This window comes from Brachypodium distachyon, chromosome 2 (genome assembly GCF_000005505.3).
Source record: "Brachypodium distachyon strain Bd21 chromosome 2, Brachypodium_distachyon_v3.0, whole genome shotgun sequence".
In the NCBI taxonomy this organism is placed as follows: domain Eukaryota; kingdom Viridiplantae; phylum Streptophyta; class Magnoliopsida; order Poales; family Poaceae; genus Brachypodium; species Brachypodium distachyon.
Window position 1 is genome coordinate 41470042 of NC_016132.3, and position 70685 is coordinate 41540726.

General features: G+C 43.9%; 5 protein-coding genes and 1 non-coding gene across 13 annotated transcripts; 4 read left to right on the forward strand and 2 right to left on the reverse strand.

Annotated features, from left to right (window-relative positions):
• Nucleotides 1–1256: 1256 nt before the first annotated feature.
• LOC100839398 (IQ domain-containing protein IQM1) lies at nt 1257–4337 on the reverse strand. Its single transcript, XM_014897971.2, has 9 exons — nt 4179–4337; nt 3512–4058; nt 3236–3416; nt 3046–3134; nt 2840–2927; nt 2598–2735; nt 2384–2476; nt 2173–2274; nt 1257–2080 (listed from the first exon to the last, which is right to left on the reverse strand). Exons 2-9 carry the CDS (start codon nt 3997–3999, stop codon nt 1538–1540), a joined length of 1722 nt encoding a protein of 573 aa, XP_014753457.1. The 5' UTR covers nt 4000–4058; nt 4179–4337; the 3' UTR covers nt 1257–1537.
• Nucleotides 4338–24871: 20534 nt separating this feature from the next.
• On the forward strand, nt 24872–25024 carry MIR5185A (microRNA MIR5185a). Its single transcript, NR_126933.1, has one exon. It is a non-coding gene; the product is annotated as a microRNA MIR5185a (primary transcript).
• Nucleotides 25025–33484: 8460 nt separating this feature from the next.
• Nucleotides 33485–36554, forward strand: LOC100839699 (mitochondrial carrier protein CoAc1). 2 transcript variants are annotated; one of them, XM_024459361.1, is made up of 7 exons: nt 33485–34546; nt 34648–34733; nt 34816–35023; nt 35209–35338; nt 35632–35942; nt 36027–36158; nt 36252–36554. In XM_024459361.1, the coding sequence occupies exons 1-7, from the start codon at nt 34379–34381 to the stop codon at nt 36354–36356; spliced, it is 1140 nt and encodes a 379-aa protein (XP_024315129.1). In that variant the 5' UTR covers nt 33485–34378; the 3' UTR covers nt 36357–36554. The 2 variants fall into 2 exon arrangements, with proteins under 2 accessions (XP_024315129.1, XP_003569230.1); XM_003569182.4 differs by having other exon boundaries at nt 33488–34546; nt 35758–35942.
• Nucleotides 36555–37141: 587 nt separating this feature from the next.
• On the reverse strand, nt 37142–42354 carry LOC100840004 (uncharacterized protein DDB_G0279979). Of its 7 annotated transcripts, none has more exons than XM_014897978.1 (5): nt 42079–42354; nt 41470–41645; nt 40758–40904; nt 37874–38047; nt 37142–37732 (listed from the first exon to the last, which is right to left on the reverse strand). In XM_014897978.1, exons 2-5 carry the CDS (start codon nt 41612–41614, stop codon nt 37383–37385), a joined length of 816 nt encoding a protein of 271 aa, XP_014753464.1. In that variant the 5' UTR covers nt 41615–41645; nt 42079–42354; the 3' UTR covers nt 37142–37382. The 7 variants fall into 7 exon arrangements, with proteins under 7 accessions (XP_014753464.1, XP_014753465.1, XP_024315130.1 ...); XM_014897979.2 differs by having other exon boundaries at nt 42173–42304; XM_024459362.1 differs by having other exon boundaries at nt 42075–42209.
• Nucleotides 42355–52920: 10566 nt separating this feature from the next.
• On the forward strand, nt 52921–55688 carry LOC100840312. Its single transcript, XM_003569183.4, has 3 exons — nt 52921–53259; nt 55060–55159; nt 55232–55688. Exons 1-3 carry the CDS (start codon nt 53004–53006, stop codon nt 55302–55304), a joined length of 429 nt encoding a protein of 142 aa, XP_003569231.1. The 5' UTR covers nt 52921–53003; the 3' UTR covers nt 55305–55688.
• A 1427-nt stretch (nt 55689–57115) lies between these two features.
• LOC100834488 (heat stress transcription factor A-6a) lies at nt 57116–59789 on the forward strand. The gene is made up of 2 exons (XM_010233631.2): nt 57116–57558; nt 58871–59789. Exons 1-2 carry the CDS (start codon nt 57163–57165, stop codon nt 59615–59617), a joined length of 1143 nt encoding a protein of 380 aa, XP_010231933.1. The 5' UTR covers nt 57116–57162; the 3' UTR covers nt 59618–59789.
• The last annotated feature ends 10896 nt before the right edge of the window (nt 59790–70685 follow it).

Consider the following 70685-nt stretch of genomic DNA (forward strand, 5'->3'; position numbering starts at 1 on the left):
TTTGCACCTCTACATAATATGCCATAAAAGAATGCTAATGGAATGCTTTGGCCTGGGCTTCTTTGTTCTTTCAGAATCTCGCTGTTTGATGGCAGTGGCGCGTGTGCATTAGGCAATCTCTGTTACGTAGACACGTCCAGATGATAAGATCTGATGACAGGACAGATAATTCGTCCAACAATACAACTCGTGCTTCTCAAGGTGTAGCTCAAGCCAGTCTTGGCCAACGGGAGCTGCTCGCGTCAACTAGGTAAGCATTCACATTTACGTCGTTTACACGACCCAGTGGTCAAACGTGATTTAGTATTATTTCGTTCGGGCTTCAAAAAAACGAGCATCAATATGAAGATTGTTTTAAAATCAGCACACACGTAAGCTCACATATGCTTAGCTATCGACCTGTTCGCACAAATTTCCAGCTGGCAAGAAATGTACTGGTTCAAGTCAGTAGGCGACAATTAGACTTTCGAAGGCCAGAGGTACACCATCGTGAAGACGACGTTTTATGTTTTACTCCTATAAATTTCCGAACTTGACGCGTACTTGGAGAGTATCCCGAACTTGGATTTCCTGCATGAATAGACAAGTTTGAGATAGTACCTGAGAGCTCTTTTCATCTTTTGGCCATTCTTTTCAGTGAGAAGAATTTCAGAAGCCCCGACATTTGTTCAACGCCGCAACATCGATCACACAAAAAGACATGGAATGAGGGCGCAGGCAGATCAAATTTGACTCTCACATGTGCCATGCTCCAAAGTCAATTGGTCAAAATACAACTAGGACAAGCAGCTGACGCTCAAGTCAAGCTGTAGCTCGCCATCCTGCCAGTTGCCACTGCAGTGCGTTCCATTCCATTCAACAGCCCAAAGCAAAACGCCATAAAAGGAATCGTAAGGAACTCGCAACTAGGCCGCACGCAGGCGCCCATTTTTTCTCTCCTCTTCTTTCCCCTTTCCGGACGCGAGGTTTCCAGGTTATGGGGTTGAGCTGACCAACTGCGATCTGCATTTCCCTTTTGAGGGGATCGGATTCGCCTTTTCTTTTTGCAAGTTTCTCCTGCCTCGTTGGCTTTACTCCCTCCGTTCCATAAAGACGTTCAAAACCGTGCCAATCTTTATGGAACAGAGAAAGTATCTATTTACGAACCTGAAGTCATGTGTACTTCATTGTGCTGTCACAAACCGTCATTGCCAAATCCAAGTTCTTTAGTCGTACCGTGCATATAAAACACAAGAAGATCAACATAGCTTTCAACATGATGGACAGAACAGTCTTTTTTATTCAAAAGAATCTGCAAAATTCCATGCTTTATTTGCAGGGTTGTGAGTCCAGACTATACAGCCTGTAGTATACACTGTGCCACTGATGCACGCACCTCAGGTCAAAGAAGAAGATGAACATACTAAAAAATGGTGGCACACTGCACACGATCAAAGAACAAAGTAGAAGAACAAAATTGTTATCTCTGGTCTAGCTATAACTATCTAAAAATGCTGTCATAGCTCATAACAGCAGTGCTGTACCGCGGCATGACCAATTACTTGCCCTTGTGCTTGGGGAGAGTGAGAGCCACGGCCGGTGTCTGAAACCCCATGAACTGCTTCTTTGGCGACCTCCTGATCTCCGGGCTCGGGATTGGGAGTCGGCGACCAGTGGGGGTAGGGAGACCCATGTAGTGCAGCCTGGGTGACAGCCTGATCTTTGGGCTCGGGCGAGGGGACGGAATCGGCAGCCTGTTCGCGCTCGGAGAGGGCACCACTCTCGGTGAAAGGTTCACATGCTCAAGAGCCATGCTCTGGAGATCAGCCGGGTAGTCCCGGACACAGCCAATGCGCGCGCCGGCAGCAGTCGCCCATTTGAATGACGGGAGGCTGGCCATCTTTGCCTCTGTTGCCTCGGTGTCCATGCTGTCTTCAGCAACCCCCTCCTTGACAATGTCTACCTCAGGTAGCTCCACCTGCGAGCTGTTCAGGCTCTCGTTAATTTCCACTTCGGCAGGCTTCTCACCGTGGTCCATTTCAGTAGGCTCGTCTGAGGTCTTCTTGAATGACGGGTACTCATCGTCGTCAACCGAACACCTCTGAAAATGAATTGCCAATGCTTATCAGTCGACATTCCTGGAAAATTTGATGGTTGTATGACAATAAATATGGTTTTGGTGCTAAAATGTACCTTGACGTTGGCTAAATCAACACTGTTCTCCTCCAAGAAACTGATGAACTCTCTGAAGTTCTCTTCTGTCGGGAGGTAGTGACCGCTGTATGGCCATATTGCCTGAAAAGGATATTGATTTCGGTATAGTTAGAACTTGAAACATGATAAGATGGATGCAGAATAGATCCAGATGATTAGATATAGATGTGTTTGTTTGTTCCAAAATTACCTTTAGAACACCATCTTTGGCAACCAATCGACCCGCAGCAGTTGTCGCTGCACCAGCTAGGAAACTTGAGTGCTGGAACTCACCCTTCTTTTTCTGCTCACAAGAGATGAACTACACTCAGGACTGACTCATCATCGCATGGAATTATGCCATGTATCATGCACACACAATTGCATAATTAAAAAAAAACAAGGGGGTAGCGCATCCCAAGTACCTGTCCGATGTACAATGATCTAGTGGTGCTCAGCACAAATATCCATTTGGAATCCTCAGTGGTGTTCACAAAAAGTCCACTTCTGCTGTACATCAGCTTTCCTTCCTCCACGATAACCTCGTAATCCGCTCTCTGATTCTGTGATCGAAATAACATTTAGATCAGTAAGTCTCCAAAATTTTGGAGAAAAAAGGTGTAACTCTGGTTTCTTGAGAGAAAAAAAGGATGTTGAGGGAACGTACTGGTCCGAGGTACATGATCAACTGTGAGTAGAGCTTGTTTCTCGGACACTTAGGGTGATGCTCGTCTTTCCCGGCACCGATATCCAGCCTGAAAACACAAGACAATGAACTCTGGGTCAGGATCAGCAAGAGAAAGCCTCCCTCTAATTGCACTCAAACATGTCAGAAGGAAGGATCAACTGTTTCAAATATCACTGCATAATTACCAGTAGAAGAATGGCTCTGTGCTCGAACTTGCCGACCAGATGTCGTAGTACAGGTGCAGGTTGTGCCCGTAGCGATGGCGTGGGTCAATCTAAAGATTGAGCACATCGATCAGTACAAGAAGTTGATATTTTGCCAACAGAAAAAAAGAAGGCATGACTGAACTTTCAGAAGAAAAAAGAAGAAGCTTACAGCTTCGAGCCAGTGCTGCAGTGCTAGCTTCTGGGCCTTCTCGTCCTTTGACAGCCCCTTGCCGACCTTGGCAATCCTCTTCCCGGCCCTGGACCACCGGGAAGCTGCCGTCTCCTGCTTTGCCTCGTCGAAGAAGGAGATGGATTTGATGCTCAGAGACGCGGAGTCATAGGCCTTCCACCTGAAAATTCGTCCAAACCCGTTAATTAAGAACATGTATGGTATCAATCAAAAATTTCAACATGCGCAGGTAGAGATGTCTGAGTGCTTAATTACCAGAGCTCCTCGACGACAATGGCGCAGTCGGCCATGGTCCTCCGGGTGCGGTGGCCCTTGAAGAGCTTCTGGACCTTGGTGGCCGCCTCGTCGAGCTCGCTCCGGGACCTCGGGGAGATGTACTCCATGACTTCCTCCACCGGCGACTTCCGCGCGGGGGACGCCCCCACGACGGCGTCGGCCTGCTGCTGCTCCCTGGTCTTGGGGCTCTGGAGCACGAGGCTCTCCGGGCGCGCGCCGTTGATGCAGCGGCTCGCCGCCGCCGCCTCCGGCTCCGGCTGATCATGGCCCTCCTCCGCCTCCCAGTTCTTGAAGCTGAGCGACCTCTCGAGCCCGCCGGGGCCGCGCGCCATCCTCCTCTTGGGCGGCGGGGCGACGACCCTCGGCGACGGCGACCTCAGCGGCGCGGCGCAGGCATCCTTGGGGCTGCTCTTTGTCTTCGGGGAGAGGAGGAAGCTGCGCTCTGTGTTGAGCGGCCTCAGCGACATCTCAATACGGCGCCTGCCCTTTTGTGGACGTGACTGGTCCAGAAGATTGTCAAGTTGCTCTGCAAATCGTACACCCATAAGATTAGATGATAAGCTCGGGCTGTTTCATCAGCCTAAAAAATCGGTTTGGTAGTTGGTGGATCATCAAAGAGGATTACAAGCTTTATTCAGATTCTTACCGAAGATCGTGGATGGAGCTGCTGCTGTGCCCCGTAAAGCGGAGAGGGTGTGCTGTGCTGCGAATGTGCAGTGAGATACCGGTGATCCGGCCGGGGGTGAAGTTGTTTTGTTGTTGATGGCTCTTGGGGTGAGCGCATATATAGTAGCAGCAGCAGCAGGTCGGCTGGGGCGGCGTGGGAGCACAAGTCCAAGTTGCAGAGGGAGAGGAAACGACGGACCGGTGCGGAAGACCGGCTGTATGTGGGCTGACCGGTCGTCGGGTGCGGCGGCACGCACGGGGCTTGGAACGGAGACGAAGGATCCGCGTAGACGCGGGAGAGCGTCACCGCTGCCAAGATTTTCTACGCTTCAATTTTCTTTTCTTTAATTGTTTCGCTGTCGTTGTTGATGGCTGCATTTCGATTCATTTGGGTACATGTCTTAGTGCCCCTACTGGATGACGGGGACGGCCCAAGGAATCGACTCCTTCTCCTTCACTTTCACGCGGTAACTCTTCTGAACTCTTCTCTGTTCTTCTGTTTTGTGATGTGATGGTTGTAAATGAAAGCGGTAGTAAACTAGTAATCTCTCCTTGGTCCTGATTTTACAGGACAATGTTGTTAGTTGGTAGGTCGACGCGTTGGAGTTAATTCTAGGCTGCTATCAATCTATGGCTGCCTGCCATGGCGGCTGCGCCTCCTGTTCTGCTGCGAGTACAGGCTCTTACTCCGTCCTTCGGGACTCCGGAATAGTAGTACTATACATGTTCTAGAATTTCAGCGGTCTAACAAGCCGAAGAATAATTGGATTAGTCATTGAAAATCACGAAGAATGTTTCGATTAGTCATTGAATTCAGGTGATTGACGCCCCTAAAAAAGAGTAGCTAATATATTTTCCTACGACAAGTATATTGGAAGCACAATGTTTTGGTACTTTGTCATGGAAAAGAATATTTTTGAGAGATTAGTCTTTTTTCCGCAAATTGAGAGAAATTACTTGGATGGTTTGAATACTTGTATCTCTAGTCAACCACTGGGGGATCCACGTGGAAGCAAAGGCGGGGGTCAGATGAACCCAAAAAATAATAATAGAACACCCTCATATCTACTACTCCGTATGTAACAGTTACAAGAAAATTACAGAATTTCAGATAATGTTAAGGTATTGCACCCACATAAATCTTGTCATGGATCCGCCGAGCCAACCAGGAATCAAACCCTTGGTAGCAGGGGCGGATCTGCACCTGTGCTACCTGGGCAATAGCCCTGGTCATGGCTCAACTAGCTCGGTAATCCCACCGGTAAATCAAAAAAAAAATAGGGTATGGCAGAAGTCAAAGATTTACAAGGGCTAGCACTAGTATCTTTTGAAATTATTAGGGCATTTGCAATGACTGACTTTTAACCGACTCTTGTTTAAAATTTGTTTGTGTGGAGAAAAGAGAAATATGAGAGAGAGGAGAACTGACTCTTCAGGCTCTTAAGGAAAGAATGGGCGAAGAGTCAACTAAGAGTCGACGTTTTAACTATTTCACAACACCGCATTTAATGCTAACAAATCATTTAGGGTCAGTTTAAACAAAAGCCAGTGCACGTGTTATTTTACCGTTGACTCTAGATGACGTGTAGAGTCAGTACGGTTTGCCCATCTACTTCTAAACTCAGCAAACCATACACTCACTCCGGCCGGAATTACTTGTCAAAATATTACATGCATCTAGACGCTTTTTACATATAGAATTTGAGAAAAGTAATACCGGTGGGAGGGACTATGTCTTTGTGCGTCTTCAAGCACTGGATATACATTCATATCAAAGTATACATGACGCATTTGGATACAAATTAATAATATGATTTTTTGCATTAAAATTTATCCCTGGTCACGTCCAAATCTTGAGTCCGGCCTGGTAGGATATGTGCATACTCTGTAAATGTAACTGTTGCTTCTAAAAAATAATAATTTCAAAAACTAGTTGATGTTCGAAGAATATTTTTTTTTTGTTTTCATCCGAGAGCATGCAACGGGCGAACCACTCTTTGCCTGCAAGACTTGAGGAGTCAAGAGTTCTTGTTCTTGTACGTGAGTTTCCAGTTTTAGTCGGCCACACCACGGCCACATCCAAATCCATCACAGGCTGGACCCTCTATGCATCACAGGTGGCGAGGTCGCTGTGCCTTGATGGCCGATCCTGATCGTAATCAAGGGGCACCTTCAACTTGATGATGGATTGATGGCTGCAAACATCTTTGATTGGACGCCTTTATTAAGCTGACGGAGTACTTGCTACGTCAACAGAGTGCCACAGTCTATTCCGAGAGAAAACAAAACACTAAAGTGGAGTAGAGTACTGTGCTACAATCAATTGGGAGTATTACAGAATGACAAGCTGCCATTTATCAAAAATAAATCAGGCAAGTATGCGACGAGAGAAGGCGAGATTAAGCAGGTCAAACATATTGGCCGCCTGATAGAAAAACAGGATCGATGCGTGTCAGTTCCCAATCAGAGAACGGAATGCATGGTTACTAGTAGTGCAATGCAGCACGCATGGTGGGTGTCAATTTCTAGCGGCAACGATGCAGGTCATGCGCTAGAACCAAGAAGAGATTTTGGAGTGCTTGACCAGCAAAGCAGCCGTGCAGTTTGCTCGTTTCTGACGGGTACCTTTTTGAACCCTTCTTGAGATCATTTCGTGTTGGCCGCGGCGGCACCAGTGATCCGTGATCCGATCAACACCCCGGAGCCGGAGATGCCGGCCAGAGAGGTCCATTGGTCCACCGAATTTCCAGTCAACGTGGAATTAGACCTGGAATTTTTGTGGAAATTCAGATCTGATCGGCGGCATCAAAAAAGGTTATTTATTACGGAGTAATTCTCTAATTATCCGTGTTCCCTGCCTACCTCGAAGTCAAAAACATGCATGCTTACGTGTCCGAAAGAGTTAGATTTTGTAATGCACTTCACCCTGTTATCTACTTAGAGAAGACGCCTGGAACTTTCCCCAATTTAGAACTCTACTATCGCTTTCATGGCATGGATTTAAACTAGATTTAGTACAAAAGTGTGTCAATCTTTATGAAATGGTGAGAGTATTTATGTTTCTTCTGAAGTCTTTTTATCATATGAAAATGTGTTTCATAGACAAGTGATGATCCCGCAACCTCACAGATCTGCGTAGCATTTTTCACCGGAAATATTTCCAGGTTATCTACCAGTGGAATTAGAACTGGAATATTTGTGGAAATTCAGATCTGATCGGCAGCATAAAAAAAGGTTATTTATTATGGAGTAATACTCTAATTATCCGTGGCCCCTGTCGCCCGTGAAGTCAAAAGCATGCATGCGTACGTGCCCGAAAGAGTTAGATTTTGTAAATGTACTTCGCCCTGTTATCTACTTAGAGAAGACGCCTAGCACTTTCCCCAATTTAGAACTCTACCATCGCTTTCAGCTCCTATATACTCCACTTATTATATTTCTTCTGAAGTCCTTTTATCATATTAAAATTTGTTTCCTAGACAAGCGATGATCCCGCAACCTCACGGATCTGCGTAGCAACCAGTGGAGCAAAGGACGACGTCTACTGGAGGAGCAACCGACGGGCGTTTGCCTCCCCCGACCAATTAACAAAGTTATGGCCCACATGTCACGCGACATAATGGGCTGAAAATCCTTCACGGGCCGGGTCCAAATTCGACGTGTCAAATGAAACATGCCAGTTAGGACACGTGTCATTCGACATGTGGGTCACGGTTGTCAGAAACTTCATATCTAACAGATTAGGGTTTTGTACGAAGGTTCGTCTAAAAAGTGGTGGTTTCTTAAGATGTTTAGTGGTAGTTGTGATTCGGTGAAATCTAGACACAAAAAGAGTGTTTTTTGGTATTTACTGAAAATTAGCACCCCTCCTTTGGTCATTTCTCAATTAATGCCTACGAATTCCTAGTTTTATTCATTACACTTAAGAACGACAATATTTGCTACTCATTTCTTTGTCCTCTGTTTTATATGATTGACATATCAGTGGCGGTTTGAGAATGATAACTGACACTGTATAACAACCATTGTTTCGGTGGCAGTTATCATTCTCGGATGGCCACTGATGGCTTGATTGGCAGTGGCGACTTGAGAATGCCACTGATGGGTTGATCGCCAGTGGTGACTTGAGAGTGGTGACCCGTCACTGATGCTCACCGTCACTGAAGGGCAACTTTTATCATTTTGGAGGGTAATCTTCAGTGACGGGTCAATTTTAACCGCGGTTCGGATCCACCGCCATAAAAAAGTTTAGAATTTATTAGTTGCTGTCAAAATCTAGCACATTCTTGTTTTTTTATTCTCATTCACATACATGTTGACGCCCCTCTAAGCCCTGCAGCCATGTCTCTGTTGCCTGACTCGCTGACACCCGTCCTAGTAAATAAAGGATTAGGGTTTCAGCGATGATTAACGGGACTATTAGATAACTATGCAGCTTTAGGTTACATTCCTAGAGGTACCCCGTAGCTTAATTTTTAGATTGCTATATTCAGGTCACAGTACTTGCTATACTCACGTTGGAATACTAGTTGAAATCATATGTCAGACTGAAATATATAGAGGGTTCATATTTTTTTTTATGGGAGAGGGTTCATATTCATTTCGGGTATCAAAAGAGTTTTTGTGTTTGTCTTTGGACAAATGTTTGCGAAAATTTCCTCACCAAGCTCCTGTGTTAGGGTCATATTCATCTGCGGAAATTGGCCACAAGACACCGTTATTTTCTGGCGTTTGCCGAAACACACCGCCGGATTGTGCCTTTGCCTAGTACCATTACAATTTCATGATCATTTGTCACAACACACTGCTCAGCCTAAAACGGAAGTTTCACTTTTTCCACAATGCCCCCAGACCTGAATTTTAAACCTATGATTTTGTGGACTATTATGGTTTGATTTGAGGCTAAATGCTGAACAATTTTGAAATCAAATAATGTCCAAATTTGACACTTACGTACTGTCTTTTGGGGCTAAGTTCTCAATTAGAAAAAAAAACTGTTCAAAACCATCATCCTCCCAAGCAAGAAGTGTCATCCAGAGAAAAAAAAGAGTCAAACTTTCCGTTTTGGACTAGGCGGTGTGTTCTGACAAATAGCCACAAAATTGTAATGGTGCTCAGTAAAAACACAATCCAACAATGTGTTTCGGCAAAAGCCGGAAAATAACGGTGTGCTGTGACCAATTTTCCCTATTCATTTCGGTATCACAAAAGAGTTTTTTTTTGTTTTAATTTGGAAAGATGCTTGCGACAAAATTCCCTCACCGAGCTATATTCTCTTATCATCTGTGAAGAAAAAGCTCAGAAAAGAAGCCGAAACTACAGCGAGGACCGCAATTGAACATGATGGTTTCCAATATCGAGAAGAAAAGGTCATCCAGGAATAAAATCCCACAACGTATAACAACCGGTAGAAAAATCGCTCGAACATGCTGGAATCGACTAATCTCTTGTTATTTCTCAGGCGGGTGCTGTTTAGCCAAACCGATAGTTCTATACACTGAACTTTTGTACCGTTACCTTCTTTTGCCTTTTATCGATCCAAGCTTTTCAGCAACAGAACTCAAACAGAGAGACTCCAAATATTAAGCTAAACTAAACAATACGGGCAAAGTACAAGGGTGGCCGGTTTGATCTCCGTGCATGCGCGCTGCCAGGACTTATTCAGACTGTGTACGCGCGTGTGCGTTTCATGTGGTCAAGGAAACATGGATATTGTGTTTGGTGGCACGCCTGTGACTGATCTTCGTCCTCAACACTGATCCAGCTCTATTTTCCAAATTAAGGACGTACGGCCGGGAAACGTACGCGAATATCGGCGCAGCACGTGCTCCAGTAGCTAGCTAGTGTTTGTTTGCAAGCCAGAAAGGGCGTGTGACCGGCCGTGCCCGTGTGAAAGAAAGAGAAAAGGGAGGCAGTCGGGATAGAGGGTCAAGAGCCGCACATGACGCGGTACTATGGACGGTTCATTGCGCCCGTTTTCGTCCGTTTTCGTCTCCAGTCTCTGATCCGTTCGACGCCCAGTCCCTCCTGCCTCTCGCCTCTCCACGGTGGACAACAAGATATACATGTCATGCATACTGTTATTTATTAAGGTTGTAGATTCATCTTGTCTTGATTTGTGTGATGTTATGATAACATATTTAGTTACCATCTCTCTATTTCTTCATTTAAAATCATGCCATGTCACCAAAATGCCTAATTAGTATTTTATGTAACTACCTAAGTTACTCTCACTGTGACTAGCCTTACAAGTTTCCAAACAATATAAATATGAGTAAGTAGTATAAATATGCTCGCTGGTACTAGCACGTGAGCGTAAGCTGCAAGGCCGTCCTGTACGTAACAGCTTCAACTTGCATTCTCTTTTGATTATGCGAGCCGACCAGCGCGCCTTAATTAATCTGCCCGCAGAGCATATATACGCGCATTGTCGCATCGCGATTTAACATATGCAGAGTACTCTAGTGAAACCGTGCACATACACTCCCTCGCTAGTACAAAATGGGCCATTCGCGACCCCCATCAGTGACGTGTCGCGCGGACACACGACTGATAGGATGGGACGACGATGGTCCATGTCTCGTCTCCCGGGGCAACAGTGACGGTCTACAGGGAAACCGCCACTAATACCTGACTATCAGTGTCGGTCGTTATCAGTGGCGGTTATGATCTAGGAAACGACACTGATAGGCAGGTTATCAGTGGCGTTCTTTCGAGGTGTATCCGCCACGGATGGTTGGCGAGCATCAGTGGCGGGTCCTAATCTGCGTCCGCCACTGATAGCTCGACCATATAAATAGGCCGAACGACGCGGCTGGTCACGCGCTGCGCGTCTTCTTGACCAGCTGCGGCCGCCATTCTCCTTCTCGACGGCGGAGCGCTGCCGCGGAATGGCACCGGCCCACCAGGTAATCCTATCCTTCTTTTTCTCCCGGCCCGGCCATCCTCTTCTCCTTCCTCCCCTTCTTCTTCCTCTCCCCGGCCCCCTTCTAGATCTCCCCTGCGTGCGCGCGCGTGGCAAGGGGCAGAGAGAAGTGGGCGGGGGCCGGCCGGCCGGCGCCGCCTGCCGCGCGCGCAGGGGAGAGAAGGGGGGCCGGGGACTAGAGGAAGAAGAAGGGGAGGAAGGAGAAGAGGATGGCCGGGGAGAGGAAGAAGGAGAGGAGGATGGGGCAGAGCTAGAGCCCCGGCGCCAGCCCACTTCTCTCTGCCCCATCTACTTCCTCTCCCCTCTGGCTCTCTCCCGCAGCAGCCGGCGGCGGTACAGGGCCTCGATCCCCATTAATTTGTCCCCACCCAACTCCCACTGCCCACTGCCCCCCAACTCCCACTGCCCACTGTCTGCCTCCCGACCGGTGATGTAATTTGCGACTGATTGCTTCAATTTCTTCTATGCTTTTGTAGCTTGTCTCTCCGTAGTTGGATGTATGAGGAGAGAATGTCGGCTTCTTGGGTAGCAAAATGGGCCACATTTTATGATTTCGCGGTAGCTGATATGAAGAGTAAGGGCAATGTGATGATGTGTTGTCCATGTGACAGATGTCATAACACAGTGATGCACCTGCCAGTGGATGTTCAGATGCACGTAATGGCAAATGAATTCGCAGAAGGTTATTTTTGCTGGACTTCGCACGGGGAGGTTGCAGTAGAAGTGGGTAGTGGCTTTGAAGAAGAACACATAGAGTTCGACCAAAGTGGTGAAGAATATCATGGTGACGACGCCATGGATGAAGAAACACCGGTCGATGAAGCTCCACGTGGTCGGATGGGGGAAATGCTAGATGACGTGCAGTTACAGAATCAACTGAAGGACCCCGACAATGCCACGGATGAGAAGAAGTTCAAGAAGCTAGTCGAGGACGCAAACACACAAGTGTATGACAATGCCGGCATCAACAATAATGTCCTAAAAGTGACACTTGAACTTCTTAGGATAAAGGAAAAATCAGGGCTTCCTGACAAGGGCTTCACGGAGATGTTGAGTTAACTTGCTACAGTCTTTCCAGAGGGCAACAAATTGCCTAAGAGCACATACGAGGGGAAGAAGATTACCTGCTCGCTTGGATTAGATGTTGTGAAATATCATGCATGTCCACTGGACTGCATTGTATACACGGGACCGCACAAAAACAAGGACAAATGCCCAATATGTGGTATTTCACGATACAAGAAGAAAGATGGCAATCACGACGAAGTCGATGAGGAAGAAGTTAGGAAAGGTCGGCCGGCGAAGATCGTCCGGTATCTTCCGATGGGTAGTCGGTTTGAGCGTTGGTTTCAGAACTTGAAGGATGCGGTGAGACTGGTCTATCACGATCCGCGTGAGAAGATGTACGATCCAGATGGAGAGTACCGTACAGACAATACTAAAGCAGGGATCCTCAAACACCCAACCGATGCGGCTCAATAGAGGACCTTGGACGCGGAATTAACAGATTTCGCCAGTGATCCCAGGAACCTAAGGCTAGGGTTGAGCACTGACGGAATCAATCCATTCGGCAACATGAGCAGCACACACAGCACATGGCCAATGACCATATTTGTGTACAACCTTCCTCCATGGTTAATCATGAAGAAGAAGTACATCCACCTGTGTATGCTCATACAAGGCCCAAAGCAACCTGGAGATGACCTAAATGTTTATCTTCAGCTAGTGAAGGATGAGCTTGCTGAACTTCGGAATACAGGTAGAAAGGTTTGGGACGCTCGCAGGGAGGAGTACTTCACCCTTAGAGCAGCGTTGCTGACTTGTGTGCATGACTACCCAGCAAACGGTAATACATCATGCCAGTGCACAAAAGGGTACAACGCATGTACAAAGTGCGCGGAGAATACAATATCGGAGATGTTGCCCACATCACGCAAAATTGTGTACATGGGACACCGACGGTGGTTGCACCCTAAAGACCCGTGGAGGCTTGATGCGGAGAGCTTCAACGAAAAGGAAGAGCACGAGGGTAAACCTAAGGAAAAGTTTGGCTTTGAAATCTACGATATTGTCAAGGATCTGGAGGTTAGGCCTGGGAAAGAAGAAAATGTCAAAGATAAGGACGGCCCGGACACCTCCGTGTGGAAGAGGAGGTTTGTATTCTGGGGCCTGCCATACTGGCCACACTTGCGATGCCGACACAGCATTGATGTGATGCACGTCGAGAAAAATGTATGTGACGGCATGTTGGGATTGCTGATGAACATCCCTGACAAGACGAAAGACGGACCGAAGGCAAGGAAAGACTTGGAAATTTTGAAGATACAGAAAGAACTGTGGGCAGAAGAAGAAGAGTCACCGGAAGACAAAAATGGTTCCGTGACGATGACTACACGTTTTAATCCTGCTTGTTACAATCTGAGCAAGGACGAGCTACATAGAGTGTGCGAGTGCTTTCGAGGCATCAAAGTCCCTTCGAACTACTCCTCCAACATCAAGCGGCTCATTGACATGAAGAGTCACAAGCTAATTGGTATGAAGTCTCACGACTGCCATGTGATTATCACGCAGTTACTCCCAGTTGCAATCAGGGGTGCCATGGAGCCTGGGGTAAGAGAGACAGTGATGAAGCTTTGTGACTTTTTGACACGATCTCGCAAAAGTCAATTACCGTGAAGCATTGTCTCTTACTGCAACCTATGATGGTACAGATATTGTGTGAATTTGCGAAGTACTTCCCTCCGACGTTCTTCGATGTCACGGTCCATTTAATGGTCCATATTGTCGACGAGATATTGTGCCTAGGGCCATCGTTTTTGCACAACATGTATGGGCCCGAACGATACAACGGGGTTTTGAAGCGCTATGTTCGTAACCGAGGGCGTCCTGAAGGTAGCATCCTCCAAGGCTACCTGGTAGAAGAGTGCGTCGAGTTTTGCACAGATTGGCTGGCAGATCAAAAAGCAATAGGCGTGCTGCAATCAAGGCACAAGGGCAAGCTAGTTGGCCAAGGACTTTTTGGGCAAAAGTATATCGAAGTACATTCAAAGAGGAGAGCAGCTGTCTTTAATAGAGCACATTTGGTGGTGCTTCAACACATTGATGCGGTCCGGTCTTACCAGGAAATGCACATGCAAGAGCTTCAAAACAACAACCCTACCAGAGAACAAATTTGGATCCATAGAGAGCACAAGAAACATTTCGTTGAGTGGCTAAAGGAGTATTGGTATGAGAGGGAGCCGGTAGATGAAAACGAAAAGACGGTGCTAAGGTTGTCGCGGGAACCAGCTTATAACATCGCCACATGGCAAGCCTACGCTATTAACGGGTACACGTACTACACAAAATCTCAGGATTGTAAAAGTCAATATCAAAATAGCGGTGTAGTATTGGTTTCTGAAACTGCAACTGATAGCCAAGCCAAGACTAAAGCATTCTATGGAGTGATTGAGGAGATCCGGACCTGGACTACTCCATCACCAGGATCCCACCTTTTCGTGTGAGATGGGCTACGAACGTGAAACCTGATGGCCATAGATTCACAACCATGATGCTACCACCTGAGATCCCTCGTGACCAACTTAACGTCGAAGCAATCCCAGCAACCCAAGAACCATGGGTATTTGCGAACCAATGCAGCAAGTATTTTTCATAGAAGATCCGTCAAATAAAAGCCGTGTAGTCGTAAGGAGAGGGAAGAGAAGCATTGTGGGAGTCGACGGAGTTACTTCGCAAGAAGACTATGACGGTTTCCATGATCCTACAACGGCCGCAGATGTCGAAGAGGCGGAACGCACGATTGAGACGAGGAAACGGGCGAGGAAAAGTACCGGTAACGAGAAAGCAACTACACGAGCATACGTCACGAAAACCCATCGTGAGAAACTGACGTACCGAACGAGGGTGAAGAAGAAGAGTAGGAAAGATGATTAAAGCATTGTATTTCTTTATGTTTTATGTCCTATATGTGTGTATTTGTCGGAAACCATGCATATATGTATGTGTTAGCAACTCAATTTGAACCATATTCGAATTTTAAGCTATTTTTGTATGTTTGTTATATGTCTGTGTGAAGCGACCGCCCCCACACACGGGTTCGATCTCTGTGCTTTAGTGCTAGTCCTTGGATCGACTCACTAGCACACACAGTTTCAAGATGTAATATCATAGAACAAAGGTCTCAATATTACAACGAATCATCCAGAATTTAAAAGGTACTTACAACTCGCATAACCTCACGAGTTAGCTGGAAATAAAACAACAGCTTAGCAGCGGAAAGCGAAAGATACAAGGGCACATCAACACCACGATGAGAACGTGTTGGAATGTAAGCCCGTAACCCAAACAAGCAGAACGTACATCTTACTCGTCGTCGGAGCTTCCTGCATCATTAAACGATGCAGCCACTAGGGTCAATACATTGAATGTATTGGCAAGTACACCAAAGGGTTATAACAGACCTAACAAGTATATGCAGTATTTGGCAAGGTGGAGTTCAGGCTGTTTGCGTGAAAGCAGAACATAAATTACCCTACTACAAAGGAATGTTATAATAATGTTAACTATTGGACACGGGGTAGACACACCCATGCTCCTATTAACCTAGAACACATTGAAGTGGATTCATCAAGTGCCCCTACCCTGTTCAAACCATTCATTTTATTTAAAAAATTGGAATGAGTGAGACTTTCCTTACAGCTCCACATCTAGTCGCTCAAAATGTCCGTTGCCGGGGACACGGCTAAGTACTTAGTTTTGACGCTCTCGAGAGTTTGTACACATTCCCCACAAGAAACTGACGTGTTAATCCCTTGTTGTCCTCAGGGTAGAGTAGCAACGGCATCGATTACGAGATTTTCAGAGGTAATTCCCTAAACCACGAGAGAATCACGCTCCCCCTACACGGCTACCTCAGTACAATTCCTCGGGTCTAGGTTCATAAAACTTTCTTTTGTCTCGTCAGAGCCCATATAGCATTGTGGTTGTACTAGAAGCTTCTAAATAGGAAACTAGTCCAGTCTCGGTTACCCCAGGTGGCATTCCACATTTGCAACGTAGGCGCTCCCCGAATCCACGGAAGAGACATCCATGGACGATCCATTCCTGAATCCACAGGAACTCGACTCAGAGGGACCTGTAGAAATGGACCAGACGCCGCTAATCCTCAAAATCCTCAAAGCAACCCACCCAGGATGGTTCATTGAATTAGTTGTTTTGCCTTACATCTAACAAAGACATTTCATATAGCCAACGGCATAACAATATCATAATGTAGTTAGTTCCCCACGATACTACCATAGCATAGTATTCAACTACAAATGATGGCAATTTGGTGGCAAGGTAATGGCGAGAGTAAACTATACTACCTGGGATTTATAGCTAGCATAGAGGTACGAGTAATAATCCTATCAATGCATCACTACCAACAACACTAATGCATAAGTATTTTAAAACAACAATAATAATGGGATATGATCAAAGTGAACTTGCCTTGTCCAAGGTTGTGATAGTTCTCGCACTCTTCGCAACAACAAGGAAAACACTCCACAAAATCTAAAATAAAAGAAACATGCACACAATAAATACAACATTCAATGCAAAAATCATGCCATGATGCATATGCTATGTTAATGCACACTTGGTTACTTTTAGTGTAACAAGTTTTGTTTCTGTTTTGAAAAGTTTTTCAAATGATTTGGACGGATTATACAATACCAAAGAGGCAATTAATATGCTGAAACAAGGATAAGGTTTAAATTAAAAGATTGCGTGGTTTTTGTAACATAGAGCAATATTTAAACTAGTATGCCATGATTATTCACAAAATAACTTCTTTTCTGGTCTAATGGACAGAGAACAAGTTTAAATAATTTTATAGCAAGCTAACAAGCTCAAAACTATTTTGAAACAATTCATTTGAAATTTAAACCATATTCAACCATTCTGTAAATAGCTTCTGTCTAAGTTGTTCAAAACTGAAATTAAACAGCGCCAAAATATTCTACACGTTGTGACGATTCCAGAAAGGTGCGGATCACAATTTTTGGACAAACGGTTTGAAAGATATGAGGCTTTGAAGTTACAGGGGCTTTTCTGCAAAAATTGCATTATCTAATTCGGCCGAAAATAAAATAAAATAAAAGGCCTCGCCACGTGGCAGCGCGGGACTAGCCGGGACCTAGTGTTCCGGCTGGCGGCGCGGAAGGCGCGGGCAGGCGGCGGGCGGCGCGCGACGCGAGCGGCCGGAGGCGGCGCGGCGGACGGGCACGGCGGCGGGCGGGAGGTGGAGCGGCGCGGGCGGCTCGGGGCGGCGCAAACGGCAGGCGGCGCTGGAGCCGGGGAAGACGACGGCACGGCGGGCGAACAGCGCGGGCGGAGCTTCAAAAAAAATAAAGCGCGCGCGTCACGGTGTTCGGGACGAGGAGAGGAGAGAGGCTAGGGGGTCGGCGCGGGGAGAACCTCACCGGAGAGGTGGCGAATCGCGAAAACGGCGACGGCAGCAACGAACCCCGGCGAGCAATTAATCTCAAACCGGTGCGAAATTGTACGTGGGGTTTGGGGGAAGTGGTAGAAGAGTTCGGGGGCTTCGATATGACGCGCGGGGTTTCGGATTTGGAGTCGTGAGCGCGGAGAAATCGCGAGGTGGGTCAGCGGTGCGCTTGCGGGGTCGTGGCCGGAGTAAACGGACGAGGCAGTTGAGGAAGATGAAGCGCGTGTCCCACCGGTCAGTGAGATTAACCGGGCGGTTCGGGCTGGGCCGGTCCGGTTCGCTCCGGTTTGACCGGTTTTCTACGGTTTTTCCTTTTCTTTTGTCTATTTTCTGTTTTGAACCTCAAAATTGATTCGGAGCTCCAAAACACTCCAAATAAAATGCAACAAAATTTGTAAAATCATATTTTCATATGATGTAACTTTTGGAACAAGAATTTCTTCAAAATAGAATATTTAAAAATACATTTGCCTATAAAATGGCTTTTGGGCCCCTTAGGCTATCGAAACAAATTATCTTTCAAAATACTTTCAAAAACTAATCTATGGGATAGCTTTATATATGCATTAAATCCCTTTTATCACAATACCCTCATGGGTTAAAATGCAAATACTCAAAAGCAAGATCAAAGTCCAAAATCAAATAAAGGCATCTTTGCAAAAGGGTTTTCTGGGCAAATTTAATAGTTTTGAAAGTGATCAAATGCAAAGGTGACATGATGCTTATGATATGCAATGCATATGAAGAGTTTTGAAAAATTGGGATGTTACACTGTGTCAAATGCAGTATATAAGACCGCCGCCGTCTTCCCCGACCCCATTCGTAAACCCTAATTCGTATTTTCCTTTTTCTTTTTTTTCTTTTCTACCAATAATACTGTGTATCTCACTGTATCTCACAAACATGCATAATTATCCCACTGCATCTCACAAACATGCATAATTATCTTAACATGATGATACATATGTGTCCACTGCACAAAATGTATGATATTTATGGTAATTAATTTCTTGGCAACTCAAGGGCTAATTTCAGTGAGGGTGAATGAACCATCACCATCTCAGATCTTTATAAGAGTAAATATTTTGTATTCTCGGCTATAAAACTAGTTAGTTATCTACTGTATTCTCAGCTATAAGTTATGCCCAAAACTAGTTAGTTATCTACACAAAACTGGTTATCTACTATATTCTCAGCTATAAGAGTCGGGTACTTTGATATGTGCTTATACAAAACTAGTTAGTTATCTACTGGTTAATGGTTACTTCCCCAAACAAATACGGAGCAGCTGGCGCATACAAAACTAGTTAGTTATTCTAGCAGTATTAATACTTGTCTACTCATTGGTATTATGTCCAAGCTTGGTTAGTTTTGGTGTTTGCATATGAATGTGTTCCTTGCCATCGTGCGGGTCCGGCATTGTGCCGAGGGGTTAATTAAATCTGAGGGTGGGGGCTTTCCAATGCAGGTACAAATTTTCATAGTCTAAATTGCTAGTTTTATAGCATAGGTCATGCTGAGTTTTTTCATTTTCCCAACTAAGTTATGCCCAAATTTTCCATATACTATATATGTTTACGTTGATGATATAGGTACTCAAAATGGCTAGGACTAAACAAACCCGTCGAAGACCAACCCCAATGGTTGAAGAACTAGTTGTTCAAGAAGCACCTCCGCAAGATCACAGCCAGGAACCGGAAGAAGGTCCGAATGAGACATATTCAAGTGGATATTCTTCTTCAAGCTCATCACTTAGTGGTGTCGGCTCTTCAAACCCAAGTGACAAAGAGAAACCCACCGATGGGGAAGTAGAACCTACTCCCTCGTCTAGTAAGGAAAAGAAGGTTACCAGGCGAGGGAGCCACATTTTGAAGGACGATGTCTATGTCGTCACTAGCATCATGGTAAGCATCTTTGCCTTACCTACTTCACTCCTTTCATTGCTCAACATGTTTTCACACAATGTTACATTGTTACGCGCAGGATGACATCCCTTGCCGGATTCTTGTGGACAAGGATGGCACGGTTGAGGTGGCCGCACACGGCATCTTGATGCCCATACAAACACCGGCGCTTTTGCATGGAATAGTCATGCCTGATGACCATGTGAAGGTGCAGGTAAACTCCGTCGTCGAGCAACATGTTCACTACATAGTCCCTTATCCTCCAGAGGAAGATGTGGATACTCTAGGCGCATGCGAGAGCAACTTCATTGCATGGCCTAGGAGGTTGGTAGCGACACGGAGCATGCCTTCTCCTACTCCATCTCCATCAGCGAGAAAAGGTGTGTCTCCAGCTCTTTCAAACAAGCGAGCTCCTTCTTCATCGCCTCTTCGCTACTCCCCAGGTATGCCGTCCCCTGTTGACCCCTCGAATTCCCAAGATCCTGAATTAAACTCGTGCCCTGCTGACGTCGATGGCGCAAAAAACATCCAAGTGTCGCCGCCATATGAGAGAGCACGACTACCCACTAGGCAACCAAGCCTCCCTCAACCTCAGATGGAATCACTGTCGGGGGCGCAGAGTCAGCGTTTGGTCGCAAGATCCCCCAGGTCTACAAAGATGAGGAGATGCAAGTTTTCAAAAGCAGGCGAGGCAGCACAAAGAGAGAGAGTAGGGGAAAGGGCTGCAGAAAGGACACCGAGGAGAAGGGCAAGGATCCATTTCATGTGCCAGAAGTCGATGAGAATTGGGAAACAAGGCCTGATATTTCAAGCTTGGACCGCTTCCCTCAATATGGGTCCAGATTGGATGATGGGTCCTATCTCGTGAGTAGAATGGGGGACAAATATCTCATTTACTACCCTGGACGACCGATGGTAGGGCCCAATAACCTTCGTGGCTTGCCCCGAGAGATGCAACAACTTCACGAGTTTTATATGAGCCAATCGAGGGGTTCTGCACAACATGCCCATCAACTAAACGTTCTAGTGCCAGAGGACTATGGCTTCTTTAACCCAGTAGAGGGGGGCATGCAGAAAGGTTCCTTCACCTTCGCACTGGATTTCGTGGATATGTTTCACCTTTTCAACCGCCAGAAGTTTGACGACAGCTTGCTAAGGCTATGGTGTGTGTACTACAAAAGGAAGGCCATGCGGATAAAGAAGCACGATGTGGTCGTACTCGACCCATTACCATTTTCCTACCAAATGATCGGTCCTGGAGAGCATAAAGATGTTTCAAGAGATATGTCGCAATTGTACCTTCAGCAAGCAATGCTCAAATACCGAGACCGCGACTTCATCCTTTTAACCTACCATTTGGATTAAGTTTATTTAATAACATATATCTATTTGTTGATCGACTACATTGTTATCCTTGCCTATAACTATTTGTTTCTTTTCAAAACAGAGAACATTGGGTCCTAATAATCATTTGTGTACCGTGGGGCACGGTCACATACTTCCATTCACTTCGAAAAGGCAAAGATGAACCACAGCGCCATTGGGGACCCATCAGAAATATGATCGATTCGGCTTGGGATTCAGCAAAGAAGGACGGGTTTCCTACCTATGGCAGGCCTAGGCTCCAACACAATTATAGGTTCCCCTGCCTGCAACAGCGTCGAGGCACTATGTACTGCGGCTACTACTGCGCCTACCACATCGAGAATTGGATCACCAACTTCAAGCCCACATGGAGGACGTCATTGAAGGAGCTGCACAAGAAATCTATCTCTGTCGGGCCGTAGTGCCGATCAGTGTCGGTCAGGGAGACCGAACACTCATAGGTATCCCTATCAGTGGCGTGTATTTTACCCGCCACTGATAGCTAACCTATCATTGGCCAGAAGTCAGTGGCGTGCGGCCCGCACGCCACTGATAGGCAATTTTGCACGACACTGATAGCCTGTTTTGTACTAGTGGCTACTACTCCGTATCTTTTAATACGTGACATATCCTCAAGCCTAGGTTAAAGCCATGGGCGGATTAATGGGGTTCCATGAGTGTCATGGCCGCCCCCCCCCCTCCCCCTATAAAAATGCAAGAAATTTATCCTATGTACTCACACGTCTTTAAACAGTTGTATACTACTCCCTCCATTTCTTAAATTAGGACGTATATTGTTTTTTTTACCGAGCCTTTGACTAAGATTTAGTCCATTAATACATATTTTTTGTGAAATAAAATTGATATCATTGGATTTGTATTCAAAAGTACTTGTTTATTATTATGATTTATATCGCATAAGTCACACGTTGATGGAGTAATCTTTGACCAAACACTCGATCAAAGGAAACAATATAGGCCTTAATTTGAGAAACAAATGAAGTAAAATACACTAGGTTGACCAGCTTTATAGAAATACAATAAATTTATAACACCAAATTAGTTTGACTGTATCCGTTGTGAAAATACGTGTTCATATTGTATTCATTTAGTACGGTAGATATTGATATATTAGCACATCTAGGCAAACATCACTAAGTTTGACTCAAAACAAACCTAAACGGACTAATTAACCTAAGGTGCCCTCAAAATAATTAAATATGCTGTTCGCCTCTTTTTTTTTTCTTTGCCAGGCAAGTTGTCATGTCTCGCGCTGTCAAAAAAAAAAAGTTGTCATGTCTCGCGCGCGCTGTGAATTGAACGATGACCTCCACAGAGTGACAGCTTATTTGAGAGAAAGGCACTGACAGTTGACACAGTAGAACTGCGCGTTCTTCTTCCGACCGGATTCACCGTGTTTGCGTGGCCGTCGGGTGGGTTAATTTAGATTTAGATGTTCTTCCTCGTCCCATGCGTGAAACGTACGAAAAGGTTAGGGGGACGTAGTATTTCTCCGTCCAACAAAAAATGTTTTAAATTTGTTAAAATTTGAATGTATCTAGACATGACTTAGTTTATATATGTATGTATTTAAATTTGGTCAAAGTTGTGACATCATTTGTTGGACGGAGAAAGTATACTATCTTAGATGTTGATCGACCACCTCACTGCGTACCGGTATACGTACACGTTTCGCACAGGATACACGTTAGTTGTGATGTAGTCCTTCCGATCCTAAATTCTGGACCAGAGGGAGTACTGTATAAATGTTGTACGCACCGTGTGTGTGTCGAGATCACGTCTAAATATGAATCCAAGGAGCTATTTAAGTGGAGCAGCTGTGTGTCCCCGCTCACGACGGTGTCAACCCGGCTGGAGAAGATCTTCAACTCCACGTGCTTCTTCCAAGTCAATACGTGTGGTTTTATACTCCTGAAGTCACATTTTAACCATTGCTAATACCCAGTCACGTACGTACATTGAATGTTGATGCAGTAATTCGTTCGATTTTTAAAATCCAGTAGGGGAAGATAATTTAGACGGAGGAAATGGTGTCGATCGAGTTAATTTAGACGGAGGTCTGACCTAGCTACCACCTAATTTGCGTAAGCCACGCCGTGCTGAATAATCTGAATTAGAAGTGCTATCGATAAATCAATCTGTAGCAAGGTAATCAAAGCTTTTTTTTAATAAAACAACGGTTTGCTATCAAGAAGTTGACTGATGTTTAGTTAGAGACTTAGACCATCGGATCTTAATCTAATGATATCGTGTGGAAGAGGAGAAAGCGGGAATGCCCCCCTCAGATTCTAATTCAATGAATCTGATCCGTCAATTTAGAACCTTTTAGTTAAAAATTAGACAACTGAAAAATAACCACTCGCAACAAATAATGGCTTTTTGTGAACTGAGCTTAGCTCGGGTGGTTTGGTTTTTTTGGTTAAAAGCAACCCTCAAGTGGCTTGATTCCTTGTGGTGGCAACAACTCATTCAAGTTCAACTCCTAAATTTGACATGGATATCACATATTCTAAACGAGACCTGCCGGCTCAGTCTTTCAGAGGTACTCTCCAAGATAATGTTGTGACGTCTGCATCTCTAGTGTGTTTCTCAAAAAATTAACAAATAAAGGCTTTTACCAATTCCCCGCGGCTCACTCCGCCGGCGAACAAAGCCAGAGAGTCGATAGCAACAAAATTTAATCAACCCCAGGCCGGATAGCTGGACCAGCCAGCCCCCCTGGCCACCTAAAGCCCAAAGCTGAAGGGCCCAAAGGTGCACCTATAGCAGGCTCAACACGCAAACGAAAACAAGCCCAACTAGCGAGCATATACCACGTTTTTTTATGAGCGTGGCGAGCATATACCACGTTGATTACGTGAACGCCTCATCGCTAGATCATTCCCGCGCGCTCATCTCATCGCCTAGCAGCTGATTGTTCTACAAAAAAGCAGCTGACTATTTCTCTCCAACCTCAAAGCGCCAAGCAAAAATTAGGCCTCAAGGGGAGTGATCCATACACACACCATCATCTTTATTCTGATCAAAATCTGTGCCCTGGAAGCAACAAAAGTAGAAAGTACAAACACACGGAATCAATTACTCTGTTGGATCAAAAAAATGGGTGACAATTTTTATTAAGTTAGTACAAATTTTATACTAAGTGGACGACATTTTTTTACAGATCGAAGCGAGTAGTACGGGCATGAGCGTGCAATTATGTTTTCCTAGACATGAATAGGTAGAGATGAGTCCCAATTTAATAAAAAAAAATGCTTCTTCTATGTTTATGAACTTTTGATGCTTGTGGTTCTAGCCTCTAGTGGTTGTGTGCATCGACCGGAGAAACCTCTTTCAGAAAGAAAAAGAAAAAGGTCTAGCCCCACACCCTCACACACCACCTCAAATTTAGGCTTCGTCTCGCTCACTCAAAAGAAATATGTCTCTTTCTTCAATGGAAGGCTCCGACATAAACAACAGATGCACATCTACGTTGATGCACATCGTGACCACTTTTCATTTGCATGGATACCATACCGATGAAATCGTGTCACCTAAATGCCTATACGTTTTCCAAAACCATTTTGTGAACTGTCCGCTTAGAAAATAAGAACAATTTTGATACGTTACGTGACGTGCAGAGAATAAAACCCCATCCCAATAAAAAAGGAAACTAAGAAGGACTTGAACTCCACTCGGTCCACGAGTCTCAGGCCCTAAAGTTTTTCCTATCTTGTCTATCTCCATGTTCACGCCTTCCATAGTTCACTCCCTTTGCTCGGCGATTGGTTCCAATATAGACTACAAAGACACTCGTTGATGCACAACATGACCACTTTTTGTTTGCATGGATAAAATACTAATGAAATTTTATCACGTAAATGGTTGTATGTTTATCCAAAACCACTTGGAACGTGCCCGATCAGTAAACATGTACACTTTCAATGTGTCACATGGTGTGCCATCCTAATGAGAGGCATTTTAACTAGGGTGCAAACTGGATCCCACGAAAGTCCCGTTTCTAGTTCATTTTTCAAATCTTCTATTCAAAATTTTGCTCAAAATTTGAATAGGAGATTTGAGAATTGAACTAGAAGCGGGACTTTCGCGGGATGCCGTTTGCACCCTTAATTTTAACTTGAACCGATCGTCATGCATCTGCCTCTAAAGTCGCTTTTCTCTTGTCAATCTTCTTTTCTACGCCCCCCACAGTTCTTGTCACGTGGACGATAGAGAGGCAACATGCATAATTGCTTTTATCTGGCATGGATACGAGCCAAGCGGAATTGTGTCACATGAAGGCATGAATGTTACCCAAAACCAGTTGTGAAAGCTCCTAAAGAGAAATAAGGTGTGACGGCTGCTCAGATCTCGAGAAGGATTTGATAAGAAGAACAGGAGAAAGGGAAAGCAGGTGAGAGCAGAGGGAGGCTAATTTGATAGAGATAATTATTTGATACATTGATTGATGCCTCAGTGAAGCGATCCTCCTCTTTACAGGGGTTGATCTCTGTGCTTACTATGCTAGTCTCTAGATCGACTCACTAGCACACACAGTTTCATGATGAAATATACAGAAACAAAAGTCAAAAGTATTTTATTACATCGCATCATTCATAATTTACATAGTACTTATAACCTCGCATGACCTCTTGGGCCAGCATAAACAAATACTGTTTCAACATCATAAAACATTGTTTTCAAAACTGCAGCGGAAAAGGGTAGAACATAAGGGCCTCAACTACTCCAAGGTGAGAACATGTTGGAATGTAAGCACATGACCCACAACATAACGACGAACCTCACTCATCGTCGGATCCACCTGCATTGTTAATTGCAGCCACTACGTGGTCAATACATTTGAATGTATTGGCAAGCTCACCAGAGTTATAAAGGACCTACCAAGTACATGCATCTTTTAGCTATGTGGGGTTTGGCTATTTGCATAAAAACATCATTGTTCAATCCTATCATTTTTAATCAAATAGTTTTGATTCTATTGGACACGGGGTAGAAACACCCATGCTCCTATTAACCTAGGCACATTGAGTAGAGACATCAATGCTCCTACCCAGTTCAATCCATTCATTTTATTAAGAAATTGGAATGAGTGAGACCTTCCTTACAGCCCCAATATCTAGTTGCTCATAATTGTCCGTAACCGGGGACACGGCTAAGTACTTAGTTTGACACTCTCGAGAGGTTGTACACATTCCCCACAAGAAACCGACGTGTTAATCCCTTACTGTCCTCAGGGTAGAGTAGCAACGGCATCGATTACAGGAATTTTCAGAACATATTCCCCCAAACCACCCCAGGGACGCGTTCCAACCTACACTGCTACATACCGATGTCACCTCGGATCCAGGTTCATATTTCTTACATCCATCCTGGCAGAGCCCATATTACCATGTGGTTGTACTGGAAGCTACTAAACAGGAAACTAGTCCAGTCTCTGGTTACCCCGAGTGGCATTCCTCATTTGCGACGTAGGCGCTCCCATAGAAATGGCGAGACGACTCATAGAAATGGACCTAACGTCGCATACGTCTCCAATTCCTCAAAGCAGCCCACCCAGGACGGTTCATTGAATTACTTGTTTTGCCATACACTAGGAAAACCATATTGTAATTCAATAGTATCACATTGTGATAATACCACCCTCGTATATTATCATAGCATAGCATTTTACTACCACGATGGTAATTGGTGGTGAGGACATGGCAAGGGTATCCTATATACTAGTAGGAGAGATCATAGCTAGCATAGATATAATAATAATCCTAACAATGCAACTAATAAAAACTAGTGCATAATAAAATAATGGGATAATGGTCAAAGTGAACTTGCCTTGATAGAAGTTGGTATTCAAGTACTCTTCATAATCACACAGTTCGCTCTCCGAGAAAACTAATCAAATACAAACATTGCATACATAAACACACAATACAATCAAAAGTAAAAAAAATATATGCCATGATGCAATGCAAAACAAGTGACATGATTTGGGTTGATTTTATTTGGGTGATCAACTGGTCCTAAGCATTGTTAATTAAAATCAATGTATTAGGTTTAAAAGCAAAAAGCAAAAGCTAGGGTTTAAACCCTAAAACAAGGTTTTATTGGCAGCAGCCAATTAATTTAATTCAAAATATTTATTTATTTGTCCCAATGGACAGATGATAATAAAAAAAAATTGGGCACTAGTTTCAATTTAAAAGGACTTCCAAATAATTAGTTATGAATTAAATGGCATTAAACCCTATTCTATAAATTGACTATGATTCAAATATTTAAATTTAAATTTAAACAGTTCAAAAAGATTCTACATGTTGAGAGCTTTCCAAAAAAGTAAAGTTTGTCAAATTTGGCCAAAGGGTTTAAAAGTTATAAGCATTTGAAGTTACAGGGGCTTTTCTACAAAAGTGCCATTTAATTTAAACCGGGGGATTAAAATTACATTGTTATTTTTCTATTAAAGTGCCACGTGTCACAACCCTGTTGGTCGGTACCGGTTCGTTTAAAAAGAATTAATCGGATCTAATCCTAACCGTTGATGAAGATCCAACGGACGAGATTGAGCATGAGGAACTCACCGGCGGCGCTAGGGCTCCGGCGACGGCGCTGGCTCGGGCGGCGGCGGCGCGGGGTGTTCCGGCGAGTCTTCGGGCGCACGAAGGGGTGCGGGAGGTGCGGCTTGACGCGGCGAGGAGGCTGACGGCGTTCCGGCGACTTGGGGGCGACGGAGTCGTCGTCTAGGACGACGGGAAGATGACGGCAGGCGGCGGAGCTTCATCTTGACGGCGACGGCGAGCTGCGATGCACCAAAAAGGAAACGGCACACGTAAACTTGACCGCGAGGGAGAGAGGAAGGAGATAGGCGAGGTCTCCGGCGACGTGGCGTACCGTACGGTCGACGACGAGCAAGAACGAGCGGCGGCTGTGCTAGGGTTCCGGCGAGCAATCGCGACGGCGTGGGCGCGTGCGAGAGGGGGCGAGCAGAGGGGAAAGAAAGAGGAGGGGCGGGGCTTGAAAAGGACGCGCTCGGGCAATTTCGGGAAGGCCGGGATCAATGGGGCGGCGATGGCGCGCGCGGAATCCGGCGCGGATTCGGCGGGCGGCGCGGGCGGTGCTTTCCATCCGGGAAGACGAAGCCTGACAGGTGGGCCCCACCTGTCAGTGGCTGCGGGTGCGCGCGCGAAGCTGGGCCGGTTCGGCCCATTTGGCCGGGCCGGTCCGATTTCCTCTTTTTTTTTCTTTTAGCCTTTCCTTTTTTTTTCCTTTTTCTCATTTCTTTGATATCTTTTGATTTTGAACTCCAAATTGGCCCAAATAAATTCCAGAAAATTTGTAAAATCACATTTTATCATGATTCAACTTTTTGGAGTAATTTACCCTCAAAATAAAATATATAAAATACATTTTCCCTATAAATGCCTTTAGGGCTATATAACTATTTAAATAAAATAGTTTTCAACTCCAAATAATTATCCAAAAATTATGGGATAGTTTATTTATGCAATAAACCCCTTTTATAAATAAACCCTATTGGTTTGAAGATCCAAAGCTCAAATGGGTGAAAACCCTAGGGTTTAAATTGAAATAAAATCTTTTAAAAGCCTTTTGAGATTCAAATTTGAATTCAAAAATGCAATTATGGCATGATGCTCATGGATGCAATGCACATGAAAGGATTTGAAAATTTGGGATGTTACACTTAGCTCTACTCGACTTTCCTATTTATCGTTTCATTAGTGATCCCAACCTTACATGGGCCAAGCCCAGCCTTTCTATGGCACAGCACCCATGGCCCAACACTACTTAGCCTGACGTTGTTGTATGAGGCACAGTAGGAGTAGCACCTTTTGTGACACTCCCGCCGCCTTGAGAACCAGCTTGCCCCCAAGCTGGAGCAGAGGGAAAACGCTTCTTCAGCACTTCGTAGTCCTCCCAGGTAGCCATCTCCACAGGTAAAATGGCCAACTGAATTTTCACCTGAAGATGAGCACCATTGCCGCGCTCCGCGCTTGACCAGCCGATGCTCCAAAATGCACTTAGGAAAGACAGTGTCAACATGTAACGCCACAGGCGTTGGTAAAGAGGAAAAGGCTGGAGTATGATCTGGCACAAACCCCTTCAACTGAGATACATGGAAAACATGATGGACCTGACTAGATGCAGGCAACTCAAGCTTATAGGCAGTGTCACCAATACGAGCCAGTACCTTGTATGGACCATAAAACTTGTAAGATAGTTTGGGACAGGGACAGCTCACCACAGACATCTGACAATAGGGCATGAGTTTCACAAAAACCATATCTCCCACAGCAAATGTACGAGGTGAACGATTACGATTTGCCAATAGTTTCATGCGTAACTGAGCTTTAGCAAGTTGAGTCTAAAGATGAACCCGAAACTGTTCCCTTTCTTCCAATAATTCCAGCACATCAGGATGAGAAGCTGAAGGGATATCAGGCACCTGACCAACACTTGGCTCAGTCCCATATAAAGCTTTAAATGGTGAACATCCTAGAGCTGAATGGTGGCTGGAATTATACCAGAATTCTGCCAATGATAACCAATGAGCCCACTGTTTAGGAGTATCATGAGTAGCACATCTGAGATACATTTCCAGACATTGGTTAGTGCATTCTATTTGCCCATCTGTCTAAGGATGATACAGAACTCATCTGAAGTTCAGTGTGCAAAAGATGAAACAGTTCCCTCCAAAACAAACTAGTAAACACTTTATCACGATCAGAGACAATAGAGTTGGGAATACCATGCAACTCAACCACATTAGCCATAAATGCTTTTGCTACTTGAGGAGCAGTGCAAGGATGCTTAAGAGGAATGAAATGGCTGTATTTAGTAAAACGATCTGCCACAACGAGAATGGAATTATAGCCAGCAGAAGTGGGTAAACCCTCCACAAAATCCATGGAAATGTCCTTCCAAGCATATTTAGGTACCCGCTAAAGGGCTCAACAACCCTGGCAACTTACAGTGCTCATGCTTAGCTTGCTGACAAATTCTGCATTGTTGGACAAATTCCTGAATAGATTGTTTAAGACCTCGCCAATAGAACAATTTCTTCAGACGATGGTAGGTAGCATGAATACGTGAATGGCCCCCAATAGGAGAGGAATGGAAGGCTTGAACCAACTTTGTATGAAGATCAGCATTAGCTCCCACCTAAATTTTGCCATTGTACCTGATTGATCCTTCCTGTAACTGATAACCAAGATTGTCAGCAGAAGAGATAGCCAACTGTGGCAGAAGGAGTTGAGCAGCAGGATCCATCTCATAGGAATTCAATACTTACTGAAGCCAAATAGGCTGAGCAGTGGAAACAGCTGCCAATGTCATCAAATAACCAACTCTGGACAGGGCATCTACAGGAATATTGACCATGGTGTGTCTTGGATTCATACGAATCTGGTGGTAGCCTGACTTAAGATCAAGCTTGGAAAAGTATTTGGTGCCAGCGAGCTCATCCAGCAGTTCCTCCACAATGGGCATTGGAAACTTGCTCTTAATAGTAATAGCATTGAGACGCCTATAATCAACACAAAACCTCAATGTTCCATCCTTCTTCTTCACCAGTAACACATGAGATGCAAAGGGACTCATGCTAGCTGTGATAATACCAGCTTGGAGTATTTCAGTAACCTGTCTCTCAATTTCAGTCTTCTGAAAAGGAGCATACTTATGTGGTTTGGAGTTAACAGGAATGGAACCAGGTAACAGATGAATAGAATGATCATAAGTTCTGTAGGGAGGTAATGCTTGAGGATCTTGAAACACAGCTGCAAACTTCGTTAAGAGTTGCTGGACTAGAGGTGGAATAGGGGAGCTAGGAGCAGGGACACAAGGTTCTACCAATGCTGAAACCCATATATCCAAGCCTTTAGAACATTTAAGCACTTGCTGGGCAATCATCTCCTGTAGTGTGTCAGGCACATCAGGAGCTGCAATGCCATGTAACTTAACCAACTTATCATTAACCAGGAACTATCCAGCGTTGATCCCAATGACATGCCATGGCACCCCACTGTTTCAGCCAATCCATGCCTAAAATGGCATCATATTCACCCAACTGGACAACTCTGAAGTCATATTGGAATGTATGGTGCTGAACCCACCAAGTCAGCCCAGAGACCTTACTGTCACACTGTAACACAGCCCCATTCGCCACTTTGACTGCAGTTAGAGGTATAGGCACAACAGAGTAGTTCAATGAAGTAAGTAAATGAGAATCAATAAAACTATGTGAGCTGCCAGAATCAATGAGCATAATCAACACCTTATTGCCTACTAAACATCTCAGACGAATGGTGTCTGGATGGTCAGCGCCAGACACTGCATTGAGAGACAAGTGCATGTCTGTTTCATCATCCATGTCCTCACCCTGTGCTATGGCATCTAGAACTTCATCTGACAGTAGCTCCACTACTTGTACTGCTTTGATCTGAGGAGCCGGGACAATAGCACACTGATGACCAGGGATAAATTTCTCCCCACACTTATAGCACAGGCCATTTGCTCTGCGAAAATCTTTGAGCTGCTTGGCCTTCCACATCTCTCCCTTGTCGAATTTGGGTCCAATAGTTGTTCGGCCATACCCTTCCACTCGAGGAGCACGAGCTGACTGAAGAGCAGACAAGCGAGCAAGCACGCCTTCCTGAACAGAAGCATACAAGGCGGCTTCAGCCACGATGGTAGGGAGTTGAACCTCGACCGCAGGCTTGAGTTCATCCTTGAGTCCGAGAATAAACTGCGAGACCAGCATCAAGCCACCCATAGATTCATCATACAGGCAAATCTGGTACACCAACAGATCGAACTGATGTCTGTATTCAGCAACAGAACCAGTCTGGCGGAGAAGCAACAGTTCACGAATCTTGTCCTGTTGGGTATTGGTGTCAAATTCCTGCAACACAGTCACACTGAACATAATCCCAATCTTGCCAATGAGCAGTGCGCTTGAACGCCTGGTACCAATGAGCAGCACTGCCTCGGAGATACATAGTCGTCGCGGCCACACGGAAACCAGGCGGGATCTGATACATGGTGAAGAAAGTGTTGCACTGATCGATCCAAATACTCGCGTCCGTGCCATCGAACCGAGGAAAATCCATCTTAGGTACCCAATTCTTACGATGCCCTTGATCCGAAGATCCAAAAACATTATTCACAATATCCACGGACATAGGGATCGGAGAGGGAAACTGGACCTGCGGGCCGGAGGAAGAGGACGCCACACCGGAACGCGGAGGTATCAGGAGGCGTGGGGGAGGCGCGGCCGGACCTTTTGGTGGAGGTGGTGGTGGTGGTGGAGGCGGCCGCCCCTGAGTGAACCCGGCCAAGCCCAACTCCGTGCCAGGATTGGGGATGATGAGTGGAGGTGGGGCCTTCCCATGAAGGCCGGTGTCGGTGGAAGACGCCAACGCCGTGGTCTGCTCCTAATGAACCTTCCCGAGCGAATCCAGAGAGAGATCCACCTCCGTCTGCACCTGGGCGAGGTCCAGTGCCTGCTCTGTGAGGGTGGTGGAAATCACAGAGAACCGCGTCTCCATCTCCTTCGTGTGTGCATCGAACTTGGTGGCAAGCGCCGACAAGATCCGCTCCTCCATGTCCTTCATAGCTTCGACCACTTGCCGGACGGGAGCGTAGGCTTGGCGGGTGCCGTGTTGGCGATTTCAACTCTCCGATCAACCTCAGATCGGTATTACAGCAGTAGACGAATCCGCCACCAACCTCTCGTTGGATATTACGATCAAGGACGAGCGAGAAGCGAGGAAAAAATCGAATCATGGCTCTGATACCACATGTGACGGCTGCTCAGATCCCGAGAAGGATGTGAGAAGAAGAACAGGAGAAAGGAGAAAGCACAGAGGGAGGCTAATTTGATAGAGATAATTGTTTGATACATTGATTGATGCCTCAGCTCTACTCGACTTTCCTATTTATCGCTTCGTTTGTGATCTCAACCTTACATGGGCCAAGCCCAGCCTTTCTAGTGCACATCACCCACGGCCCAACACTACTTAGCCTGACGTTGTCGTATGAGGCACAGTAGGAGTAGCACCTTCTGTGACATACGGAGTAGAAAATATGGACAATTTTGATAGTCAAGGGATTAAGGGTGATGTTTTTATTTCAAGGACAGTTAGGCCTTGTTTGATAGTTTTCGGGGAGCTTTTTAGGATATAATCCAGTCCAAAATGATTGTTTGGTAGACATGGTTAGAGGGGATTAAACACCCCCCACCCCCAAAAAACACTCCATTTTGTACAAAATTAAAACACTCATCAAACTACCGTTTTTCTAAAATACACACTACGTTTTGAATTTTTGAGAGTTTTGGAATGAACACCCAGAACTCTCAAATATCAAAACACCAGTCACTAAAAAATACGCTAACCCAAACAAAACGTCAGGAGTAGTTAACGCAGGAGTTTTAGGTGGCAGAACGAATACACTACAAAGCAGATCGACCGAAGATGTTGCTGATATTTCTGCGAAACAATTGTGTGGTGACGAGCAGCAACACCGACAGCGTAGCTTGCTGCCGTCACCCGAACAGTGATAGTCGTCCCAGTTCCCGTTTGGCGCACGTGGGACTGCGGTCGCTCTCCCCTTTCCGCGTTCCTTCGAATTCGTTCCAGAACAGAACTACTCCGCGCTCCCTCCTACAGACTCCAAACCCGCGCGACCGGATTCCGCCGAATCGATCCCCTCCTCCTCGGCCGGACCCCGGACGGACGAATCACTCCCTCCCCTCGACCTCCTCTCCCCGCAGATCCCCCGCGATTGATGAGTATTCTTCCCCCAGTCTCTTGGTGGAGCGATTTGGATGCGAGGGAGCTCGGCCCCGAGCATTCTTCTCCCCGATCTCCCCGCCGGGAAGGCGCCGACGTCTCTCCCCTCTCGCTGCCGGAGGTAGGCGGCCGATGGGCTAGGGAGCTGGCCCTCCTACACCTTCGGTCGCCAGCGGCAGGCCGGAGCCTTGTGGGATCCGCCCGCCTCCTCTCGATTTAGAAGCCCACTGCCTGCTCAGTTAATTGAGCCTATATCTCTGAGGTTGATTCAGCTATTGGGAAAGAGTATATTGTCAGTTCTTGGATCATCAGAGCTTACGATTGGGAACTGGATGTTGCGTGGTGATCCAGCTTAATCCTGTTTAGTTTAACTGTGGAGGATAAAGATTGGCTTTGGTTGTGTCTTTTTGGGTGTTTAGCACTCAGACAGTACTGTGCAAGATTCTAGCTTATCCTTGACTATCATAGTCTCTTGTTAGTACGAGTGTTGAGGAGACAGATCAAAGCTTTGATTTGTTCCTGGCATTTGGATATCCAATTTCGGGGACATATTCCTAGCAAGACCCTGCACTGTAGAACATATTCTCTGCTCTGAATTGATTTTGTGTTAATGTTAGTAGTGGTGGGGAGGGAAGGTACTAAATATTCCCATCTGCCCAGCCAGTTGGAAAGATGGGTTCCTCGCAAGAATCCACCTTCTCATCAGCTTCAACGGCCGCGCAAGTGAATGCGTTGGACTTACTACCAGTCTATGCTAAGGAACTTATTGCTGGCGGTGCAGCTGGTGCATTCGCAAAGACTGCGGTAGCGCCACTTGAGAGGGTCAAGATATTATTGCAGGTATGATTTATATAATCCTTCCATTTTGCTATGTGCAGTAATCATCTGAGTATTTAGCTGATTTATTGATTTGGAGATTACATGTCCTGTTACTTATGTAGACAAGAACCGAAGGGTTTCAATCCCTTGGGATTGTTCGATCCTTGAGGAAGCTGTGGCAATATGAAGGAATTCGAGGCTTCTACAAGTGAGTATTGTGGAGAAATGCCTTAAAGCTCTGACTGTTGAATTTAGCATATTGATTTGACGTTTTGTCATTGTTCATGCAGAGGCAATGGTGCAAGCGTGCTTCGGATTGTTCCATATGCGGCATTGCATTACATGACATATGAGCAGTATAGGTGCTGGATACTGAATAATGCTCCATCAGTGGGTACAGGACCCGTAGTTGATCTCTTGGCTGGCTCAGCTGCTGGCGGGACTGCAGTTCTGTGTACCTACCCTTTAGACTTGGCTAGGACCAAGCTCGCATATCAGGTATTGCACAGCCATGTGGATGTGTTGTTCATTTTGTTTTTTTTATTATATCTGTAAAGAGTCTCCATCACAAGAAGTATTGTTGGAACAGTTCGTTGATCACCACTATTAGTTTACATGGTGCCACCTGTTGATCATGTTGATAATCATTGGCTCATGACTGTTTAATTAACTTTCTTCACTAGGTTTCGAATGTGGCCCAACCTGGCAACTCCTTGGGAAATTCCGGCCACCAGCCAGTATATAATGGCGTAAAGGATGTTTTCAAAACTGTATACAAGGAAGGAGGTGCACGATCTTTGTACCGTGGGATAGGTATGTCTTGTCTGCCAACGTTGTTATGGGGTTGGAGTAAACATCATTTATGGTTAGTTAGTGTGAGACTAGCAAGTTATCACCATGTATCTTAATCTACTCTGTTCTTTCCAATTCAGTTAATTTTGCATGCTTGCAGAGCTTTTTGTGTTGTAACAAGGATGCTGCTATAAAACAAGTCCAGGTTAATGGCAGATATGCATATGCAATTGGAATATAAGATATGTCCATTCATATCTGGCATCAAAGTTTAGTTATTTTCTAGGTATTACAAGGGTGCACTGTTTTTATAGGTGACAGCAATTGCCTGGAGCCCAGGATGCAATATATGGGAGTAGTTTATGATGTCTATGTAATATTTATCTGGGCTATAGCATTGCACCGCATGACAGTTGAGGCCAAATTTCGTATCATTTCAGGCCCAACCCTGATCGGTATTCTTCCATACGCTGGCCTAAAATTTTACATATACGAAGATCTAAAATCTCGTGTTCCAGAAGATTACAAGAGATCTGTTGTATTGAAGCTCTCCTGTGGTGCTTTGGCTGGTCTTTTTGGGCAAACGCTCACTTACCCGCTGGATGTTGTCCGAAGGCAAATGCAGGTACATCCCAGTCATCATAATCTACTTATTGTAATTTGGATTGCAATCCTGATTAGCTCCTGTCCTGTCCTGTGCCATGTTCAGGTTCAGAACAAGCAGCCACAGAATGTTAACGACACCTTCCGCATAAGAGGAACATTTCAGGGTCTCTTACTCATCATTCGGTGCCAGGGATGGAGACAACTCTTTGCTGGCTTGAGCCTTAACTATGTCAAGGTAATTATTGAGGACTACGAGTGCAGATCTAGAGGTTCTTTTTCTTAAACGTGTAACTCTGTCAAAAAATGTTTTTTTCTTCCTTTCTTTCAGGTTGTCCCTTCAGTTGCTATCGGATTCACAACATATGACATGATGAAGAATTTGCTGGGAGTACCTCCACGCGAGAGAGCTCATCCATCGGCTGGTAACAAATGAAGCAGCGCCGACTCTCTTGTGTTGCAGGTCTCGTTTTGAATCATATTGCTAGGTTGCATAGGATGGTCTCATAATTCCGACTGAACTGTTGGGTCTGTAAGAATGACAGCTCAATTGAGCTGCTCCAGACTCGGATATGATTGTATATACTGATTGTGCTGATTTGATAGTTGAATTGATAAAGCATTTCGTCCGTAATTGTCCTGCACCAACAATGCACTGGTAAAACCATGACCGGAGATAAGCTGTTGAACTGTTCTTAGGCCCCCTTCTTTTCGGCTTACCTAAACTAATTTGGAAGCCTAGCAAAAAAATTTATGGTTGAGGATATGAAACGTGTTATGAGTCTGTTTTCGCCCCTATGGGGAAGCAGATAGGAGGTCTGCAGAGTGGGCGGTGCATCAGTGAGCAGCGGCCAACTATGGCGATAGCACTCAACGCTCACCAGAGCCATCACCAGTGTCCAGATCAGACGAAGGCCAAGCTCGTCACGCAGTCTTCTGACGAGGTTCAGCGTCATGGACACGTACATGCCAAAGAGCGAGAAGGGGGAGAGAGGTCGGTGGTTGGGTAGAGGTTGTAATTTCTTACTCCACCGATGGATTTGGCATCGGAGCAGCTAGGTGCTCTGGTTCCTTATTTCTTCGATTGGGCGACATCTCTACAACGGTGAGGACCGGTGCCAAACTGTCATCGCTATTTAGCCTTACATTGTGGCTGCCCTAAGTGCATCCTGCATTTAAATTATTTTAACTCAGTTTTTGATACGGTGGAAGGTTCTTATATAAATTCAATTGTTTTTTTCATTCACATAAATTGGATCAAATCCATAAGTAACAAGAGTTACACAAAATAAAACACTATTTTTCTGCATTCATCAAACATCAAGGACAAATCCAAAAACAAACAACTCTGAAGAGAATACACAGCTGCAAACTGTACACCATCCACACCCTCCCAAGCAGACCATTCAATTTCAAAGAACACAAAAAAGGCAGAATTAATCCACAGCTGAACTGCCACACCCTAGTCTTTCTTCTTGGCAGCAGGGGAGCAGAACCTCTCAAACAGCATGGCGAAGAACCCGAGGAAATCGATTCGCTTCTTCGGGTCGTCTTTCTCCACCTCCCGCTTTGCTTCCTCGGGCTGTTCTCCTTCAGCTGGAGTTCCGGTTTCGGCAGCAGCCTCAACTGGAATCTCAGTTTCATCTGTATCTTGCTGCTGCACCGCTGCAAAGACAGCCTGAATTTCTTCCACAGCCTCCTCTAGGATGTTTGAGCTTTTGGTCTTATCGCCAGAGGCGCCCTCGTCAGCGTCCTGTGTTTTCTCGCCTTTTGTTTTCTCCTTGACCTCAGCAGCTTCTTTCTCTTTGGATTCTGCACAAAATAAGGATTGATGCAAATTATGATCATGTTGTGGAAGGAAAATCAGAGACTAGACAGATCGTTGCTTCCATGTTTGTTGATGAATCGTCAGTTTGTCAACATACAGCAACCAGAGATCAAAAGTTCAATTACCATGTTTTCCCAGATGTAAAACCTCCGCAACCTTTTCTATCACTTCTGGGTGTTTTTTCACTTTGTCGAGGACCGAATGGACCTTGTCCATCACATCTGGGTGAGTTTTCACCTTGTCGAGCATTGAATTGAAAGCTTCCATGTCCTCCTTTCCTTGTTCTTCACTTCCTTGACCTTAAGAAATTGAGAGAGAAAAAGCTTGTTCTCAGAGCCTATGCTTGGCATTTTAATTTTAGAAGCATCACAAAACAGTCATCAAGTTTGTCAGTTGCATCTTCTAAGATCACAGCCAACAGGTAACTGATATAAATGCCACGGGCAGATAAACTATATGGGCCTGCAAAGTGAAAATTTTGCATAGCGACCTCAGGCTAGTTAAAGGAATAGTAGCATATTTGGTAAAGAAATGAGTATGATCTCTCAGCTTTTGAGGTACGAATATTTCTGGAAAGTAACTAATTAAGAATTTGCTAGTGGCTGGAGCAGAATTCAGGAATCGGTACTAATATGATTATAGGAAGGAACAGACGACAGAAAAATTAAAAAGAAAAAATTAAGCTAAACTTTCTCCAGTTTTGCTGCTGAAGAAGTAGGGGAAAGCTAATCAACAGGAAAGCTAAGGTTCAATTCTTCCAAAGAACGAGATTGTCAAGTTCCCTTACAAAACCATACACCAAAATCATCCGCCCAAAGCAAAAGGAAGGAAGAGATTCAGAGACAGAAGATTGAAAGAACAAGTTTCTCCATGTGATATATGCGGGATCGAACTACAAAGGAAGAAGAGATCTTTACCAGTTGTAATCCGAAGATTTGGGGGACAGTGAAGGTTGCAATAAATGGGGGAAAGCTAAGCAGAATGAAACTGAAAGGCACAGCACAGGCTTCTAATTTTTATGAGAAGCTGAAGAACTCTGGGTTGTTGCTGTTGGGTTCGGATCTCCCGATTGGCCGATTCAGGGCCCTAATGGAGCTCCTTGATCTGGATCAAGAGGACCAGACTAATGTTCCAGGGCACTATAAATACACAGACACTGCAGAAGCATCATAGAACATGGTACGGCAGTGTAGGAGGGAGGGTGACAGCTAAATACACTACACGCCGGCTAATTACAGGCATTCATTGTGGTTGGTTGAACATGATTTTTCATTATGGCATGCACGGAGCATAGTTCTTGTGCCATACAGAGTGCCACTAGTCCAGCTGGTGAAATAAAATATAGATCAAAGATATACTTTTTTTCGCAGTACTTTTTCAACATTTGCTATTTGGTTCACTTGTTAATTGCATGGTATCGGAGAGAAGAAAATAGGACAAACGACAGATGGATTCTGTGTTTGGATTTGGTTTTTGATTTGTTGCTGGACTAAAGTGGGCTAGATTAAGTAAGGACTTGGTCGTATAACGTGCGTGTGTATTTTTGAGGTCAACTAACCATCTGGCACATGGAGGGCAGCTAGGAGGACACAAGAGCATGGTGCTTGAGCTGTGACAACTGTCTCTTCATCAGAATAAGAATAACAAAAGAAAAACAGCATAAAGTCCCCTGTATTCAACTCACAATGATCTTCTGAAATCTGAAAACGAGCTGTTGTGAGGTTGTCTGAAATAGTTTTTTTCTTGTTCGCGGTTGCGGATCACGAATGGCCCTCTACGAAGGAAAACAAGCTGGAAAACGCTATCAGGGTATCCTCAATCACACATGCCCAACATCCTACATAATCATTGTGAAAAAAAGGTGCTTTTCCTTGGAAGTAAAGTTAAAGACAGACCTCCACAAACAAACGTGCACCCTTGCAGGTTGCAACCATGTAATGCTCAAATCTAAACTACAATTTGATGGTTGGACAGCCAAACTAGTATATTTCGAGCGATTATTAGGATTAAACTTTAAAGCAATATGTGGTGGACACAACTTGAAACCATGCGTGCTCACCCGTATACAAGCAAAAACTCCACATTTCCTAAATATTTATTGAGTACAAATTATCATGCTTGCTTTGCCATTAGAAATCATAATACCTTAAGAAAACACTACGCTTGTGTGATATCTCTATTAAAATGTGGTAAAAATCCATTATCATGATCTGAATCAACATACTTCAGGATTATGGATGGTATAACCTCTGCAATCATTACCTGTTACATCACTTCCTTTTCTATTAATTACATGGCTTGTGGGTTTTCCTTCAAAAGGGCCAAATCAGAAAAGGATATCTCACCTAAATAAGGAATTTTTTCTATCAACACATAGACTAGCTACATCCATGTTCTAGTTGTCAGACAAGCCTGGGACAAATTTCCCATTGCACTCTGGTTTGTTGTTACGAACCCACTCTTCAGTATGTACTACCTGCTGATTGTTGCATAATTGTTTGTACCACCTAAAAGTTGGTAGTTTATAGTAACTTTTAGTCCTAGTTGAAAAATGAAAGCTTATCTGCAATGCTAAATCATTTCCATTTCCTCCATTTCAAAATAGATGTTCTTATTGACTTTGCAGTCTCCAGTTATGTCTATAAGCAGAAAACTAAACTGCGGAAGAACATTGGTGGCCTCTGATTCTTCTTTTCATGGTCTTGAAAACAATTATATTGTGAAACAATTTTAATGACAAATCTAATGGTATCATTTGCATGTAACCAACTTAAGTAATTTCTAACTATTTATTAGTCAAAGCAATAAAAACTATGGTAATGGACTTTCTAGAAGGACATCTAAACATAGGGAGTACAGATTTTTTTTTCGTTATAGTTTTTCTGTAAAATGGTCAAACAGAATCAACCAAACATCACGTACTCGCATCAATTGCTGCAAAAAAATTTGGTGCCTTGCAGATCCACCGAACATTTTCTTTGAAGTAGTTCTGAATTGAATATAATTTACCTAGTTCCTTTGAGCGGCTGGCTTCTGATTCTGAGTGACCTCCAACATCCTCTTTCGCTTTCTCGAGAATGCCTGATCCCTTCTCCAAGATTGTTTCAAAGCCAGCCTTCACATCTGCTTGAACCTTTTCCGCTCTCCCTTGAGCGTCTGTCAATCGGCTCCGATGGTCAGGTAGGAGGAATTTATTAAGAGTACATCATGGCCAGGTGTCTATAGGGTCAATCAAAAGCTAATGTGGAAGAACTATATGCATTAAGAGTTATGACAACTATTATGAAAATTACAAGATTATATCATTTCAATTCTGAAATTTCTACTTTGATTAAGTATTGCTGTTATATCCACCGTCCAGCTGCCAGGTTCGTGTGGGCGTCAGAATTTTCTTTCTGGTCTAAATGCAAAGCTATTTCCAGAACAAGTATTATTTCCGGAAAAAATGATTTGTAGTAATACCTAAATGTTTGTCTGCAAATAAAATGCTGTATTGCTAGCAATTCTATTTCCACTTATATTTGACTGGGGGCCTGTGCCTACTGAATTTCACCACTCGATTTGACCAACCAGAAATAATCTAGTACTGCCTAGCGTTGATCAGAACGCATTGCGTGCTACTGACGGCAAACACTATAGAAGGTTCAAGAGCTCAAATGAACAGGTTTGTTTGAAGCTGGACAGGCATTGTAGTAGACATGTTTTGGATATAATGACTAACCATTCTTGGCTGACTTGAGGCTTCCTGTAAAAGCACCCTTGGCGCGATCGAAGAAATCATTCTTCCCACGGCCATCTTTGTCCTTCTTCGGTGATGATCCATCGGTGTCCTTCACTTTCTTTGAATTCCTCCTCTGAAAAAACATCTCGTCCTATCCTCCCTCTTAGTCTCTTACACTGCAACAGTTCATGTAGAAAAAGAGCAGGTATAAGCAACACACCAGCCTGAGCAAATTCAAGAAATCTAAAATGCTACAACAAAAGAGCAGCAATCTCCTTCTGACAGCCATTATTATTTGTGTTATGTTCGGACAAACAGAGCAAAGGCGAATGAATTTTGGTTTGTCTGGAGCATGGTCTCTCTTGCTCCTCATGTAGGCCAGTTTGGTTCATGGTTGTCTGAAATTTAAGAGGGGAACCCAAACAAAACTAATGAAAGGAGCATGTTTACACAAGATGACAACAGCAGCAACTGCATCAATCTAAGATCGAACCTGGTGAACAGGAATATGACTTATGTATGACATATCTCATCATTTAGAGAACCGCTAAAGAACAAAACGAGAAAGGAGGAAGAACAGAGAAGAAGCATTATGCCTATCCTACCTACCTTTCCTTGGAATGATCAGGATATGGAGAGGAGTTGCAAAGGAGAGGAGAAGACAGAAGGGGGGGATATGCAGAGGAATAAATTGAAAATGGACCTCCTTTTATTTATGAAGCATGTAGTAGCTAGTATTTGTTGTTGCCACAATTTAAGCGTGTGAGCCAATCGGACCAAAGGGAGTGCCCCAACCCGCAACCATTAGCTTCTGATTCTAGTCTTTCCTGGCTAAATCTTATAAACCTGTCCATTCCATTTCTTTAATTGCTGAATACACCACGCGGGATTGGAACTATTTACTTCCAACTCTTGTGCTTTTATATGGTTTTAGGCATGGTCCATGTGTTGACTTGACCACCACAGCCGCGTTCATCATCGGCGAGAGGTATAATCATGTACACGTGGATCGGATTTACAGGTTAGTTGATTAAGTGCTGTAGAAGGAGTCTCTCCTCTTGGCCTATCTTGTACACTTCCTTTAGCTTGCTGCAATGCAACAGGATGCAGACGTGAAGGGATAAAATTTCTCCCGATTCGAGTCTTGATGTGATACTACCGGGTGCGCGCGCATGAAAAACAATTTATCAGGAATGGTGCTTTGATTGGGAGACGAATGCGATTGAAAGGAGGAGAAATTAATTAACGGCAGATATAGCTTGCTGAATTGTCCGACGGGGGTAACTGATGGATCAAACACGTCTGTCTGTAGCGTACGTGTGTCTTCTGTCTTCTCTCAGGCATTAAACCGTTCCCGGGCATGCGATTACGAAGAACTTGGTATCAATTTGAGCTTGACTCTCATTCTCATTTGGTCGGTTGCGCGATCTTTTCGCTCGTTGTGAAACGCACGTACATTACATACACTCCATGTGCATTCGCTGTACGTGGTTTGCCACTTGCCAGCTTTCAATTTCAAGGGTACGTGACTACGTGTCGACAGAGTCCAATCTTTTCTCTTCTTCTTTTTTTCTGTTTCCTGACAAGGATTTGGCTACTTGATCATTCTCTCCCGGGGCCGGGGTTTGCGGTAACCGTGATAACCAGAAAATCCAGTCTATTTACCGGAAGGATTTTTTAATCAAAATTTGAATTTACCGGAAGGATTTCTTAGTCAAAATTTGAAATAAGTATCCCTATATTCTAAACGTTGTCTCAAGTAGCCAAGGGCCACCGATTCTCCTTTTTGGAACGAACTACCGTGGATGAGGCAATTTTTCTTCCCTCTTGTTTCTTTCGCTGTTAACGGCTGTATGAGAGAGTGTTTTGGGAGGACAAGTGGTTGGATCCCGTTCCGCTCAAAGATTAGTTCTCGTCTCTTTTCAGAATCGCGCTTAACCATCAGGCTTCGGTTGCCCATGTCTTGAACGCTGAATCTCCAAATATCGTTTAGGAGGGCTATTTTCGGTGCAAGACTGACTGCTTCGTAGGAGTTGTGTGCCAGGCTAGCTTCGCTGCACCTTGTGGACCAACTAGATTCGTTTTTCTTGGTGTTGTGATTAATTCCAGTTTCTAGTTTCGTCATAATATTATTGAAAAACTTAATTTTCCTTTTAAAATTATTATGCTTGATTTGTTTGCCGAGGGGTAGTACTCATAAAGAATAATTTGGCTAAAATAAATTGGACTGGTTGCAAAAAAACGAAATGTATTTTCGTGATCAAAATGAGACCATCCAACATTTGTTTCTTAGTTTTCCATGACGTGCTTGGTGTAAAGCGCCGTATTTGTAACACTAGACCCCGCGTGTTGTTGCGGCACATGTGGCGAGATTTAAAAACCCAATGATGTCATCAATTTCTAGGTGTTATCAGGATGTAGTTGCCAACCGTACCAAAGTTGATAACATTTTTAGTCGAAAGAAGTTGATATCTCTTATGAGATGCAGGACATACAGCTAACGGAGTGTCGTGATGGTACTTCTGTTAAAAAATTCAGCAGTCACCTCACATGCCCACAGTAACCGACCATTTCCGCCAATGTTGCAATGCAATAGGAGTACATTCCTGCATGCCTCCACACATGAAAGATATTGTTTATTTAAATGTAATACTCTAAAGATACTTACTTAACATGCCAATAAAATACTTTATAATGAATTGATCCAAAAGAAATTTTTATGGTTCTAGCAATTGGCTACTGACACATGGGTCCAGAAGCAGTATGTGGTGGCCATGGAGAGACCAACGAACAAGATGAGGGGAGAAAGAAAGGAAAAATGATCCACTGACATGTGGGTCCCACTCGTTCGTGTGTAAGACAAACTAATTAGGGGCTACCATTTAGGGGCCACTGCCGAAGTTTGTGTTAAAGTAAGCGCTGAAATTTTTTAGGGATAGACCCTAAACAACATTAATTTAAGGCCCTGTTTGAGGGGCTACTGTTTTACATGCTCTAAGGCCCAAAGTGAGCAATCAATGCACAAATGGTTAACATACAGAATATTATGGCTACGTCAGCAATGAATGTTACAAACAATCTTGCCGAATGGATGTAGTAGAATGTTCATACGCATGGAGAAATACATCAGAGATTGAGGCTTGAATCAATTTGGAAAGAGACCGCCATATGCGAGTACATGTAGTTGTATTATCTGAACAACAAATTCTTAAACCTACGTGTCAATGGATAAAAAGTTTTAATTATCTATGATTCCACCATCACTATACATTAAACCATATGAAACTCTATTTACCAAGTGAGCGATGGAAGTTCTCCATGTCCTCAATTATTCATCTCCAGAGCTTGTTTAAAAACTCAGCTGTGACATGCCCACAATAACTCCATCGCTCGGAGCCTTCTATATCCTACTTAGATATAGAAGATGATGGAACATCATCCCCTTAGTTGTTAAACTAAAAGACTAAGCTGGAACTTTCAATTGAAAAAATCAAACTCTATTTCTCGTTTTTATTATCAGTTTTTACCTCTTCACTTCTCTACTCACATATGTGTGATTTATTTTCAATTTTCATAGTGAGCGGTTGCTAGAATGAAAATAGGTTGCACACTGTACACCTGAAAATGGAAACTAGGTGGATTTTTTTTCTCAAACGTCAACCCTTGTTCGTCAGTCTAGAGTTCTGGTTTGGTTGCATCCTTCTTACATTATATTACTTGTTTCACCGTCGAATTGAGATTTGTTTTTATCTTCGACTAGTCACTCAAGTGGAGATTAGATAGTTGGCCCACATAATAACAATTATCTTATGCCTGTTTTCACACCAATTCTACTAGATTCTGCAACTCTTTTGCACTTATATTTGAATTTGTGCTTTTGTAAGCCTTATTTGACTCTATAGCCTTTGAGCATTTGCGGTTGCTCGGCACTTTGAAGCTATCTTGATCTTGCCAGGAAAAATAATATGTTTTGGGTGGGTCTGTTGTTTTTGTCCACTACTTGTTAACGAATTAATTGAGGCAAATCTCTCAAAATCAGCTTCAGTAGGCGCACTTTTTATTGGAATTTGGAAGCACAAAAATGCTGAGAATATATAGCTAACTAAGCTTGCCATTATCGGTGAGACAATCAAATGATGCAATGGAAGCCGGGCCGGGAAGATGCGGACTAGATTTCATACGATTGCCGGCAAGAGATGCCTTACTTAGCGGTGGCCGGCATCTGGCGCCGGACTTTTGACCAGTAGGCTAGCCACTGCCAGCTTGAGAAGTCCACGAATGTCTAGGGGTGAAAACAAAAAATTGTGTCATGTAGCTGAAAACGGGGGAGGGGTGCAAATAGCCTTTTTTTTCTTTTCCAACTATAATATTACATATTAACTAACAAAAAAATTGGGGGGGGGGGGGGGGGAGGGGCAGCACCCCCCTCTTGCGGGGCTGCATGTACGTATTTTATACCCAACATGTTACATCTCTTTAGCATGTTCAAACAAAAGGTGTGGGGACATGATCACTAACAAGTATGCAGTGCACAGGGAATCGAAAGGTACATTCGACTACGATCTATTATATATTTCTGGAGCCACTGTACATTCTAGCACAAGTGGATACTATTTGTCTATTTATGTTATGCACTGCACTGTGAGTCTCTTAATTTAATTAGGTATGTTTATAAACCTCATGTATTATAAAATTTTAGGTTGCTTAAGGGCACAACCAATATCTCAACTAGATAAGTTCATTGACTTTCGATTCGTCAATTAATTCTCGTTACGATATTGTGCCACTTCATGATCTGATTAACTAGCAGAGGCATCTTTCAATGGTGTTTTTGTGGCTTAGCGCCCTACCAAATGTATCCAGTTTCTAACTGTAGTCTTTAGGGAGGGTAATCGCTCAACATCTCGCCCTATGCATGAAAAGTTCGACTGTTGGTGGCATTCTTGTCTCGGGGAAATTCTGAAAGCAAAAATTGTGTAGAATATTACTCCCTCTCTTCCTAAATACTTATTGTGGTTTTAGTGCAAAGTATTTAGGAACGGAGGGAGTACCTTTGATGTAAGTTTCTAAGTCTAAGGTCTGGATAATCCATAAGAAATTAAAAACTGTTGCACTTATTCATTAGGTAATTACAATGGTACATGAGCAAGTACAGAAGGAATTAAACCAAACATGCCGCTCCAACGTTGTTGCTCTTTTTGCAAAAACCGTGAGCCATGGTGGATCTAATGTATAGGCTTTGGGCGGGGGCATTGCCCCCCCCCCCCCCACCCCATGTGTCCGGGTTAGCATCGTCGACATCGTTTGTGATGTAATGTTCAAACCGCAGGGTACGGAGACATGATCAGTAACAGGTATGTAGTGTGTAGAGAATCACAAGCTACATGCGAGTACAATCTATTATATGGTCAATATATTACTATATCAAAAGTAGATTTTTTTTATAGTATCTTGTGTGCCGCACTTGGTGTTTTTCAATGCAGTTGCGTAAACATTCTCTACTGCTCCCCTATTTTCTTTCGTATATCTCATGTATAATAAAATTTCTAGTCATATCTCAGCTAGGTAAGTGCTTCTATTTATGTTTTGTCAACTAATTCTCGTTGCAACAATTGCACCACTTCACGACCGGGTGAACCAGCAGAGGCGCATTCGATGGCTTTTTTGGCTTTGCGTCATATGTCTTTCAATTCCCAACTGCACACTCTGTGCTATTCGTCAGCATTTCTCTTTATGAATGAAAATTTCAACTGGTGGTGACGTAGAAATTTTGGAGCTAATGACTTAGAAATTTTGGAGCCAAGAATTGTGTGCACCGCTACGTTTTGTGTAAGTTTCTCTGTCCCATGTATGATTCGATACAGATAATTTACATGTATGTCTAGATAATCCATTATCGATTAAAATGCATTAGTGCAGTTTTGTTTGGAGGAAGTGAGACTCTATTCATTACAAATCTACAATGGATATCCCTGCATCCATTTAATTGGGACATTCCCCCTCCCCCTCCCCCTCCCCCGTTCATTTTCATCAACAAGTTTACGAGCCATTTTACAAATCTACAACGGATATTCCCCCATCCATTTAACTGGCAGCCAAGTATATATCCCAAACCAGCCAAGTACTGGATGTGCTGCATAATATTTGAATCACTCTTTAATGTTTCAATCACACTTATTGATCAGTTGAGCCCTCCTTTGTTTGTTGAGTTTGAGTCTAAGCGTTGCGAAAAATGGTACTCCCTCCGTCCCGAATTAAGTGACGTGGATTTGTACAGATTCTTATACAAATCCACGTCACTTAATTCGTTACTAACGTGGATTTGTATAAGAATCAGTACAAATCCACGTTAGTTAATTCGGGACGGAGTGAGTATGTGGTTACCAATCACTATTGCAACGCTGCTTGCCCAAGTGGCTCAGCTCGCTATCATTTGTATGAAGTGGTAGCCTCTCGATAAATCTTTATTGTCTGATGGAAATGGAACATAGGTGCGGAATGATGGATGAACGTGTCCCTCCTTCCGGTCAACAGCAGAAGCTGCCGATGGGTAAGTTCCCTACCAACCTTCAATTCAAACAAGATTTTCATCAATTGATCAACGCTAACATTGATGCGATCATGCTCATCCCAAGGTCTTTCTATCTATGGTCTATGACTTCTTCCCATGACTTTGTGAGTGTGTGTTTGTATTGCTCGCCGTCGCTCCCACATCAGCTCCGGTAGGCGTCGCTGCTGCCTGAGCTCTTGTTTTTTTTCAGAACACCTGAGCTCTTGTTTGTTGTTCGGTTCTGCAATTCTAATCCAAGCATTAGACCGGGTTATTGGGCTTGGCATGAAGCCTAATTTTTTTTTCTGATCCAAGCACATGGGGGGAGGGGCAATAAATCTGATCGAAAGTATGAAGAGCTCGCTGCACATGAGGGAGACGGACGGCTCGTTCCACCTCGCTTGTGCATAATCGAACCGAAAAACCGAATCGAAAACAGCAAACCGAAACAAAAATTCGGTCTTTCGGTTTTCGGCTCCGGTTAGCCAAACGGCTAACCATATCAGCTTTGGTTATTTTGTTTAAAACCGGTTTTTCTGCCTGATTTTCTCTGGCCGGCTGTAATACAATATGGGCCACTCTGAGCAAGCCTCGAGAGCAATATCAAATATGGGCCGATTTTGGCTTGGACTTGAAGCTTGGAAGAAGCAAATAGGGTCAGCTATTCTTAAAAAAAACAAATAGGGTCAGCTGTGGACGGACTGAGCCTGAGGCAGTGCAGTCCAGTGCCTCGAAAAGAAAGAACTTTGCCACTCTATAATGGTTCGACGGAAGTAAGAGTCGAGACTTGGGACAATTTTTTTTGGTTGAAACATGTGTATAAAAATTTGTGTGTCGCTCAAAAATTCGCGTCAACTTTGGTTATATGAACCGAAATTAAATGGTTATAACAAAAACAGAACCATATTGACCAAAACCGTATTAACCGAACCGAACCGAACCGAACCGAACAGGAAAACCGAAGGCACATCTGAGTTCCACCCCTCTGGATCGTTTTTTTTTTCTTTGAGGGGCCTGGATCGATTCCTCAACAAAGCTATCCGGCCCCTGTGGATTTCTCCTATAATAGCATAACATAGTGCCCATGCGTTGCACGGAACGGAGGGAACGGAGGGAATATTTCATAATAGCATAGCATAGTGCCCATGCGTTGCACGGAACTGTAAAGAAAAGAGAGAATATACAATCTGTCAACTCTATGCATTATTTGTTTTTCATCCATACCAATCACACCTTGCAAATAACTACCACATTGTAGCTGACATAATTGTTTGATGCAAGAATTCAGATACGAAATTACAACATAATTAATAATAATCAGTATTTACATACGTCCCATTTTCATCTATTCAATATCTACCCCAAAGTACATGCACCAATTCACAAAATCGCAATAACTAATCCACAAGGAGCACGCTGAGACATGGAAAAGAGTTGTGGTCCCACGTGCACCAATTCACAAAATTGCAACAACTTACTACTAATTCACAAAATTGCACCAATTCACAAAATTCACAAAATTGCAGCAACAGTCATGTAAATTATGCATTTTGTGGTTGTTTGGAAAATTATTTGATTGCTTACTGTTCCTTCTTGAAGACCTATACTACGCAGCTCTTCGAATTTTCTTATGAGCTTAACACGAAAGCTAGTTGACGTGCACATCCTTGTTTGCCTGTAGGCCGAACAACTCAGCAGATGGATAGCAATAAGCTCGAAATGTGCACATGCCATGAGATAGCTGCACCCTGCCCAAACAACTTGTGTTACTGCTGTGACCTAGATGAATCTAAATGCTTTGACACTCTACAAAATTGTAGATGTGCTCCTGGATGCCCTGCGCCCTGACGTCCCTCATGTGGACAAGAGCAGTTGTTGAACATGATTTATGGTGAGAATTAATGTAATGGCTATCTTGGTGAAAACTATAAAACGCAAATACTGCTTTCTCCTTTATTTCTTAATTACCTTCATAATTCCATTTATAATGTTTTATTTTTTGGCTTTTTGCTAGTAATCGTGCACTGCAATGCACGTGTATGATATCTCAATTAAGAAATAAGCCACAACATATCAGTGATTAGTAAGCTATTTATTTTTCATATGTTTAATCATAGCCAAGAAATCCTACATCGAGGACAATACTAAGTCTTTTTTGGGTTTGTATATATATATCTCATAAGTTCTATACTTCTATATACGTAGCTAAGGATCAACAAACTCATCCATATAAACACAGATTAGAAAAAAAAATCATAATATTTGTGAATCTGTGGGGTCACATGTGATTTTTGATTGAGTGCAAGTCACTGCATATAAGTATATGTGACAAAAATCGATTCGTTCAACATAATAACAAAAAAGTCTAACAATACAACAAAAAAAATCGAATAGTACGTATAAAAATTAAATGCAGATGATAATATATCATCATGAGTCAATTGCTAGTAGCGTTCAAAATATATCTAATTACTAGCAAAAGAAACCGTGCGAGGCTACGAAACAACGGAAAGTGTATCAAGCACGAGCCGGTGGAGGCGAAGTCTGGACATTGATTTTTTGTTTGGGTTCGGATTGATTTCCATACTGAGATGGATACGAAGAATTTTGGATTTCATGCTAAGGGGATTGATTTATTTTAGGACGGTTTGAATTATGTTGTGACAAATTTGGACCATACGATAACTTTCGGTAAATCTAAACCGTAGAATTTCTACTACTGAAATCGTAAATAAGGCAGGAGGAAAAAAAAAGGAGCAGTGGCATATTGATTGTAATTTTAACGAAGTTGACCGATCAACACTGACCAACGGCACCCACCCATCACCACCGATTCCAATTTAATATATTGTAATAGATTTTGTTTCATTGATGGGGTTTCGCAATGCTCGTACATCTTTGGGGTTGGTCTTCACATTCGCCGTCCTTATATGAAAGCAGGTCAAACGGGAAGCCCTGTACGAGAAGAAAATTTCATTTTAGTATTCATTCAATCCCCAATAGTACACCTGAACGGTAAAATGAATTTTCTAGTATATAAAAAAGAGAAATGCAAGTTTTTTTTAGTTCACAAGACATCTAGCCATGCTTATTCTGCATCTTAAGCATCACTGTTCCCCATCCAAGAACCCAGAAATCCCTACAAAATTCAGCAAGGACAAGCTCAAATCAGTTTTCACTCTAAGAACCATGCAACATGGAGGCTTTTCATGTTAAGAAGTTCGTAAGCTACTTCAACCGATCCACAATATTAGGGTTTGGCATTCACATGTGTACGAAGAACTGCAGTTTCATTCATAAAGGTGCATGGATTTGGTATTAGTATACATCACACTTAAAATATTGAATCATTTTCGTGGGTCTAGACACGGTAAACAGCGAACCTATTTTTGAAAGGAAACAGCGAACCTATTGAGGGAAACGGGATAAGCCTGGCGGCTTAGGTTAGCATCAGTTGCTGGATATTCAGAGACGGATACAGTGGCAGTTTCACTATTCCACTAGAACTACATGTACGAAAGAACCCAAATGCAATGAAATTTTTCATTCCACTAATATGCAAAAAAAGAAGAGTAGCTACAGGGTCTCCAACTTTGCTATAGAGTTTGGGAGGTGTGTCTTAGTGAGACCGTACCATAAAAAGCTCTAAAGTTAACAGTACTGACAAGTTCATCCATAAGAACACCATGTGGAAAACTCGCAATGTTGCTTGTTTTCGTAGCATTTGGCCAAATGATCTTTCCTCTGTCAAAGTACCTTTAAAGATTAAGATCTTATGTTAGAGAGTGGGAGGGGGGGGGGGGGGTGAACACTGCCTTTTCTGTGCTAAACAGGAAAGCATTGATCATTTGCTTCTCTCTTGCTCGTTAGCTAGATATCTGCGGCATTTTGTTCAATGCAGTTTTGGGTTTCAGCTTATCCCTTGTTCAGTACAGGAGTTGTATGATGCCTGGCTGCTTCGTTTCAGTAAGAAAGAAGGAGATTGGGTGCTGGCTAGACTCACAGCTGTTCTATGGACTATTTTGAAAACTAGGAACAATGCATGTTTCTGTAATGTTTGACCAAATGATCCGACAAGTATTGAAAGTTTTCAAGTTTCACTGAATAGGTGTTTATACCTGATACGTTTCCATTTTAAAAGTTTGACTTAGAATAAAATAAGAACATCTTATATTCATGAATAGAGCAAATATTTATCTCTTTCACACTCTTATCAACGGAATATATGCAAACGGAAACTTTTATAGGGCTTCCTTTCACCTTCGTCGAGCACAAGATATCCCCTAGACCCCTATCCTATGTAGGGGTAGGCATACTAACCGTGGAACTGAAGTTGATTCAACCGAAACTACGGGACCAAATAAACTTCGGTCGGCAAGTCGTTTAATTCGGTTCGAAAATGATCAAAGAACCAAAATTGTAGTTTCCTGTATTGTACGTCTGAAACTACCAATCAAACTATCAGTTTGTAACGTCTGTAATCTATTGAGTTTTTCTGTCTCTTGCCGCAAGTCTACCGCGAAAGCAATTCCAATGCGACTATTTGTAACGTGGTAGAATCATTGTTAGGTAACGATTTCGATCTGTTTTCCTACCAGTGTAGAGATTACTGTTACAATGTTACTTTGTTCGTTTAGTTGGGTATGAAACTGAAGTTTTGGTGAACCGAATTTTCGGTCATCAAATTTTACAGGTAAGTTCGGTCCTCAGTTGCCCAACCCTTCCCGAGACGGGGATGCTAAGAATATCTGACATCAAATTTCTTGTATACTCCTACTGGCATGTGTTCAGCTAAATTTTTTTTTTGAGCGAACATGTGTTGGTTCAGCTGAAAGAATGCAAATGTGGCCTAGCATTGACTCTGCTCCAGAACCGTCAGGCCCATTTGGCCCGGCAGCAACTCACCATAGGTCGAAGCCAGTTTGTAAAGGGAAAAGTGGAAGCTAGCTAGGGTTTAACGTCGACGGCGAAGGCGACCAGGGCGATGTCGTCGGCGAAAGCCCTTGCGCGTGCGGGTTCCTCCCTCCTTGGCCGTCTCCTTGCGTCACCAGCCCCGTCGTCTCTTCTGCGCCCCGGGCTCCCCCCTCCGTCCCTGCTCGCCAGGCTCCAGCCGCACGTCCCGCCAGCGGGGGCGTCGGTGGACGCCCACGACGCGGATGCGGTCGCGAGGCTGACGTCGCTCCCCGGCGAGATCTCCTTCCCCTGCGGCCTCCCCTCGCTCCGGTTCCTCATTGACGACGGTACGACCTCTTGCCCACTCTCCATACTTCCACTTCGACGCCTTCTAAAACATTCCCCGCATCTGGCATTTGGGCTTTTGATGTATCGTCATCAACGGTGAATGGGGATGTATAAAGTGGGGAGGAATGTTACAAGAAGATTCCCTGTATACAGATTGCAATTGTGGAAACTGGAAAGAACTGGGATGGTATCTTAATAGCGTGCACCATTCGTTCCTGTGGGGATTTCTTAGTAAATCTTACGGAGCATTTCATACTAGCATAGTATAGTGCCCTTGTGTTGCACGGAACTGCAAAGAAAAGAGAGTATACACTGTACAATCTGTCAACCCTGTGCACTATTTGTTTTGGGTCGATAACAATCTCATCTTACGAAACCACATTGTAGTTTCACATAATAGTTCGATGCAAGAATTTGGAGATGAAGTTACAACATAAATCAAGAATTACAGTATTTACATAATTCCCATTTTCATATATTCAATATCTACCCCAAAGTACATGCACCAATTCACAAAATCGCAACGACTAATCCACAAGGGGGCACACAGATGCATGTAGGAGTTGTGGTCCCACATGCAAGTAAGAGTGGGGCGGGAGGAGTGAGCCCGCCAGCAGCTCCAAATTTTACAAGTATGAAATCTTAGGTGCCTGCTTGTCTTGACTGATTTGGTGCATGGGAACCTTAGTATTCTGCAATCTTAGTATCTCTTAGGTGCTGCTACTTGTGGGATGAGGTAGTAATTAGTTGATTAATTTAATCTAGAATTAACAGATGTGACTGGCACATTATAATTTGAATAAATTGCTGTTGAGATGATAATTGTTGTCCTATTTGATCTGGCTCACTAGTGCAATATGTGCTCTGCATTTGATGTAAGGCTGGCAGGCTGCTTACTTCCTATATTCAAGGTTGTAAAGACCGGTCACTCAATTGTTAGTGATTATACGACCTAACCGGCTCGGCGATGTAACTTAACCAGCAATTGTGCAGTAGCAGGTAGGAGCACATATGTTCCTTCTATATGGGTGAATGTAGGGTTTAGTGGACCATTGTTAGTACACTGCCTATGTTTTGTAGGTGTGGTTCACACTGCCTATGTTTTGTAAGTGTGGTTCACATTTCACAAGCTATAAATGTGGGGTCTGACCAACTTCTTTCTTGGCAAAAAAAGAAGAAGAAGAGAGATGCTGGGGCAAATTGATTTTAGTGATGTTTCTATGTTCATTCGGTTAATTACCTCAGTCGCATGAAGTTCAATGATCACTGTATGTGGAGAATTGTGCAAGTATTTTATTTGAATCTTGTTTTAAATTTCACATGTGGTTTCCTGTGCTTGACTATCAACTAGAGTAACAGAACACAAAATCTGGTACAGTAGTCGATCCTCATATCAAATCCAGCCATATTTAATAAAGAACTTGTGGAGCTCAAGAATTCCTTGGCTCATGAACATGTGATTTAGGTAGGATTGGAATCTAAAATCTCATCTTCAAGAAACATGCATGTTTTATTATGCAGTTGTGAATAGTTTGTTTGCATGGTGGCACATGCCTTGTTACTTTGATGACCATATTGGGTGAATGCTACAGCACTGATTATTACTCCCTCCGATCCATAATAAGTGTCTTAGAGTTAGTACAACTTTGTACCAGGTTAGTACAAAATCTGAGACACTTATTATGGATCGGAGGGAGTAATTATCTTCCAGACTTGTGACTGATCTGGTGAGCTTTGATAAATGGTTATTTTTTGCAAGTTGGATAATCTTCCTTGCTTCATAATTTGCTATTTTGTAGGAAAAGATCCTGTTGCTAATGAACCTCTTGAGTTACTTCCTAAGAGAACTTACCAGCCCAGTACGATCAAGCGGAAAAGAACCCATGGGTTTCGTGCACGGTCTGTCTCTCTCCCTCCCTTCCATCCCTCGCTCTTTGCTGGTTTTCTCACTCCTTATCTTCGCTTCCACAGTAAAGCAACCACTGGTGGGCGTAAGGTGATCGCCCGGAGAATCGCCAAAGGCAGACACAAAATTTCATGGTAATGAAAATCCATGAATGCTCTGGGAGTTTTACTGCAGCTTGGAGTCATCCGTGGTATGAACATCTTGGAGCTTACAATATCTGCATCCTCACCTCCAAGGCATAGTCAGAGCAGAATCAGAGACTATATCTAAATTTCTTTACGAAACGAACGTTCATTCCACTTAATAAACATGGCCAAGGGTTTGCCCGTCCATGGTTTACTGCGCTTGGGGCTAAGTAGCACACATGGATAGTTGTTGGCCCTCTGTCTTGTATCTCCATGTTGTCTTTACTGTCTGTGGTACTCTCCCTGAGGTTATTTCTGACCATGCCTTTCAGCTTTTGAAACTTTGTTATGGGATTCTAGTACTATAGTACTGAGTGAGATACGGTTACCAGCCTGATGTTCTACCTGGTTTGGTTGTTCTTGTCGAAGTCAGGTTTAAGAAAGCACGCTTCAGTACCTGCCACTGCTAAAACCCGTGATAATTATATGTTGCCTGCACGGTGCGGTGGCCGGCGCTCGTCAGTTTGCTTTTTGTTCTGCCGCGTTGTCTCGTCAGTTGTGCCGGCTGCTACGTGTTTGTGTACGTGGATGCCTAGGCGCTAATGCCGGGTTGCCGCCGATGCCCACCGAATACGACAGCCACAACATTATATCCTTCCATGCAAAAGGGCATACGTTCGTGTACTCTTCGTTCCATGACCAGTGACATGGGAACAAGTCACGGCTGGGTTGTGCTGTTAAGGTGAAGTTGAAAGTGGCATCTTAGTTTGGTTTGATGCTATCTGCCAGACTGCTAGTACAGCTAGATGCAACTGCAAAAGCGTTAGCTTCTCCAGGTACGTGGACGTGGCAGTTGATGCTAGTGTCAAAAGCTTAGCGCCAATCCAAGCATAGCATATCATATTACTATTGCACCTCACTAACGTAATTCAAAGTCCATGATTAAGTTTGATATATTCCCCTGTCCGACTGCCTCATTTTGATTGATTTCTCATTCCTTCCGATTTGCCACTGCAAGCATTCTTGAGCTCTAAATATGAACTGGGGTCGTGGTCCTCCCGTTGTCTTCAGTGGTTTTCTCACCGTACGCTACGCTCCTCTTCATAAGAGAAAAAAACAGAAGAAATTCTTCACGCCTATACATCCCCAGTCATTATGCGTGAATTGATGCGACTGATTACAAAAGGTTGGTCTCACATCGATGTTCTTAATTTGCACACCTGTACCCTTGTAGGCAGTACACGTACCCTATCCCGGGTCTGCTTTGGCTGTTTGCAGACGTGTGTATCGACAATTCGACTTGCACCATTCAAGCGGGCTAGCGGCGGTCTCTGTGAGGATCGAGCCACACGACAACACATGAATTTCTTGGTCGGACTTGAAATGCCAAAGCAGACATCGGTTACATAGCAATATGTTCCTAACTTTGTTTATTTAAAATGCATGGCGTTTCAAACGTGCAAGGAATCTATAAAAAAAAAAGATGACAATTTATATTTTGCTATATCTAAGTCGACTGATTTTTATTAGAGATAAGTAGATTTTTTGGTCATTGGATATGGTTTGTGCTTTAAAAAATCGGGAGGAGTGATGAAAATTGGAGAGTAAAATGAGACTGATTTTTAAGCAAATCTCAGTCAACTGAAATATAGCCGCACCGTTTCTTAAAAGGAACAATTTATGTCATTATTTTCCATTAGAATAATTACGTGTTATTTTCGAGTAAAGGAGCGGCACCCCCGACGTAACACGTGGCGAGTGCTGTCACAACATCATTTCCACTTGTCCGTCCTGAGTTATTAATTAAGCGGTTTATAATTAAGTGTTCAATCCCCCGCACCGCGCACACACCGCACCGCACGGACGAGCAGATGGCTTCCTCCTCCCGTTGCGCACTCTTCGTCGGCTCCAAGAGGACGCGCACAAGCGGCGGGGCAGGAGGAGCCGGCGGAGAGGAAGCAATGGCCTGGGGGTCGGCGGTGGTGAAGCGAGAGGTGAAGCCGGAGGAGCAGGAGGAGGAGGAGGCAAGGGAGGCGCGGGCGGCGTGGCCGCGCCCGATCGAGGGGCTCGGCGAGCCAGGGCCGGCGCCGTTCGTGGGCAAGACGTACGAGATGGTGGCGGACGCGGCCACCGATGCGGTGGTGTCATGGGCGGGCCGCGGGAGCAGCTTCGTGGTGTGGGACCCGCTCGCGCTCGCGGCCGCCGTCCTCCCCCGCTTCTTCAAGCACGCCAACTTCGCCTCCTTCGTCAGGCAGCTCAACACCTACGTACGTATCGCCCATCTCACCCGCCCGCCGTATCTATTCTGCTCCCCGTCCTCTTCGTTTGAGGGAGGCACGCCTGTTCGTGCAAATTGCAGATGACGCCTGTTCGAATTTAGATTGTATTCAGCGTTTCCGGGATACGGTTCTACTTAGTTCCTGCTCTTTTGCGTGCTGTTCGTGAGGTTTATCTATCTGCTCTGCGAAATCCTTGCTGCTGATGCATCCTCTGTCCCCCATTGCTGATCCGTTACTGCTTGTTGATCGATGGTATTTGGATTAGAAAAGGGAAATAGTTGGATTCCAGTTTTAGCTGATGAGTTCCTTTAATGTCTGAACGACCTGAATGCTGCCTCTGGAATAGATAGTTTCAGCAAAGGTGCTGCTCTTGGTTTAGAAGAGTCCCGACGTTTATACAGTTTGATTTCCTCCCGAATTTGGCTTTTGTTTGTCAGAAATTTCAATCTTATCATGAAAAAATGAACTAGTTGGTGAAGTTTTCTGCTGAAATCCATGGTCGTGTACTTATATGATGCATATGCCATGACAATTAGACATTAGTTGCATTCATCCATTCTGTGGTACAAGTTCTCCGTTCGCATCGTAGTCGCTTGCGATAAATGATATTCACTTTAGGTTTCACCTGCTCCACTATGTTGGATATTAATATACATTTACTTTCTTCACGTTGCAATCTAAGTTGCCGTTTTGAGGGGCACTACAGGTGTCCAAGTAGCTCATATGTGGAACTCAAATTCTGTTCCACCACTTCAGAAACTGAATACCTTGTGACCTGTCCAACCTTTAACAATTAGAAAGTGAAACGTGATGGTGACGTGATCTAGTTCAACCTTTTTCCTTTCTTGTCATTCTGATGATGTGGAGCTCCATGACTTTTGTACGTACCTGGCCTTCATCTTCTTATTCCATCAGTTACATGGAACCTGCTTTGTCTTTTTAACGACAAACAATGACATCTCGCAGTGTGTTTTTGGCTATATATCTGGTTATTTTTGTGGGCCAAACTGCAGCACCATTTTTAATGGCATCATGCTTATACCTTTTCCACTGCAGATAGATATTGCAAATCATGTAACCAGATAATTGGTCTAGCAGATAATATGTTCAAGGAAATATAAAAAACTTTTACATTCTTGTCTCTTGCCCAAGCCCTTTTGCTTATTTTCAGGTTCTTACTAATAAAAGATAGGAGTAAATTTATTTGATCACTTGTGATTCAGAGGTTATCAAAATAATTTCGTGAGCAGTTGTTGACCATCTCAGTTTGTTATTGACTTCTACCTCCTTTCCTGTACAGGGATTCCGAAAGGTCAATCAGGAGAGGTGGGAGTTTGCGAATGAAGACTTCTTAGCTGGTCAGAAGCATTTGCTGAAAAACATCAGGAGGCGGCGTGCTTCCAGGCATCATATGAAGTCACAACTAAGAAATGGATCAAGTGTTTGTTATCGGCAGCCTGAATCTCTCAGTGAAGTGGAGAATTTGAAGAGAGACCATACAGCTCTCAGAGCAGAAGCCGTCAAGCTTAAGCAGCAGTACAGCATCTGTAAATCTCAGCTCCTTGCCATGGAGCAGAGGGTCCTAAGCAATGAAAGGAAGCAACAGCAGATCATCACTTTCTTCGTCAAGTCACTCAGTAACCCAGTCTTTTTGCAACAGATTTGGCTCAACTATGGTAATAAGAAAGAACTAGGAAGCACAGTCAAAAGACAGCGGCTGATGGAAAATGAGGAACAGCACGTTGTGGATGCGCTATTGAAGAAGGGCACAGACGCTGCATTTGAGAAGGAGGTTAGCATTTCTGCAGGGAGCAGTGACTGCGGCACAGTTGAGAACGATGAACCCATGCGCAAGTGGAATGATCAGAACATAGGCGACATGTGCGATGATGTATGGGAAGAGTTGGATGCGATACCTGGAATTGAAATGAAGCAAGAAGGCAAGGCCGATATCGGCTTCGACGTGGAGGAGTTCACTGGAAGGCCTTGTAGTTGGGTTGATGACTGCCCATATCTGGTGGAGCCACTGCAGTTTGTCGAACACTAGGTGTGAGAACAAGAGAATCTGCCACTAGATATGGATATAGTATCAGTTAGCACGTTTTTTTATCATATTACACCGTGTCCCTCTTTTTCTGTCAATAGCGTTAGCTCTTGTAATAGACAAGTACAGCAACAGTTCTCCCTGGAAATAAAAAGCATACAGTTTGAATGTTTGATAGTGTTCTGTAATTCAAATATTGTTGTAGCAGCAAGTTAAGCATCGTGGCTGACCTACTTCAAACCACTCTCAATATGGCCATGCACCAAGGCATTATTGAAAGACCCATTCAGTTCACTGCATGCCCTGATTTTTCAATTATTCAATATGCTAATGACACACTCATTGTTATGAAGGCTGATGAGATTCAGCTCCAAGCATTGCGAGACATCTTGAATCAATTCCATGCATCCACAGGACTAAAAGTCAATGTCCAGAAATCAAACTTGATCCCCCTCAAGATGTCCCCTGAACGAGGCCAGCATTTTGCTGAACTCCTCAGCTGCAAAGTTGGTACACTCCCATTTATATATCTGGGGCTACCATTGGGAAACACCAAGCCGAAGATTGAAGAGTTCATTCTCATGATCAAACGAATTGAGAGCAGGCTCACCTGCTTCTCTAGTATGCTTTCATACGGAGGTAAACTCCAATTGGTCAATCATGTCCTGTCATCACTCCCAACCTTCGAAATGAGCACTTTTGTCCTCCCTAAAGGGGTGATAACTCAGATTGACAAATAACATAAGACATTGTTTATGGAGAGGTCATGATCGTACCAAGAAGAACCCACCCCTTGCTGCATGGGAATTAGTTTGCAGACCCAAAAATGAAGGAGGACTGGGTGTCATTAATTTCGAAATTCAGAACAAGGCCCTCATCATAAAAAATGTACACAAATTCTATAATAAAGCCAATCTTCCTTGGGTCAACATGATCTGGAAACAACACCCCCCCCCCCCCCCCCCCAATGCAGATGCATTCAGGTGGAAAGATACCCTGAAGATTCATGATCAACACAAGGAAATTGCTCAATGTTCTGCCCACAATGGTAGGACTGTAATTCTCTAGCAGGACCAATGGCAAGACAAAGCTACAGAATACCTGGCCACAACTTCAGTCATATGCTATGGACCAAAATATCTCCCTCTGGAAGATGAAAAACAATCCAGATGTAACAACCAACTTTCATCTACCGCTGTCAGTAGAAGCATTTAAGTAGTTTCAGGAGCTCACCCAATTACTGGATGATCTTACACAAACTGATGATAATGATATATGGACATATCCATGGAAGACCCCAGGTTACTCTACTGCTAATGCATACAAGCTCCTCATAACACACATTGACATCCATCAATCATTCAAATGGCTCTGGACCCCATGCAACCAACTCAAACACAAGGTTTTCATGTGGCTTCTCATGGTGGACAGACTCAACACCAGGGCAATGCTCCTAAAAAGGAATTTCCACCTACAATCCCACACTTGTGTCCTTTGCGATCAACAATTTTTGGAAACCAGGGATCACCTCTTCTTCAACTGTTAATTCGCTATTAGAGGTATATCTGCCCAAGCTATGATCCTCAGAATGACATTCACAATAAACTCAATGCTCTAAAACGAGAACTTGGTGTGCCTTTCCACATGGAGCTCATCACATTGGCGGCCTGGAGCATCTGGAAGACACGTAATGACTGCATCTTCAATGGGGTCACCCCACACTTTCTAGATGTAAAAGAACATTCAAGGATGAACTCAACCTTGTATTCCATAGAGCTAAGAGAAAAAGCTACCATGGCCTAAGGGCTTGGATAGATAGATTTAGATAAGATTTTATTATCATGTAAATATTTACTTTTTTGATTAATATATGCAATAGGCCGCTTAAAGTCAAAAAAAAAAGTTAAGCATCTTGATGTTGTTTTTGCAAAAGTAAAGTCCATTCTGGCATCTACCCCATCATTTTTTTTCCTAAGAAGAATGTAAACCTCCGTTGAGGTCTGAGGTCGTTGTTGCAGGCTTGTAGCCCGTCTTCTCTGCCCAAACAAGGTCGCCGCCAAGACGCCAAGCGCCCAAGCCCACAGTCCACCCCTCTTCCTCCACCTGGATGCCGCCATCTCTTAAGAGGTTGCAGCAGATTCTAGTTCTTATTAAGAACGAGGCGGAGCTGTGGTGCCTAATTGATGGCAAGGGCATTGGTGTCTTGCTCTCAGGACGTGATGAAGTTCCTTGAGCTTGTTCTTTAGCTCTCTTTTTTGAGTTTGTGAGTCTCTGACCCTTGTATTTTCCCCCGTAGTCGACCTCGGTTATCCTCCTTTGATATATAAAGAGCAAGAGTATGATGTGCTTTTTGGTCAAAAAAAGTTCTTATTAATGTATTGAGGTATGAGGTCGTCACGGAAGATGACTCCAATACTGGCTTGGCCATCTTCGAGCAAAAAGGTTGGCGTTATTTGGTTTCTTAACAAACTTTGACAAAATATTACTTTATTAATATGTGAATTTTAAGATATGAAATTTATATCAGTAGTTTTGTTTTCAAAGGTTCTTGTTGATAATTGTGATTTTCTATCATATAAATTGCATATTAATAAAGTTATTATTGGTCAAAGTCTTGTCTTAGCGAAACCAAATATGACAACTGAAAGATCGGTATGGTCGACTAGAGGGGGGGGGGGTGAATAGGAGACTAACAAATTTTAGCTTTTCTTTTTCTTTTCTTGAAAGATACAAACACTTAATCCTAGGTTTACTAGATTCTTTAAAGTGAATGCAACCCTAGAATGAAATGCAATAGCCGAAGCAACAATAGATAGCAAGAATGTAAAGGGGAAATGATACCACACGTGGAGACGAAGATTTCACCGGAGTTCCACCTATTGGGATCGGTGTACGTCTCCGTTTGGAGGAGTGATCTACCACAAAGGTAGAGACGCCACGAAGGCTCATTCTATTCTCCAACTCACCACACCACAAAGGTGGAATGAGCTCTCACAACACCAAAAAGGTGAGGTGAGTTCCACTAATGGCTTCCTTGAGGGCGAACGCCGAACCCTTATAAACTTGACCGGGGCAAACTCCACAACTCAATTGGAAGCTCCAATCCAAGCCCCGAGCTCCTCACACACCAAGGGAGAGCTAGAGGTGACCGCTTCCGTCTAGGGTTCCCAACAACCCAAGAGAAACAAAATCCACAAAGAAAACAAGGGGAATCAACTTTTTGACTTGGTGAAACCCTAGAATAAGATCTTCTCCTCCAATCCTCAAAGAATCAAGAGTTATAAGTGGCTAGGGAGGGAGATCTTGGAGATTTAAGCTTGAGGTGTTCTTGAGGTGAGTAGTGGTGTTCTTGGCTACTTGCTAGGTCAAATGGCTCGTTGGGGACGAAGGGGTATATAAGTGGGTTCCCAAAAATCAAGCCGTTAGGCACAGGTCGGGGTAGACCGGAACTTCCGTTGAATAGCCGGAACTTCCGGCTGACTGGAAGTTCCGAATATTCACCGGAAGTTCCGCATATTCCCCCGGTACTAACAGAGAGCACCCCGAGGTTCGGGCGGAAGTTCTTGAGGTGGAAATCTGAGATGCCAGAACACACTCTGAAAAAGTTTTCTTCTCACACCTTTTTGGGTAGGCTTTTTAGTGGGTGCAATTTGGTGTAGATGTGTACGTGAAATTGATTCACCCGTTACCTTCCCTTGTGGATCCCCTCTTCATAGTACGGATGTCCTACGACTCAAATCAACCGAAAAAGCCGCTAAACGCCACTACGCTTCTTTCCTTTTTGAGGGTCCACAATTCATCTTGTGTCGAGTTCTTTATAAACCCTGAAATGCTTAGCACAAGATTAGATAACAAACACGTTGTCATCACCACCAAAACCAGTTAGGAGAGAAATGCCCTTTCAATCTCCCCCTTTTTGGTGAATGATGACAACACAAAGATTTGCATAAAGAATAATCAATTAAGACTAGATGCATGGAATATAAAATATAGACGGGCTCCTCATAGTTGTATGCACTAATTTGATTTGCTTGACATGCAAAGTGCACATACATTAGGATCAACACTCCCCCTAGAATTTATAAACCAATAACTCATTTGCAAAGGATTAAAGGTATTTCACTAAAAGCTCTACAAGGATATGTATGATTCATTCATAAAGAAGATATAGATCATACCTCCACAAGGCATAACAATTTTGAATGAAACCTACAATGACTTATCCAACAAGATATCGAGAAATGCTTCCAAGAAGCATAAAGGGTTAGATAAGTCAAACCAATTGAAAATATACCTTTTGCAATGAGATCTTGTCATGGAACACATATCTAAGGGCACAAAAACATGACATCCCCACACAAGATTAGTAAGACTTGAGATAAGCATTAAAGTCATATCTACAACAAATAATCCATCACACAAAGCTTAAAGCTAGCTATTACATCACACAAAGTTATCAAGTCTTACACAAACCACGAACTTAAAAAAAGTTCAACAAACTAGATAAGTAGCACAAGCACATAAAAACTCCATGAATAAGAACGAGCTTGTGACTAAACCATGCAAATCCCCAAGGCCCCAAACTCTCCCTTACAACTACACTCTCCCCCTTTGGCATCAAGACACCAAAAAGGGAAGAATCATCCCAAGAGAGAAACACACAAATCACTCAGAGAAATCATCATCAGTGTCTTCTTCCTCAGCCTCTTCTTCACTACCCTCGGCAGCAGGCACTTCATCTTCATCATTATCCTCATCTTCTTCATCACTATGCACCGGAGAAGGAAGATGACCATCATTGCGGTTCCAATCTCCATGGGTGCTCCTCCAACTCTCAAAGTCCTCAACATCTAACACAGGAGAGCTAGGCAAGCCCATGTTGTTCATAATGCGCTCTTGACGATGAAGAATGCGATGATTAACTTGCTCAACCTTGTACAACTTCCTCTCATTAGATTGTAGCATGCAAAAAATCTTCCTTAGCATGCCCTTCCAACCACCTTGCTTGCTAGAACCACGAGTGTGAGAGGAGGGTCCCAAACCCAAATCTGAAGGAATATCCTCATCCTCCTCAATCTCAACCGGGGCTTGAAAGTTGTTCGGAGGTGGTGGAAGGTGTCTCTTCTTCTTCAGCTGCTTGGAGGGGTGAACCACAAACGCTACATCATGCATGAGAGATGCCTTGGCAAGAATGAGTTTCATGATGTACGGGGCATAGGGAGGCACTCTCCTATGCAGAATAGCAAAATAGAGTTCATGCCACAAGTAGTCCATCACATCCACGGTGTATCTTCATTCTTCCTCCTATGTGTTTCCAACATGAGATTGACACCAAAACCATGTATCTCATCCGAGTTACCCGGCTTGCAAGCTATGGTTTCTCTGTAGATGTGTTGTAAGATGTCATAGGTGGGTTTCAGAAATTTGGTCCCTTCAAAAGTAACTCTTCCTTCCATGTAAAGTGGCTTCAACACCTTCTTGCCAGCAGCATCATTGTCATGGGGGCGAAAGCCTGAAGGGGTGCAATGTCCAGCATTCTCATACCCAAGGAGGCTCGCAAACTCGGCCCATGTGGCAGTGCAAAAGTGACTCCTCGACATTCATGAAACTCTGCGAATGTTCTGGTCATTTAGATCTTCTTGGAACACCGTGGCATAAAACTGATCCACAAGAGTCTCATCATACGGTTGATTGAAGGTCATGATAGGAAACAAATTGAGCTTCTCACAAATGGACAGTGCTTCTCCAAAGTACTTCTTGTCGGCTTGCATAGCTTCAACATTGATAGAGTATTGAGGAACAACTTTGGTCTTGGGAGGCAAATATATCTCTTCAAAGATACGAATCTGAAAGTTGGTATGGAAGTGATGATTGTTATACTTGAGATCTGAATCAGGATCCTTCAAATAAGGATTAATGAACCTCTCATCTGCAAACACTTGTTCGGGCCAATGCTTGATAGGAAACTTGCTGGGCTGAGCTTTGGAAGTGGACTTTCGGCAAGAGGACTTGGACTTGGCGAGGTCTAGCTGCTCACGCTCACGTTCTTTCATCACAATCTCTGCCTTCTTCTTGGTTGTAAGCTTCTTGGGAGAAGGAGGAATGATCGGATCCTTACCCCTGTCTTGACGAGAATTAGTACCCCCTGTGAATAGAAAGTGATACGAGGGACAATAGGTAAGTGCTCGGGATTGTAGAAGTAAAGAATCGATTAATTGGAGCCGAGGCTGTACAGAAAGATTGTCCAGGGACCGGAAGTTCAGGCTAAAACCCGGAAGTTTCGCCCGACCGGAAGTTCCGGGGAACGCGGTAGGCTACGCTAGCACAAAAAAAAAATTCTACCGATTCCGCCCGGATCAATGCTGTAGATAATGGATCACGAGATACCACTAGACACGCAGACCCGTAGCGGAAGTAGAGTCGATGATGCGTGTCGATGCCGAGTAGTCGTTCGGCCTGCTCCTCCTCATCGATCCCACGAGTAGTTCGTCCAAGCGCCGCAGGTGCAGCGCCTCCGAGGTATCCACACGTACAGGGAGAACTCCGTGTGGCGGACTGCTAGATCCGATCACAAGGTTTTGGGCGTGGAGGTGTGACAGCCGAGTATAACTCGCGTCTGGACTGGTGTAACCCTAGCCGGGTTGGTCTCCTCCACTTATATAGACGTCCCTAGTGGGCTCAACACTTGAGGCCCGTTAGGTGTCTAAGCCCGATACGAGTTGGATCCGATCCAACTCGGTCCCCACCCCTTAAGCGTGTGACCCTTGAGGTTCGCGGTCAGTCGGACGCGACTACGAGCTCGGACTGCGGGCCCGAGTAACACCTTACTCGTCCACTGGCACCGACTCAAGTCGATAGTTGGTAGCGGCGCCTAGCAGCACGTGCCAACTCCCGAGTGACCACAAGGTATATTGACGAACCATACAATGTGTCATATGCAAAATTTCTTTTGCCTCACGATATGTGTGTCGAGCTCAAGGCGAGTGCTTGTCATCCATGTAGATAGCTCGACTCTCTTCTCGTTCCTGTGATACAGATTCCCGAACGGGTTAACACTTAACCCAAGTCGCATGGCCATGCTTTCCGAATCTGATCACTTGAGAGGGCCCAGAGATATCTCTCCGAATAGGAGGGGCAAATCCCATCTTGATCAACCATGACTCGCAGCATGCTTCTCAGCAAACCCGAAAACTACCTTTATAACCACCCAGTTACGGAGTAGCGTTTGGCAACCCCCTAAGTAGGCCGATTCACATCCCAAGCTCATGCGATGACCTCAGGTCTAGGACTGGCATATACATCGTACTTGAGACTAACAAATGACAATCATCTCGTTGTGTCTCAGTGCGGGTCTGTCCGACTCAACAATCTCATTGTCGAGTCCATGCTATCAGTCGACAACACCTTGCCCTATGACTTGTGAAACATAGTCATCATACTGATTCACATTGCTAGTCTAGGTTATGTGTCCGCATAACCTCAATGACCAAGGACCATTAGAACAACATCATAAAATACATAGTCTCACAAACAAATCACGTATTTATTGATACATATCAGTGATGATGTTCAAGGACAATAATAATAACTCATGAATACATAGGAAATAACATCATCACATGATTGCCTCTAGGGCATATCTCCAACAGTCTCCCACTTGCACTAGAGTCAATCATCCAAGTATTGAAAACCCATGGCTCGTGTGTGCACCTCATGCTTTGGCTGCGGGAGAGGCTTTGTCAACAGATCGGCAACATTGAGATCCGTGTGTACCTTGCATATCTTAACGTCACCTCTCTCCACGAATTCCCGTATGAGATGGTAACGCCTGAGTATGTGTTTGGATTTTTGGTGATGTCGTGGTTCTTTGGCTTGTGCGATAGCACCACTGTTGTCACAGTAGAGGTCCATGGGATTGGACGCGCCCTAAACCACTCCAAGCTCAGAAACAAACTTTCTGATCCAAACGCCTTCTTTCGCGGCTTCCGAAGCCGCGATATATTCAGCTTCTGTTGTAGAGTCAGCCACCGTTTCTTGCTTAGAGCTCTTCCAGCTCACCGCACCTTCGTTCAAGACGAACACGTATCCAGATTGTGATCGATAATCGTCCTTGTCGGTTTGAAAACTAGCATCGGTGTAACCCTTTACAATGAGCTCATCCTCACCACCGTAAACCAAAAACATATCCTTAGTCCTTCTCAAGTACTTAAGGATATTCTTCACCGTTGTCCAATGACTCTCACCGAGGTCAGCTTGATACCTGCTCGTAACACTTAGAGCATAGGAAACATACGGTCGAGTACATAACATGGCGTACATTATGGATCCGACCGCCGAAGCATACGGAATCGCACTCATCCGACTTCGCTCATCAGAAGTCGAAGGACTCTGAGTCTTGCTTAGACTTATACCATGCGACATGGGCAAGAACCCTTTCTTTGCCTCATCCATGTTGAATCTTTTCAACACTTTGTCAACATATGTACTCTGGCTTAAACCAATAAGCCTCCTTGATCTATCTCTATAGATCCTGATTCCCAAAATATAATCCGCTTCTCACAAGTCCTTCATTGAAAAACTTTTCTTCAATGAGTCCTTGGCGGCTTCTAGCATTGGAATGTCATTTCCAATCAATAATATGTCATCCACATATAACATTAGAAATACGATTGAGTTTGCACTAAACTTCTTGTATACACAAGGTTCTTCTTCATTTTTGATGAAGCCAAACCCTTTGACTACTTCATCAAAACGAATGTTCCAGCTTCGAGATGCTTACTTCAATCCATAGATGGATTTATGAAGTTTGCATATTTTCCAGCATTCTTTGGATCGACAAAATCCTCGGGCTGTATCATATACACGTCCTCGGTTAAATTTCCGTTAAGGAAAGCCGTTTTGACATCCATTTGTCATATCTCGTAATCAAAATATGCAGCAATAGCTAGAATGATCCGAACTAATTTAAGCATCGCTACCGGCGAGAAAGTCTCGTCGTAGTCAACTCCTTGAACTTGTCAAAAACCCTTTGCGACAAGTCGAGATTTATGGATTTGAACATTTCCATCCATATCAGTTTTCCTTTTAAATATCCATTTGCACTCGATGGTTTTTCCACCCTCTGGCGGATCTATCAAGTTCCAAACTCGGTTTTCATCCATGGACTTTAATTCGGATCTCATGGCCTCAAGCCATAACTCGGACTCTGGACCCACCATCGCTTCTGCATAAGTAGTCGGCTCGTCATTGTCTAACAACAACACATTGCGTACATTACGCGGTCTTTCCGACCTTCGTGGATTTGGTGCTGTATTGGCCGTGGGTACGACGACTGGCTCAGTCACTTGGACATCACCTGTCGAGTTGCACTGACCTCCCACTTGCCTCCCGACTAAGAAATTCTTTCTCAAGGAAGACACCGTTTCGAGCGACAAACACTTTGCCCTCTGCCCGGTTGTAGAAGTAATATCCTAAGGTTTCCCTTGGATATCCCACGAATATGCACTTGTCCGATTTGGGAGTGAGCTTGTCTGACTGAAGTCGTTTGACAAATGCATCACAACCCCAAATCTTTAGAAAAGTCAAATTGGGACGCTTTCCAGTCCATATCTCATATGGTGTCTTATCTACGGACTTTGATGGTACTCTGTTTAGTGTGAACGCTGCGGTTTCTAGAGCATAACCCCAAAATGACAAAGGAAGATCTGACTGACTCATCATCGACCGAACCATGTCTAACAAGGTCCGGTTCCGCCGTTCCGATACACCGTTTCGCTGTGGTGTACCTGCCGGTGTGAGCTGTGGAACAATTCCACAACTCTTCAAATGTTCGTCGAACTCGTGGCTCAAGTATTCACCTCCACGATCGGATCGTAAAAGTTTTAGTTTCTTGCCACGTTGATTCTCTACTTCATTCTAGAACTCCTTGAACTTTTCAAAGGTTTCCGACTTATGTTTCATTAAGTAGACATATCCATATCTACTCAAGTCATCAGTGAATGTTATGAAGTATTGATAACCTCCTCTAGCTGTCGTGCTCATTGGTCCACACACATCAGTATGTATGAGTTCTAACAAGTCGGTCGCCCTCTCGCAACTCTTTGTGAAAGGCGACTTGGTCATCTTGCCTAGTAGACAAGACTCGCATGTCTCGAATGATTCATAATCAAAGGAAGTTAAAAGTCCATCTCCATGGAGCTTCTTCATGCGTTTGTCACTTATGTGACCCAAACGACAATGCCAAAAATAGGTTTGATTCAGATCATTAGGCTTGCGCCTCTTGACATTAATGTTATAGACATATTCTCCTTCAAGATTAAGGATGAATAACCCGTTCGTAACAGGTGCAAAGCCGTAAAATATATCCTTCAAATAAAAAGAGCAACCATTGCCCTTAATATCGATTTCATAACCATGACTCAACAACTTTGAGACAGATATAATGTTTCAACTTAAAGCAGGAACATAATAACAATTATTTAATTCCATAACAAATCCAGAAGGTAAATGAAGTTGCATAGTGCCGGCGGCCAACGCTGCAACCGAATACCCGAAAGTACTTGAGGTTGGGCTTGCGTCCCGTGAGAATTTCATAAGGTGTCTTATTCAAAATATTGCGGAGATAGAGGCGATTAGTAGCATGGCATGCGGTGTTGATAGCGTCGGCCCAAAAGTTGTATGGAGGCTTGAACTCCGCCAACATTGTCCTTGCCGCATTCATGAGAGTTCTATTCTTCCTCTCCGCTACACCATTTTGTTGAGGGGTATACGTAGCGGAATATTGTCTTTTGATACCCTCATCACTCAAAAACTCAATCAAGGTGTAATTCTTGAACTCGGAGCTATTATCACTCCTAATTGCCATGATCATTGCATTGTATTGGCATTGGGCTTCATTGGCAAAGTTGATAACGGTTTGTTGGGTCTCACTCTTGTGCTTGAAGAAATATACCCAAGTTTACCTAGAATAGTCATCAACAATAATCAAACAATATTTCTTACCACCAAGACTATCATATGTAGGAGGACCAAAGAGATCCATATGAAGGAGCTCCAAAGGCCGTTGAAGTGA

What these genes read in the sequence shown, in the direction of transcription:
- LOC100839699 (XM_024459361.1), top strand. Translation starts at nt 34,379, where the DNA reads ATGGGTTCCTCGCAAGAATCCACCTTCTCATCAGCTTCAACGGCCGCG. An exon ending in GGAATTCGAGGCTTCTACAA is followed by an intron (nt 34,734 to 34,815) that starts GTGAGTATTGTG and finishes TTGTTCATGCAG; the next exon opens with AGGCAATGGTGCAAGCGTGC. An exon ending in ATCTTTGTACCGTGGGATAG is followed by an intron (nt 35,339 to 35,631) that starts GTATGTCTTGTC and finishes CTGTTTTTATAG; the next exon opens with GTGACAGCAATTGCCTGGAG.
- LOC100839398 (XM_014897971.2), bottom strand. Translation starts at nt 3,999, where the DNA reads ATGTCGCTGAGGCCGCTCAACACAGAGCGCAGCTTCCTCCTCTCCCCG. An exon ending in TGCAGCACTGGCTCGAAGCT is followed by an intron (nt 3,135 to 3,235) that starts GTAAGCTTCTTC and finishes CTCAATCTTTAG; the next exon opens with ATTGACCCACGCCATCGCTA. An exon ending in TGATCATGTACCTCGGACCA is followed by an intron (nt 2,736 to 2,839) that starts GTACGTTCCCTC and finishes TTTCGATCACAG; the next exon opens with AATCAGAGAGCGGATTACGA.
- LOC100834488 (XM_010233631.2), top strand. Translation starts at nt 57,163, where the DNA reads ATGGCTTCCTCCTCCCGTTGCGCACTCTTCGTCGGCTCCAAGAGGACG. An exon ending in TCAGGCAGCTCAACACCTAC is followed by an intron (nt 57,559 to 58,870) that starts GTACGTATCGCC and finishes TTTCCTGTACAG; the next exon opens with GGATTCCGAAAGGTCAATCA.
- LOC100840312 (XM_003569183.4), top strand. Translation starts at nt 53,004, where the DNA reads ATGTCGTCGGCGAAAGCCCTTGCGCGTGCGGGTTCCTCCCTCCTTGGC. An exon ending in CCGGTTCCTCATTGACGACG is followed by an intron (nt 53,260 to 55,059) that starts GTACGACCTCTT and finishes GCTATTTTGTAG; the next exon opens with GAAAAGATCCTGTTGCTAAT. An exon ending in ACCCATGGGTTTCGTGCACG is followed by an intron (nt 55,160 to 55,231) that starts GTCTGTCTCTCT and finishes TCGCTTCCACAG; the next exon opens with TAAAGCAACCACTGGTGGGC.
- LOC100840004 (XM_014897978.1), bottom strand. Translation starts at nt 41,614, where the DNA reads ATGTTTTTTCAGAGGAGGAATTCAAAGAAAGTGAAGGACACCGATGGA. An exon ending in CAGCCGCTCAAAGGAACTAG is followed by an intron (nt 38,048 to 40,757) that starts GTAAATTATATT and finishes CAATTTCTTAAG; the next exon opens with GTCAAGGAAGTGAAGAACAA. An exon ending in TTTACATCTGGGAAAACATG is followed by an intron (nt 37,733 to 37,873) that starts GTAATTGAACTT and finishes TATTTTGTGCAG; the next exon opens with AATCCAAAGAGAAAGAAGCT.